The sequence below is a fragment of the Myodes glareolus genome, chromosome 1, assembly GCF_982192425.1.
Source record: "Myodes glareolus chromosome 1, mMyoGla1.1, whole genome shotgun sequence".
Classification (NCBI taxonomy): domain Eukaryota; kingdom Metazoa; phylum Chordata; class Mammalia; order Rodentia; family Cricetidae; genus Myodes; species Myodes glareolus.
In genome coordinates this window covers 47,776,071-47,847,367 of record NC_142026.1, presented here as the reverse complement: position 1 = coordinate 47,847,367, position 71,297 = coordinate 47,776,071, and the positions used below count along the sequence as shown (strand labels likewise).

Sequence of the window (71,297 nt, the reverse complement as noted above, 5' to 3'; positions counted from 1 at the left end):
GGATCATGAGGTGGAGAGCCCTTGGCTGCCTCAGTTTCCTCCTCCAGTGTACTCTACTGTGTTCCATAACCACACAGGGCACACAAACATATTCTACAGGTGTGTGCCTCTCTTCCTGACACATGTTTATGGTGACAGCATGGAACTGACATGGCAGGACTTTCAACATTACAAATTATACAAGAACAAATGGGGTTCCTTCCAGATGTTGCTGTTTGGAAATTGGATTGTATCCCTGCCCTCAGCAGAGGTTGTGACAAGGCCAAGCCAAGAGCAGAAGCCCTGAAGCCCCAGGGTCAGCTGCTGCCATGCCCTTCCTGCTTGGGCCTGGGTTGCCTTCAGACTTAGCCCCACAGACAGCCCAATGCTACAGTCCAGGGGCTGAAAACGTGGGTTATATGCTGATGGGAAATGGAGAGAATTATAAACTTAGTATTTGTGCCTTCTTTGACTCCCGCCTGTCTCCACTGGAACAAACAGCAAGCCTTCACTGCCATGATGGACAGATTCCTCTGAAACTGAGACAAATCAAATCCCTTCTGTCAAATATTTTGTGACCACAAGAAAAAATGTCTACATATGTGTATGAAAAAGTGTTAGCCAGGTGAGGTAGTTCATGACTGAAGGAGGCTTGGGCAGAAGGATCACAAGTGAAAGACTTGCTTATGATACCGCTAAGACTCAAAGCCAACCTGGGAGACTTAGACGCTGGTTCTCCTAAAGGAAAAAGGATGCTGGGGTTTTTTGCTACAATTCCTTCCCTTCAGGAGATGTAAAGAATGTCTACATCCTCCTCCTAAGGTGCCAACAGCAAACCAAGAGGTGATTCAACCAGAACTTACTCTGAGGAACCAGTGAGTTGTTAGACTTACTTACAGAGCCATGGGAGACTGTAAAGTAGCCACACTGAAAAGTCTGCATCCAATATGGATGATACCTCCCCCATAGCTGTGTGCATGGAGTCCCCCTGTCTTATGTAGGTTTCTATTGCTGTGATAAAGCACTGTGGCCAAAAGCAACATGAGAAAGAAAGAGTTTAATTTCACTCTTGTGCTGGCTAGTCTTATGTCAACTTGACACAAGCTAGAGTCATTTGAAAGGAAGAAACATCAATTGAGAAAATGCCTCCTTAAGATTTAGTTACAAAGCACTTTTTTGTGCAGAGCTGTCAGCGTATTTTTTAATTCTTTTTATTTTTAAAACAATCTTACTTTACATACCAATCCCAGTTTCCTCTTCCTCCCACCCTCAACTTCCCCACCTTCTCCCCACCCCACCCCCATCCACTCATCAGAGAGGGTGATGCTTCCCATGGGAAGACAAAAAAGTTTTTGCATCACTTGAGGCACGATCAAGACCCTCATCCCTATATCTAGGCTAGGCAAGGTATCCCTCCATAGGAAATGGGAGCCAGTTTGTGCACTAGGGATAAATACTGGTTCCACTGTTAGTGGCTCCACAAACTGTTCAAGCCACACAATTATCACCCACATTCAGAGGTCCTAGTTTGGTATTATGCTGATGTAGCATTTCCCTCTGTATGCTGTGATTAGCATTGGTTAATAAAGAAACTTCTTTGGGTCTATAGCAGAGCTATAGGGGAACAGAGCTAGGCAGGGAAAGCTAAACTGAATGCTGGGAGAAAGAAGGGTGGAGTCAGAGAGAAGCCATGGAGCCCCGTGGGAGCCAGACAGAACTTTAGCTGGTAAACCACAGCCACGTGAAGATACACAGATTAATAAAAATTGCCATGCCAGCACGGCAACTGTAGTTCTCTAAGTGAGGGACGTCAGAATTAATATACAGCACAACTTCAGGTTCTGCAGACAAGCCTTTATTCCACTTTCTCACACAGTATATATAGCCCTCAGCAGGGGAGGCTGAACCAGCAAAAGCAGGAAACTCATCACCTTAACTCACATACCTTAGGGGTAAACATCCTTAAAAAACACTGCTGAAAACAACAGATTGTTCCTGTTTTGGGAACAACCAATCACAAGAGTGCAAAACAGATCAAGTGGAGGGGTGAAGGCCTGTCCGCAAGGGATCCAACAATTCCCCCCTTTTTATTTCAAAAGCATGAGAGCTCCTGTCTTAGGACTCCTCCAGATAGAGACACTTACCCATCTACACGAGGCCTTAATCCTTGTCTTAAGCAAGCTCTCTATACCAGGACAGTTGCTCATCATAGGGATCCCTCATGACTTCTGCAGCATCTGCAGCCAGACTTGGGGTGCTTCCTGATTACCATAAGAAAGCCCAAGTAACACTTGTCGAGTGACAGTGTGATGTACATGGGATTACCACATAAAGCAGCAGAGAATCCAAGAACAGATAACCCCAATAGCAGTATCAGTGCAAGTGAGAGCATTTCAGACAATCGCTGGATCCAGCCCCCAAGCTGGGCCATGACATTCCACCAACTGGATCCAGACACAGCAGAGGCCAGTGTGCTATTAATACAAACAATATGATGAGCTGTCTGCAGATATGCATTTAACTGTTTAAACATATCAGAAGCATTTATAACACTAGCAGGTGTAACGCAAAATGAGAATAAGACACTTGTTGCAGGAGCCAAAGGGAATCTACCTGTGCTTGCAAAAGTGCAGTTTGTTGATTTCATTTTAAAAATCCAAATCTGAGAGTTCAGAGAGCATTCTGTGTCTGCAAGGCCTCGCTAACCCTTCCAGACAGCTGATCCACAGTCTCTGCAGTCACAGCCAACTGTGAAATTGCAACTCTAGCAACCGTAGCCACAGTGGCAGTGACAGCAATAGCAGCAACAACTGTAGCTGTTATTCCAAAGTCTCGCCGCTGTCAATAAAGGATGATCTCCTGATGTTCTTGAGACACCAGCATGGGCAGAGGAATCACAGCAGGCACTTGAATGATCAAAGCTCCATCAGAACCATCCCAGCAATTACTCAGCTTGCAGATCCTAGAAGAACAATTAAGAATATCGCCCTCCAAAGTGCCATTCCACAATACAAAGAAAAATGGGGCAAGAACGCAAGCAGAGGATCGAATAGTCATATTGTATCCAGCAGTATAATTTATCGTTAGAGAGGTTTCAAAAAGATCTGTTTGGTTAAAACTGATAGTGGCATTAAAAACAATTACTTATACCCGGGAAAGGTGGAATTATTCATCGCGGGTCTATACCACCACATGTCTTTCCTACCTTTTAACAAATCAGGCTTTTGAGTGATACATTCTCCCCACATAATTGTGGGGTAGAGATTAAAATCTCTATCAGCATCCTAACACCAAGGAACAGGCTTGGGACCATGGGTATATGTTATATTTGTTTTCAAATCCTCTTTCAGAATGGGATGCAGTGTATTTCTAAATCCTATCACCCTACTGTGAGTATGATTATTAGTAAAGTCTGCAATAGAAGCATTATGCAATAATAAACATCCATGATGAAAGGAGGACTCTTTCACCAATGACAGGTTACTAAGATTAATAAAACAAAGAGCCTCCATTAATGGAAAGGAAGTTGTAATGTTTCCCTGTTCTGGATCAACGAGGGCTGAAGCTGTCCCCACTGTTATGTTAATAGCAAAAAGTGAGGGAAAGAGGGGCTGTTTTTACTAACTGGCATTAAAAGTGGGGGGTTTCTCACCAGACTCCCCATCACCCGTAATTCTGTTGTTGTTACCAGAGTCATCACCTGAAGCAGAAGGAGCGTCACAGTCTTCATCCTGGGTCACTGGCCATATGCACTGCTCTGGCACCCAAATTGGTTTATCAACTCCTGGAGGAAAAACACATACAGCACCCCTCACCTTTGCCAACAAGAGGGTTGGTTCCATCCATCTTCCTGTTTGCAGATCTTTCCAACGAACCCATCCTAGGCTCTGAGCCCTAACTTGTATATGGCAATCCATAGGCAAGCGCCCTTCAGCATCCACAGTCAAAAAAATTTAAAATAAAGACAATGGTGAATAACTGAGTTGCTGGGGAGAATATGAGCTCCCCCCTTTTTATTTTTTGAAAATATTGCTTAAAGGTCTGATTGGCTCTTTCCACAATTGCTTGGCCCATTGGGTTATACGGGATGCCTGTTTTATGGGAAATTTCATAGAATGAACAAAAGGATAAAAAAATTTTTGCTGATATATGCTGGACCACTATCTGTCTTAATAACCTCAGGTTTGCCCATATAGGCAAAAGCAGATAGGCAGTGTGCAATGGCATCTTTTGCTCATTCTCCCAAATGCAAGGATGTGAAAATTACTCCTGAAAAGATGTCTACTGATACATGGACAAACTTAAGTTTCCCTGCAGTGGGCAGGTGTGTAACATCCATCTGCCATAATTGATTTGGTTGTAACCCTCATAGGTTAACTCCTAAATTGGGGCTGCTTAGGAAAGGAGCACACTGAGGACAAGAAGATGTAATGGCTTGTGCATCGAGTATGATGCAGAAGAAAGTGTGCATTAAGGTGAAATTTATCATGTATTTCTTGGGCACAGTCAGAATTAAAGCAACATTTATGTTTATCTGCTAAATCATTACCTGCTAACAATGGCCCAGGCAGCCGGGTATGATTGTGGATATGTCCAACAAACAAGGGCTCAGTCCGCTGCCAAATCAAATGCTGAATGCGCTGAACAAATGATGGACATTAGAGGTAGATGATATATATGCAGATGTCTCCAATGGTTTAAAGATGTGGGCCATATACACACTATCAGTAAACAAATTTACAGGTTCCCCAGGGAAGAGCTGGAGTGCAAGGAGGCAGGCTGTGACCTCTGCAGTTTGGGCTGATATATCCCCTACAGGATGCTTCCATACTTTTCCTCCAGAAACCACTACTGCATCACCTTTAGGGGAAGCATATGTAAAGGCAGCACGTGCTGAGGGTATGGTAGATCCTCTAATCACTTGGGGCAATATAACAGGATGATTTTTGAACAGGACCATTAATGAATACTGAGGATAATGAGAATCAAAACTTTCAGAAAAGGAGGTGAGAAAAAGGGTCCACTCATCATGGTACTGCTGTAATTGGACTAGCTGATCTTTAGTATAAGGTGTTATAATCTTGTCAGGGTACTTCCCAAACGTCTGGGCGGCAACCTTCTTAGCTTTCCAAAGCAATTGTAATATAGCTTCATAGTATGGGGTGACTACCCTCGCTGGAGAGGCAGGTATGTGTACCCATAAAATAGGTCCATCCTGACAAAAGACTCCCGTAGGGGCAAAATTGGAAGCAAGAACTACAAAATGTAATGACTGATCATAATTAATCTGCTGGAGATGGACCCTTTCAATGTTGTTCAGAAGAAGCCTTAAGGCTTGCCTGGCCACAGGCGTCAATATTCAGGGAGAGGTTAGGTCAGGATCTCCCAAGAGCATATCATACAATGCTCTTAAGTCATCTTTTTTGATTGGTAGGGAGGGGCATATCCACTGTACATTTCCCAGTAACTGCTGCCAATCATGTAAGGTTTTAAGATGAGAGGTATCAATAGTTACTTTTTTGGTTTAATTCCATTCATGGCCAATTGGTACCCATGGTAGGAATATGGGGCTTGCATTTGGACCTTCTCAGGAGCTATGATCAGCCCTGCCTTCTCTAAATCCTGTTGCATTTTAGTATAAGCCTTGAGCAGTTGATCTTGATCAGATACTGCTATTAATAAATCATCCATATAATGAACAATATACAACTGTGGGAACTGACAGCAGACAGGCTCCAAGGCAGCAGCAACATGAGCTTGACATATTTTTGAGTATAAATGCATGACCAGCAGTTCCTTTATTGTACAGGATTGTTTTGGCTATCCTGGGTTTCTTGTTTTTTGATGTGAAGTGTAATATTGTTCTTTAAAGGTCTGTGAAGAATTGTATTGGGATTTTGATGGTGATTGCATTGAATCTATAGATTGTCCTCGGTAAGATTGCCATTTTTACTATGTTGATCCTTCCTATCCAAGAGCATGGGAGATCCTTCCATTTTCTTGTATCTTCTTCAGTTTCTTTCTTCAAAGACATAAAGTTCTTGTCAAATAGGTCTTTCACGTCCTTTGTTAGTGTTACCCCAAGATACTTTATGCTATTTGTGGCTATTGTAAAAGGTGATGTTTCTCTGATTTCTCTCTCAGCTTCTTTATCCTTTGTGTATAGGAGGGCTACTAATTTTTTTGAGTTGATTTGTATCCTGCCACTTCACTGAAGGTATTTATCAGCTGTAGGAGTTCTCTGGTAGAGTTTTTGGGGTCACTTATATACACTATAATATCATCTGCAAAAAATGAAAGTTTACCTTCTTTCTTTCCAATTTGAATCCCCTTGATCTCCTTATATTGTCTTATTGCTATTGCTAAAACTTCAAGAACTATGTTGAAGAAAAATGGAGAGAGTGGACAGCCTTGTCTTGTTCCTGATTTTAGTGGACTCATTTTGAGTTTCTCTCCATTTAATTTGATGTTAGCTGTCAGCTTCCTGTATATTGCTTTTATTGTATTTAGATTATAATCTCTCCAAGACCTTTATCATGAAAGGATGTTGAATCTTGTCAAATGCTTTTTCTGCATCCAATGAAATGATCATATGGTTTTTTCTTTCAGTTTATTTATATGGTGGATTACATTGATTGATTTTCATATGTTGAACTAGCCCTGCATCTCTGGGATGAAGCCTACTTGATCATGATTGATGATTTTTTGATGTGTTCTTGAATTCAGTTTGCCAGAATTTTATTGAGAATTTTTGCAACCATGTTTATGAGTGAAATTGGTCTGTAATTCTCTTTCTTGGTTGAGTCTTTGTGTGGTTTTGGTATCAGGGTAACTGTAGCTTCATAAAAAGAGTTTGGCAGTGAGCTTTCTGTTTCTATTATGTGGAACACTTTGAGGAATATAGGTATTAGCTCTTCTTGAAAGTTCTGGTAGAATTTAGCACTAAAATCATCCGGCCCTGGGCTTTTTTTTGGGGGGAGGGGGCTTTTGATGGTAGCTTCTATCTCCTCATGGCTTAAAGGTCTATTTAAATTGCTCACCTGGTCTTGATTTAATTTTGGTAGATAGTATTTATCTAAAAACTGTCCATTTCTTTTACATTTTCCAGTTTGTGGAGTACAGATTTTTGTAGTAGGACCTAATGATTCTCTGATTTTCCTCAGTGTCCATTATTATGTCCCCCTTTTCATATCTGTTTTTGTTAATTTGGATGTTCTCTCTCTGTCTTTTGATTAGTTTGGATAAGGGTTTGTCAATCTTGTTGATTTTCTCAAAGAACCAGCCCTTTGTTTCATTGATTCTTTGTATGGTTTTCTGTGTTTCTATTTTGTTGATTTCAGCCCTCAACTTGATTATTTCCTGTCTTCTTCTCCTTTTGGTGAGTCTGCTTCTTTTTCTCTAGAGCTTTCAGACATGCTGGTAGTTCATTGATGTGAGCTTTCTCCATTTTCCTTATGTGGGCACTTAGTGCTGTGAACTTTCCTCTTAGCACTGCTTTCATAGTATCCTATAGGTTTGGATATGTTGTGCCTTCATTTTTATTGAATTCAAGGAAGATTTTAATTTCTTTCTTTATTTCTTTGTTGACTCAGGAGTGGTTCAGTAGTTGACTTTTCAGTTTTCATGAGTTTGTAGGCTTTCTGGGAGTAGTATTATTGTTGAATTCTAAATTTACTCCATGGTGATCTGATAAGACACAGTGGATTACTTCAATTTTTTGTATCTGTGGGTGTTTGCTTTGTTACCGAGAATGTGATCAATTTTAGAGATGATTCCATGAGGTGCTGAGAAGAAGGTATATTCTGGTATATTCTTTTTTGTTTGGGTGGAATGTCCTATAGATGTCTGTTAAGTCCATTTGATTCATTACATCTATTAGTTCTCTTATTTCTCTGTTAAGTTTCTGTCTGTTTGACCTGTCCATTGTCGAGAGAGGTGTGTTGAAATCTCCTACTATTAGTGTGTGGGGTGTGATTTGCGATTCAATTTTCAGTAATGTTTCTTTTACATACGTGGGTGCTCTTGAAGTAGAAGCATATTCATGATTGAGATGTAATCTTGATGAATTGTTCCTGTTCTGGATATAAAATGTCCTTCTCCATCTCTTCTGATTGATTTTAGTTTGAAATCAATTTTGTTAGATATTAGGATAGCCACACCTGCTTGTTTTTTAGGTCCATTTGATTGGAAAACCTTTTCCCAATCCTTTACTCTGAGGTAGTGTCTGTCTTTGAAATTGGGGTGTGTTTCATGTAAACAGAAGAATGCTGGATTCTGTTTACATATACATTCTCTTAGCCTGTGTCTTTTTACAGGTGAATTGAGAACATTGATATTAAGCGATATTAATGACCAGTGGTTGTTAGCTCTGGTTATCTTTTGGTAGTAGTGTTAGTGTGTTTCCCTTCTTTGGGTTATGCTGGTGGAGGGGGGTTATCAGATGTCTGTGTTATTGTGAGTGTAGTTAGCTTCCTTGGGTTGTGGCTTTCCTTCTAGTACTTTCTGTAAGTCTGGGTTTGTGGATACATATTGTTTAAATCTGGTTTTTTTTATTGAATATATTGTTTTTTCCATCAATGGTGAATGAAAGCTTTGCTGGGTACAGTAGTCTGGGCTTGTATTCATGGTCTTTTAGTGTCTGTAGCACATCTATCCAGGAACTTATGGCTTTCATGGTTTCCATTGAGAAGTCAGGTGTAATTCTGATAGGTTTCCCTTTATACGTTACTTGACCTTTTTCCCTTGCGGCTCTTAATATTCGTTATTTATTCTGTATGTTTTGTGTTTTGATTATTATATGGCAAGGGGATGCTTTTTTTGATCCAGTCTACTTGGCATTCTGTATGCTTCTTGTACCTTTATAGGAATATCCTTCTTTAGGTTGGGAAAGTTTTCTTCTATAATTTTGTTGAATATATTTTCTGGGCCTGTGAGCTGGAATTCTTCTCCTTCTTCTACTCCTATTACTCTCAGGTTTGGTCTTTTCACCGTGTCCCAGATTTCCTGAATGTTTTGTGTTAAGAATTTGTTGGATTTAGTGTTTTCTTTGACCAATGAATCTATTTCCTCAATAGAATCTTCAGCACCTGAGATTCTTTCTTCTATCTCTTGTATTCTGTTGGTTGTTCTCATCTCTGTAGTTCCTGTTCATTTCCCCAGATTTTTCATTTCCAGAGTTCCCTCGGTTTGCATTTTCTTTATCACCTCTATTTCAATCTTCAATTCTTGAACTGTTTCCTTTACCTGTTTGATTGCTTTTTCTTGGTCTTTTTGGGTTTCTTTGAGGGATTTATTAATTTCTTCCAACTTTTTGTTTGTCTTCTCCACTTCTTTAAGGGAGTTTTTTACTTCCTATTTAAAGGTTTCCATCATTTTCATTAAGTAATAATCTAAAGTCATTTTCTTCTATATCTTCTGGGTTAGGATGATCAAGTCTTCCTGTTGTGTGTCCGCTGGGTTCTGGTAGTACCATGTTGCTTTTTAGGATGTTGGAGGAGTTCCTGCATTGGTGTCTTCCCATTTCTTCCTTCAACTCTTATGTCTCTTATGTCCACCAAGAATTGGTCTCCATGGAGCTCGCAGGAAACGATGTGTTGGGGGCAGGGTAGATGGCTATCTAGCAAACAAGCTCCCTGATGGTGTTAGGAATGCCAAAGGCACCTGGGGAGGGGGGCCCTGGCCTTTCTCCCATGTGGAGGTTTTAGGGAGTGGGGGGGGGTCCAGGGTCGCAGGGTCACTGTTGTCTTACCTCTTATGTTTACCAAGTGGTTAACCCACTTCTATTATTTTATATTTTACCACGAGGTTCGTGGTCTACCAGAAAGGTTAAGACTGGCAGCTTGCATTTTTCTCCTCCACTGTATTCTGTTAAGCAATTGGTCAAAAGCAGCTTCTTTATTAACCAATGGCAATAAAACATATTCACAGAATGCATCACCTCCCACGTCAGAGTTGTGGGTCTACAGCACTGGCTTCCAAACCAGGGACCAGGCACTTTCCAAAGCTGTCCCTGCCATAGCAAACTCCAGTTAACCATACTGGTAGCTGAGGACACAGATGTGTCTACCTAGAACCACTTAAGAGTGGATGGGTCACATGGCTTGACCTCTCTTGCCCAAATCATCTGAGTTTCCAGAACTTAAACTCACCCTGAATTCAAGCCCCATTGACAAGAAAGGACCAAGACTCTTTACTGTAAGGCAGGAACCCCTGCCAGCTCCAGGCTCCTACCCCTGTTTACTACAGGATTTACAGACTGCAGTAATCATCGAACACCCTATTATCCAGCAGCCTAATTAATATAACAGATAGTTACAGTCCGCTCACTGAAGCTTATGTTCCTCTGCGGAAGCTCTGAAAGCCACCTGGGCCCCATTCCAGGAGCTGTTTATGGTGGCAGCCCCTCCTTGGCTGGGTTGAGTCGGACATAAGCATCGCCTTAAATAATGAAGACAGAGGGGCTCAGGGGCGCCTGGAGTAGGGCAGCTCGAGCCGAGCCTGGAATCCTGGGTCAGCTCAGTACTATGCTGGCTCTTTCCTTTCTGCTGCAGAGGCTCGGCTGCCTCTCAAAACACACGTGGCCATGTTCCGAGGCTTCCCTGTCTGGCAAAGAAAGGAAGTGCTTATCCCCTAAACCCTACTAGGTCTGCACATCTGGCTCTGTGCCTTCTCTCCCTTCCTCATGCCAGCCTTCCTTTTGTCTTTTGCCTCAGATGAAGCTGCCAAAGTGATCAAGGTTGCCAGAGTCTTAAGCCAACCAGGGTGACTGGTCACCTTACTTCAGCCACACTAGATACATCTTGGTTCCAGACATGAGTCTGCGAGGTCTTCCTGCCATGGGCCTATGCCTTCAACTGTTCAGGCTGCAGTCACAAAAGGACCACAGGTCAGGTAGCTAACAAAAGACTTTTGCATGACTCTGGATGCTGGCATGTCTAAGGTCAAAGTTTTGAAAGATTTGATGTTAAGTAAGGCCTCATTCTTTAAGACAGCTGTCTGGCTGAGACCTCACTTGGCCAGTGGTCAGTGCGGTCTCTAGGGACTGTCAAAAAGACATAGTGGTCACTAATCATGTGCTCACCAATCTTTCAATAAGACACAGTGCTCACCAATCGTGACCCAATCTCTCCTAAAGGCCCTACCCCTCTCTCTTTTGTTGTTGCTGTTTGGTTTTGAGACAGGATTTTGCAATGGAACTCTGACTAGACTTGTAACTTACTAAGCAATCCAAGATGATCCCAAACTCCTGTCAAACCTCCTGCATCAGCTGGGATTCCAGGTAGTGAACTACTACAAACAACAAAGTCTCTTAGCACCATCTGTTAGACTGGTTCTTAAAAGTCCCCCCATGGACTCGTGTGTTTGATTACCCAGTTCCCAGGCAGAGGGTGCCATTTTGGGAGATCTGAGATCTGAGCTTTATAGCCTGACTTTGGTTCCATCTTGTGCTGTCTGCACCCAGATCTGCACCATGTGAAGAAACAGCCACAAGCTCCTACCACACAGACCACGCTGCCCCATCGCCCCCACTACATTGCTCTGAAATACTTCAACTCGTGACTAAGACAATCCATCCCTCCCTTTAAGTGTTTCTGTCAGGTATTCTTGTCACAATCATGTAACCAGTCAATTGTCAATTTGGGGATTGGCTTCCACATGTGACTTTTGAGGAAACACAAGTATTCAGTGTTCAGCAGTCTGTCTAGCTTCTGTCAGTGTCTCAAATGGATGGACGCTGGGTGTCACCTTTTAAAGAGCCCTTCCCATTCCCTCTCACTTAGCCTGTCCCCTTCTCTTGGAAACTGACATTCCATGGCCAATCTATTCTCATGCATGTGTGAAGGGTGAGCCTTGGAGCAACTGTCCACTCAACCTCCTCTATTCTCATATGGTGCTCACAGGAAAGTGTGGGACTGGCATCTCTCAGGAAGAACACATGTCCTGCTCAAACCTGTATGTTAGAATCACTCAGGAGTGCCCAGAACAATGCCAATTTCAGGCATTGCTGCATCTCCAAAATTAAACCAGAACCCTTGGGGTGTGGACTCTAAAATCTACATTCTCTCATAAATCATTCACCTCTGCAAGCCTGCAGTGTGGACATGCTTGCAATCCCAAAGCTTAACAGACTGAGACAGGAAGAACATGCATTCAAGGCCAGTCTGGGCTACATAGTGAGATGCTGTTTCTAAAATTAAAGCCTGGGAATGTGACAAGATTCTGAGATCCACCCCTACCTAGCACAGAAGAAGGAAGAGGAAAGGAAGACTATGAGGAAGAAGGAGGAAATGGGGTCCAGTCCAGATAGATACTCATTAAATTTTCTTTGTCTTGGTTCTTGTTTTGAGAACAGTCATGACTTACATACTTAGGATTAAGTATGTCCTCTAAGTCCCCAAGATAACCACAGTCATACCACACACTGGGGGCATAGACAGACACAGAGACCTGTCCAACCAAAAGCAAGATTGCAGAGGTTTAGATGCATCATGACATGCTATGGCATGTTATAGACTTTGAACTTGAAGAAATATAGCAGTCTTGGGGATTAGCACAAAGACCTCTGTGTATGTGCTTGGTGAAAGTCCACAAAGCTGTTGTGACCAGGCACTAGTAGGTCACTTCAAAGGCCATCAGTTCTTCACAGACGTTTCAGTAACCACACAACCAGGATCTGTCTGTCTCAGCATGCCATAAAGTGAGAGTGCTATGGACTAATGCCTCCAGACTAAGTATCATGGCTTCCCCATGTCTTGCCATTAAGAAAATAGGGGTGGGAACCAGAGAGGTGGCTCCATGGTTAAGGGCACCTGCTGTTCTTCTAGAGGACCCAAGTTCAATTTTCAGCATCCATGCTGAGTGTGTTACAACTATATGTAATTCCAGTTCCAGGGCATCCAACACACTTTTCTTTCTCTATTTACTCTTGTATGCACATGGCACACATAAATTCATGCAGGCATACATTAAAACATACAAATAATAAAGCTTTTTAAAAAGATAGCAGGGTTAACTTTTTTAAGAAATAAGACAGACTATGTGACAAAATATCAGAGTGGGGACAGGCAGTGGTGGCACACAACTTTAATCCCAGCACTCAGAAGGCAGAGCTAGCTAGACCAATCTCTGTGGGTTTAAAGCCAACCAGTTCTAGGAGAGTTCCAGGAGAACCATGACTGTTACACAGAAAAACCCTGTCTCAAAAAAAAGAAAGAAAGAAAGAAAAAAAAGGAAAGAAGGAAAAGAGGAAGGGAGGAAGGGAGAGAGGAAGGGTGGAAGGAAGGAAGAAAAGAAGGAAGGATGGAAGGAAGGAAGGAAGGAAGGAAGGAAGGAAGGAAGGAAGGAAGGAAGGAAAAGACATCTTGACTTAGACCCACCGAGAGACGTAAGAATGTCAGAGCACCCTCTCAGTGTGCACCCCCACTATCACAGCCACATTTACAGACTGTGGAGGTCTCTGTGCAAGCTCAGTCACCACTCACCACCATCCAAATGTCTGGTGTAAACCAGTCTTGGCTATCCTAGACTGCCTGCCAGGGATTAGCTTTAAAATGGTCATGTGACCCTCTCTTGAAAAATGATAGCAGGTGTAGCAATTTTTAGCATTGTGTGTCCAAACTTTTCCTGGTCCCTTTGTACTTGAGTGGGGCCATAACACCCTAGCTGATGCCATGAGCAGAAGTCATGTGTGTCATTTCAAAACTACCGCATTTGGAGGCCAGTGAGAGACTCACCAGGGCTATGTTCCCTTTGCTCTTCGACAAGGTTCTAGATAGCACTGGTCCCTCAGTGGGGTCCCTGAGTGATATGAGGGAGAGTAAGCCCCTGTGATTGTTAGTATTCACTGTAAACTCAACAGGGTCTAGAATCGCCTAGGAAATGAGCCTGCCATCATACCTGGGAAGGATTATTTCATCCCTGGAATGGACAGTGAAGAATTACATTGATTAGATTCCTTGAAGTGGGAAGACTCACACTTAAACAGGCAGCTCCATTCTCTGGTCTTGGGTAAAGGATGTATAAAAATGAGAACGCTGGCAGAGTGCAGGCATTCATCACTGTTTCTCACTTGTGACTGTCTCAAGATCCTGCTACCGTGACGTCAGACAATGATGGACTGCCCCCTTGAGCTGTGAGCCAAAACATACCTTTTTATCTTACACAGTTTCCTTCAGAGCATTATCTCATAGCAGCAGGAAATTATGGGAAATAAAAACAGAACACAGTTCTATCTATCTGTCTGTCTGTCTGTCTGTCTATCACCTGTCTGTCTATCAATCTACTCATCTCTTGTTTTCTGTCTCAATAAGACAGTCCCTGTGATGTTCTACTCACTGGGGTCTATACTGCTACAGGACAATGTTTTTTTTTTTTTTGAAAAGTCTAAAATCAGAAGCCCTAATGAACCTTCCTACTTTCAATACTTGCCACTGGGAAGGTGTCAAATTATCTAACAAGTGTGGTGACGTGAGGAATCTGTAGGGAAGATTACTTGCAGAGAGAGGGAGTCTGCTATCTTATGTAACAAGACATTCTTTTTGCAAGGATTAGTCTAGCAATACCAAACACGGAGGAACAGTTCTACTGAGAGGGACATGTAGCGCGTGTCACAGCACTAGCTCGGTGTAGAGGAGGTCCTGGCTGAAAGCTCTGGTACCACTGTGAATGCAGGAGGACAGCAAAACTACCTCCAGGATCATTTTCTTTTCTTCCCAATAACTGTAATTTATTATATTTCTAAATGCATACTTTGGATGTATTTAAGTGTCAAGCCAGTTTTTAGTTTCTTACACTGTTAGGATCGTTAACTAGCTGTACTAAGACAGGATATATTTTAAAATAAGAAATGGATATACCATTAGTGAAAAGAAGAAGAAGAAAAGGGACACAACATGGGCAATGCTGGTAACCTGAGAAGATCATCCCTAGAGTACACAACTAACTGGCTTCCCTAGTAATCCACACACAGAATTCCTTACTACCACTCCAAAGCAATGGTTGCCAATTCATTTTCTGGTAACTGTCATGAAAATTGCATAAATAATGGGAAATCTAGAAAGAGAAAATAGATATACACATGGGAATATAAAAATATTGTCAGTGTATAAGTTACTGCTATCCGGGAAATAAATAATTTAGGTAACATATGGTTTCATATTCTTAATTTTTTTAATTAACATGCATATTTAATTCAAAAATTCTCAGTGTCTCTCTTCTTCTGACTATGCATCTTGTTTTGCTTTTTAATTTCAAAATCGTGTGTTCCTAGGAAAAAGTCTAGATAGTCAGAAATCCAAAATTTTATCGGACACAATAATTTTAAAATGTAAACAAAAGAAGTAAACAAATGTTTTAAAATATTAAAGTCATGGGAGATTTTACATACGTGCCCTAAATGGTCAAATATTAAGTAAGACCTCAATATAGTTAAAATAATGAAAGCATCTTCCTGATAGTATTGAAGACTTTTTGTCCTCTTCCTAAATCCAAAATAGCAGAAAGCAATTGCAGCCACCCTCTCCTTTCCTGGCAGAGATGGGGTCTCTCAGCTCATGTACTAGCCCCACCTACTGAGTTCCACGGATATAATCTAACAACCCAAGACAAAGCTGGGCTCACAAAGTTTGTGCATCCACCCAATTGGGTGAATGTCCCAGAGCCCTGCCAGCCCATTCCATTCACACAGGGACATTTTCAATAAGAACTAATAGACATTGTCACAGTAGTAATTCCTTTGGTAGGCAGTTAGAAAAAGAGGTGTATATAAATCTACACTAGACATATTCTGTATTACTTATGAACTGTATTTCTGTATGAACTTATGAATGAATGACAGAAAGAGATGATACAATAGAAACCAGACTGAGGAAAGACACAAGATTTCCCCATATTTCAACAAAACATCAAACACTTTCCTGTCAGGAAATGTACACTGAGATAGGTAATGGGTTATTCCTTTCTTCACACAAAGCAAAATACCTACATTGTTTTTTCATGAAACCTATCACCAAACACTGAAAAGTGACTTCTTTCCTCAGGTGTTCTACTCTCTATTTATCCTGGTCACAGACCCAAACATGACAGAGAATGCTAGAAGCCCTGCATTCTACAGAGGATGTTGTAAAGAGATACACTTCAGTAACTGTCTCACTCATTATACATGCGGATGAAGAGAGACGAGAGTTAGACTCACTGACTCACATCATTGATACTATTAGAAAGGAGTAAAGAAAAAATGTCCATGTGTCTAAAACCAGAGTGAGATACACAGTGAGATCCAGAACAAGAGGGGTTATGGAGACAAACCTTTCTCAGGAAAACAAAAGACGAGAAGGATATAAAAACATCCTGAGGTAGCTCAGTCTGGGCAGCAAAACAGCAACAAGAGTTTGAAAGAGGGAACAGGTGCATACAGGCTCACCATCAGCCATAAAATGGCTTGACTTACCAGCAGCATCCAATTACAGGCATCTTCATGAAGCACAGAGGACCACTGATCTGGAAGTTCACAGTGATCCTGCCTATGAGTGTAAAAATGAAGGGTCTGGCTGGTCCAAGAATGAAACCCTACAAAGAAAGGATAAAAAACACACAAGAGAGATGAGAGTCCAGAATTGGCGATCACAAACTAAGGAAAAACGGTACAGGAAGAAACCCAAAGAGAAGAATTATAGAGTTCATCATCCAAGGTACACTCAGTGCACTGAGTCCTGCCCTTCAACAGTCAAAAAGGAGCACTTTGTTCTCTTCCTTCAGTCATGGACAGATGCTGACAGCTCATAAATCAGATCAACTGGAATGATTTCTCTCCTGGGTTCCCTCAATGTAGATGTTCCTCTCTAACCTGCCCAAGACTACTCACTGTATGTAAGTGTAGGCTGATGGGACACTTTCTGTTGGAAGGTGAAACTTCGTATGTACATTCTACACCACTTCATCAATGGACCTTATAAGAGCACTGCCATGATAACATAGGCTAAATGCCATGGGAAGTGGCACTTCCATGCTATGATTGCCTCTTTCAGTAGCTCACAGTTCAGTCACCATGGCTACTCTTGGTCTCCTGGCATCTTCTCCAACCAATCCCTTCTTTTAGTTAGGAATCAGACCTTCCCATTGGTTGTTGCCTCATTTATGACATCATTCTCCCTCCAATCCTACCAAGATCCTGGGAGAATCTTGGTGTTTCCGTGGTGATGACTGTAAACAAATTTGGATCATCACAGGTCACAGGATTGCTGATCCTCTCCCCTTCACCATGTCAGGTAAGGAAAGAAACTTTAAAACATGTCTTTGGATCTTGTCCACTAATTTTTACTATACTCTTAAATCTTTGTTGAATGTGGATACTATTGATGTTGATATAGATATCTAGATTTGAATGTCACATTTAGCTTTGATTCTTACTAAGTAGGTGATTTTAGACAGACAGTTTATTCTCAAGTGTTTTCCATCCACCTCAAGGAGAGAAGAGTGTCACTATGTTCTGGTTCTGTACTGTTGAGTCTAAAGAAGCAAGAAATCAGATCTTGTTTAATGGTATTAAACCAAAGACAGAAATATAAACAAGATGTTTGGAGATCGAGCATGCCACACGACTGGTGAGACAGTCTCCCTTCACTACTGTTTTCACTTATGGTTCCAAATTCAGGGCTACTCTAAAAGTCATAGTCACACCAGGGATGGTGGCACAGAACTGTAATCACAGCATGGAGAGAGGACTTGATGGGATGAAGGTCAGTTCAAGTCTAACATGTTCTGCAATGGCCTCTCTCCACACTCACCAAGTAAATTTTAAATATGAACAAAGAGAATGACCACCATATTTTGGAGTTACTTGGACTGCCCTAGATTAAACAAGAGAAGTGGGAAAGACAGAGAGCTGTGGAATCTGAGAAGGCAGTTGATGTAGTGAAAGAAATATTGAAGCTGTTACATGAAAGACAGACCAACAGGAAGCAGGGAAAGAAGCAAACACAGTAGGGTTAGAAAATATAGAAATATAAGAAGGCACACTGCAGAGATGACCCTGGAGGTACACAAGGGGAGTTTGGAACAGAATGTTGCAGACAAGCACAGATTAAAATCAAAAGGCACAAGCATGAGAAGCTGTTGAAGGTTCTTCTACCTTTAAAACCTTCTGTTCTAGGGCATATTTGTGAGGTGGTGTCCCAACAAGTGTTAGAGTAAAACAAAGCAGGAAAAAGAAGGGTGGCATCTAGATCTGAAAGAGCATTAAAGCAGATCAGCTAGAAATTTCACCCTACACAAGAAGTGCTATGGGAGCTCCTTCAGTCAATAGCCTTTAAGAAAACCAGCCCACTTGGATATGGTCTCTTATACTATAAATGTAGTTGTAAAACAAGTGCTCACTCTCTTGTTTCTGGTTCTCACTTCTGGCTGCTAGATTTGGTTCCTAACCCTCTAAAGCAGAGGATTGTGATCTAGGACTGTGACCTGTGAGTTTATCCCTAAATAAATAATCATTTATACGTAACTATTATACGTAAATCTGAACTAGTGTGGGATTATTTTGTAACTTTCAGCATCATTTGACACCTCAGCATAGGGACCAGGTCACCCTTTTTTGGGATTGGTTCGCCAGTCATGGGGCACACTGAGCACTGGCTCTCCCACACATGACTTTAGCCAGCACCCAAATGCAGCAGGCTGCTGCTCAGTACTCCCCAGCTCATGGCCCACATGCTGCCGCTCAGCACGTTACATGCTGGCCAACATGCTGCTACCTGAGATCCCTGTGGCACACACAATCCACAACTTGCTGTCATGTAAAACTTTGGGTTTTCTCCTTATCCTGGGCCCAAACTCACGGAATCATTTGATTGCCTTAACAATTGCTCTTAATTTGTTAAACAAAGCATATTTTTCAATACTTAAGTAAGCAACACATGCTGTTCACTGCTGCTAGTGTCTCTTGGCCACACGGCCTTGCCTTTAAAATGACTAACTGAGAAATCCATATGGGTTCAACAATGGCCTTTAACAGAAGACAAACTGTAGGCTTTAGAACAGCTGGTACAGGAGCAACTAGGTGCTGGCCATATTGACGAATCAACCAGCCCTTGAAATTCTCCTGTATTTGTTGTTAAGAAGAAATCTGAAAAAATGGAAAATGGTGACAGATCTAAGAGCTCTCCACAAGGCTATTCAACCTATGTGCACTCTACAATCTGGAATTCCTCTGCCTTCTCTGTTACCAAAAGGATGGCCTCATATAGTCATTGATTTAAAGGACTGTTTCTTCACTATCTGTTTACAAGAAAAGGATAGTGAAAAACTTGCCTTCACAGTGCCTACTTATAATAATTCTCAACCTACTAGGAGATACCAGGGGACCGTCCTCACACAGGGAATGTTCAATAGCCCCACCCTGTACCAATGCTTTGTAAATCAGCCATTGGAAATAATACACAAGCAATTTCCTAAGTCTATAATTTGCCATTACAAGGATGACATTTTGTTATCTGACTCAATTGCAGATACTTTAGAAAGAATGGTTGAAGAAGTAAAGTTTTGTCAAAATGGGGATTACAAATTGCTCCTGAAAAAATACAAAGAGGAAATTTTGTCAATCACCTAGGTTAAAAAATAGGTTTACAGAAAATTAGAACACAAAAAGCACAAATTAGGAGAGACAGATTACGAACTCATATTGACTTTCAAAGATTGTTAGGAGAAATTTCCAGTCTACGACCAGCTGTTGGGATAACACCTGATCTAATAATTTCATTTAAACAAAACCTTAGATGGTTACAAAGGCTTCAATAGTCTAAAGGAATTAACAGCTGAAGTGGAAAAAGGATTGACAGTTCTTGAGGAGAAATTACAAGAGGCACATGTGGATATGGTGAAGTCAAATATTTATTATAGTCTAGTCATATTGCCTTCCAGAATTTTCCCAACAGGAATTTTAATGCAGAGGAAAGATATCATCTCAGAATGGATCTTTTTATCACATAAACCAAGTAAAAAAATTAAAAACGTGTGTGGAAAAAATTTCTGAATTAATTATAAAAGGAAAATTGAGACATCCTCAACTAGCAGGTATAGTCCCAACAGAGATTATAGTGCCTTTTACTACTGATGAAATAAAAAAATTATGGGAAGACAATGAACCATGGCAAAGAGCTTGTGCTAATTTTGGGGAGAAATTAATAGTAATAGCCCAAAGTAATAGAATTAACTTTATAAAAAGAACTACTTGGATTTTTCCCCAAATTGTACATGATGTGCCAATAACTGGAGCCCATACATTTTATACTGGTGCAAATAAATCAGGAAAGGCAGGCTACAAATTAGAAGAGTTAAGTAATGTGGAAAAAAGCCCTTATAATTCTGTCCAAAATGGAAAATTATATGTTATTCTCATGGTACTAAGGGATTTTAAAGGACGTCTCAATATAGGTACTCATTTGCTATATGCAGAAAGAATTGTCTTTCATATTGATACCACTGAATTTATACCAGATGATACAGAATTGACTTCATTATTCATACAGGTTCAAGATATAATCAGGAATAGACTTTGTCCTATATACATAGCACACCACACATCTGATTGAATACAGGTCTGCCAGGTCCTCTAGCACAAGGTAATGCAGAAATTGATCAATTATTGATTGGAAGTGTGCTAAAGGTTTCAGAAGCTCATAAACATCATGTCAACAGCAAAGGTTAAAGAAAGAGTTTTTTATTACATGACAACAAGGTTAGGAGATTATAAAGAAATGTCCTACTTGTTCTTTCTATAACCAAATGTCATTACCTGCAGGTAGTAACCCAAAGGGTACTCAAACAAATGAGATCTGGCAGGTGGATGATGTGGGTTTCCCCTCTGTATGCTATAATTACCAGTAATGAATAAAGAAAGCTGGTTTGAGCCTATAGCAGGGAAGAACAGAGGTAGGTGGGGAAAACTAAACTGAATGATGGGAGAAAAAAGGCAGTCGGAAGATGACATGGAGCTGCCACTAGAAACAGACATGTCAGAACCTGCTGGTAAGACACAGATATGTGGCAATACACAGATTAATAGAAATGGGTTAAATTGAGATATAAGAGTTAGTCAATAAGAAGCTAGAGTGCCACAGACTGGCTCAGGGGAGCCACTCAGACCATGGGAGAATCAGGGCGAAGGCTCAGGAGAATTCAGGAATTGGCGAGGAAATGACAGACAGACACATTCAATGTGGTTGAATATGCTGCTGTAACTTTACTTCAATTAGTGTAAGGCTTTTATATTTTTACAAACAAAGAACTTGGCAAAGGCATACATCATCAGATCATAAAAAAAGAACAGCATAAAAAAAGAACAGTTTACAAAGAGAATCTTTGAAAATGCTTTGACTTGGGTACAAGTCAGTCTGTACCAGGCAGCTGGCTGGGCTAAGTGACCTTGTGTTCAAAATATCTTGGGGTGTGAGAGGAGAAGGCCACTATCTTCCTGGGAAAACTTTCTGCTAAGAAATTTTAAAGACATGATCTCAAACTTGTCTGAAACTCATCTCATACCATTAATCTCAACTCTCCTCCCTCCCCGACTCTCAGGGTCAGATGTTGTAATCAGCCTAGGTTTTTTCTGGCCATAAGGAAGGCTTCATAGGCCTCCTGTTAAACTGCACGTATCCCCCAGGCAAATGTCTAGTGGGGGTTGCTGCAGCTGTTTTCCTACAGAAGGCTTCTAAGGTTTCTCCTGATAAGAGCAACTCCTTTTGCTCCACATCATCAAGGAATTATTCAATGATGACCCCCAATTCCCAGAACTGGCTACTTTTTTTAAAGGCTTTAATGAATGGTGGGGCAGAGCTCAAAATGTCCTCAGCAGTCTTGTTTGTATCCACAACTGCCTGGAGTAGTCTGATCTGTTGGCAATATGAAAAAAATCACAGAGAACAGAAAGACAAAGAAAAGACAGCCATATCGGCGCCAATGACAGCGAGGTCGAGTCAGTGCAGGTAGCAACTTCAGGTGGCATCATAACCACAGCTGATTGCCAAGGGACAGCCAGGGACATAACTCCGTGAAGCGCAGGCCCCAATCCTATGGCAACAGTCCATCCAGTCAGCATTTCTGCTACACTGGTGTGACAGCCGTGGATGTAGCACTAGAGCTAATGAGCCAAGCAGTGATTTAATTGATACAGTTTCTGTGTGATTATTTCTGGGCTGAGCAGTTGGAAACAAACTAGTGACATCCTACAACAAATTGACACCAACATGGCCAACTAAAATCTACTTAAAATCTGAGAAAGTTTGGAAAGAAATTTTAGGAAAAAAAAAAAACAGAGATAAGAATGACAACACCGTGGCTCCTTTAAGATAGGGTTTCCTGATTTAGTGGTTGTGAAATGGCAGCTTTCTGGGCTGTGCTGCCAGTATGAACTCCAAGTTACTTGGTGGCAGCATGGGCCAACTGGTTATCAGACTAGAGGTGGTGAGGACGGCTTCTACCCAGCAGCCTCAGAGGTAGTGAACGGACTTCCACTATGTTGGAATGGGTGGAGCAGGACTGTATTTCCCTAGCAATGCCATTGCTTGGGGTTTAAGAAGTACTTAACATTTTAAGAAGCAGTCCTCATCAGTAAAGGATTACATATATACAATAAAGGTAAACTCAGATGGAAAAGACCTCTAAATGAGTCCCAGTGTTATATAAATGTACATAGGTTTGGGAGAGAGAAGAAGAGTATAAAGAGTTATAAAAGGAAGTAAATCATTTTTAAAAAAAATTAAGCAAAGTCTTTAAAGTGACAGAGTACAGTCAGTCATAGATTAAAAGGAGTAAGAAAAATAAGCCATGTAAGGATGGAAAATAAACAAAGAGTCTAGATTATGTATATTATTGTGTTTTCTTTGAATTTTTTGACTGCAGAGAGACATTTGATTCTGGAGACTGCTAAGCTAAACCAATATATATGTTTTAAATGTTTCTTGATTCCAAAATTTGAGTCTAAGTATATGCTGCTTTGGAAAAAAAGTTCTTCCTTTGTTTCCACGGAGGATGAGAACCTATTGAATCCTTCCAGACTAATGTGGTTTGATGCAACAAGATTCCCTGAAAGATTGCCATGCACAACCCCAAAAATTCTTGGCCCAACAAAAGCAGGAAGCAGTTTAGATAGAACTATGCTCATATTCCCAAATAATGTTTATGAACATTTGTTTCCATTTAAAAGGGGATATGTTATAGATATTGGCATTGGTATGGATCTTGGTCTATTGATACAATTTTAAGGTCAATTTTGTTATACTGTGTATATCTATATTTCTGCTCTCATTTAAGGTATTGTGTTTGTGCTCATTTAAAGACATAATATATAATTAAGAAATATAGGTTAACAGCTAGTCATCTATAATAGTCAAGCTTCTAGGCATGTTAGTTAGTTTTTCTGGATATATAGAGATATATTTCAGTTAAATAGATATTCTTCAAAGCTTCCAGTGACCTTCAGAATATGGAATTTAAAATGTTTTAATAATTTAGGATTTTCATGATATAAGACACATCTGCTACTGGCAACACCAGTTACTTCAAGAGAATCATGGTCATCAAAGAAGCTTTTTATGGAGTTGGTTAGCCATTTGGGCAAGAGACTGCTCTTGCTGGATTGCTTGATGTTATGCTGCATGAATTGGATATACAGGACACACCAAAAATGACTGCTGAACTTGCCTAAAGATGACATGGCCCTTTGGGGTTCCTGCTTCATGAAAGAGTCTGCCAGACATTCTGCAGGACACAGAAGAAAGCAAGTGATGGACTTTGCCATTACAAGGCAGAAGAGATCTTCAAAATCTCTGCTTCATGGAAAAGTCTGCTGGAAACTATGGGTCTGTAGGCTGAAGATAGATTTCCCAATGGTACAGAACAACTTTGGGTGACTGTCCAGACAGCAAGATGTCTCTGTCAATTTTAGAGTTTTTTAAGTTGTTTAAAATGTACTTCCAGTTAACTTAGGTAATATTATATTCTTCTGAAGTCTTTGGTGGAGCTGAAGAATAGATATTTATAATTATAGTGTTCCTTAGTTATGATAAAAAATAAAGTAGGTATAAATATTGTAACTGTAATTCTTGCCTGATACCTCTTTTGTTATATGTAATTTTACTATGTTAAAATTTAACCCTTCTGGTTTTGTTAGACAGAAAAGGAGAGGTGATATGGGATTCCCCTATGTGTGCTGTGATTACTATGAATGAGTAAAGAAAGCTGGCTTGAGCCTAAAGCAGGGCAGAACAGAGGTAGTTGGGGGAAACTAAACTAATCCTGGGAGAAAGAAAGCAGAGTCAGGAGATACCATGGAGCCGTCGCTGGGAACAGACATGCTGGAAACTTGCTGGTAAGACATAGCCATGTGGTGATACACATATTAATAGAAATGAGTAAATTAAGATGTAAGAGTTAGCCGATAAAAAGCAAGAGATAATGGGCCAAACAGTGAATTAATTAATACAGTTTCTGTGTGGTTATTTCAGGGCTGAGCATCAGGGAACCAACTGGTGGCCTCCTGTAAGAGAAGAATGTGTTCCACTTTATAGAATTTGGAAAGTTAAAATATGTACACCAAACCATTCACACTTATTCAGGTTTTCAATGGACAACTTCTTGAGCTCAGAAAAGACTGATTTAGTAATCATGCATTTATTAGAAATTATGGCCATCATGGGTATTCCTGCACAAATAAAGACATATAATGGTCAGTATATGTCTGAGAAAATAAAGCAGTTCTTGATTATTACAATATAAAACATATTCCAAGTATACCAAACAATCTACAGGACAGGCATTTTAGAAAGTTCAAATAAAACTATAAAGGATATGTCAAACAGACAGAAAGGAATGAAAAATACCCCCAGAAATATATTGTATAATGCTTTGTTAACCTTGAAATTTCCTAATGCTAATGAGAAAGGATCAACAGCAGCAGAGAGACATTGGATAATAAAAAAACACTTTTTAATTAAATCAGCTGGTATATTTCAAAGATATGCTAACCTCACAATGGAAACCAGGAGATGTGCTACATTGGAGAAGGGGTTTCATTCTTGTTTCCATAGGAGAAGAAAAGCTATGTATACCATCAAAATTAATAAATATTTGGTTTGAAAAGGAGAAATATCTTCAGAAATAAATGACAGTTCATCCACAGAGGTGACAATTATACAGGTGGTAAGAAAACTCCGTAAGTGTTGGGACAGGGTTCTGTTCTTGTCTTTGCAGGAAAATACTCATCTTCAAAGATTTGAGAGACCCTGGGCATCTAGATGCCTAAAGATGAAAAGATAGCTATTCAGAAAGAATCAACAAGCAAAGAGAAAACTGACTTATGATGCTGTATAATCTACACAGTAAAATTTGATTATACACACACACACACACACACACACACACACACACATGTCTGTGTGTGTGTGTGTTTCCTTTAGAGTTGGACAATGGCTATACTTTTCTAAATCCAAGCATGTTGTTAAAGAAAAATTCAGAATTTCTGTCTCATGTCAGGAGCCATCTGGTATGGGACAGAAAGAAGATAGATTTTTTTAAAAAATATTTTAATTTTCTCCATGCCCATTTTGTCTATATCATGTCTTTCAGTGAATATGTCTATATGAATAACATTTATGTTTTCAACAATGAACAGTAGATTTTCCTGCATTAATTTTTGAAGCTTCCTTGAAGAAGATGGGGCCCCACAACAACAGCTTCACCATGACGTCATTATGCTGCTAGTGCTACTATGAGAACAATTTTTGAGTACCAGCTACGGAAACGGTGAACCTTCTTATAACATTCTGGCCAGAACTACAAATAAGAACTCAGAAAACATTCCCTATTAACTACTCAGAGACCCATTTGCAATTATACAAAACAGCAATCTTTAAACTTAACCATCATTTTACTTTTACAGAATCCCATAGGAAAAAACATTGCCCCCATGACAGCAAGAAGCAATTCTAGAAGATGACATCCCCTCTCCCAACAAAGTTTATTCTCACAGTTAGAAACACGATTTAGGGGGTTGATTATTATTTGTATAGGGTTGGGGGTTGGGGTGGAAATTATGTAAGCCCAGAGATCAAAAAAAGGATAATTCGATGGGATAATGGGTAGATGAGTGTGAACTTACTCATGCAAATTATAATAATAATAGTGAGTAACAGAGTGAATACTTGTGAGCTATTATTTATGGACAATTTTCATTAGTATTAATTTTTTATATCCATACAAGTTCAAATTAAATTTGTCATATTGAATATGCTTCTATTTCTGTTTTCAATATTTGTATACCTATGCAAAGTTATTTTGTCAGACTGTATGCATGGCATGTTTCTACCTACGTTTAAGACATTTTATATACTGATACAATTTTTAGGGAATATTTATCACATGGCATTATATATTTCTACCTCTGTCAAGATATTCATATATTGTTTATATTTTGATGTCATCATCCTCCTTTACTATATAGTTGTTTAAAGATAGTTTAATATTCTGATATGAAGTCTTAATCATTAAGTTATATAGGTATTAAGTATTATCGATTAATATTTATTCATGTATGTTATACTTTTAATCAGACTAATTAGGTTCTTTAGATACATAGATACTGTATTCTGCATAAATGGGTAACCTTTGACGACCACTTCAAAGATCTATAGAACATGGCACCTAAATAACTTAGGATTCTGTTGATGAAAGACATGATTGCTTCCAGAAGCAATAATCTATTCTTGAGAGAGTATTGAATACCAAAGACACTCCACTTGGTGTTGGTTTTCTTTTTAGCACAACTGGCCATTGGACAAGGAACTGCCCATCCTTGACCACTGACAAAGTGCACGATGTCCAGACTGGACAAGCAGGATATAAGAAAAACAACGCCAAACCTTGCCAAGACACGGTAAGATGGTTCTGAAATTTTTCCTGCCTCTGAAAATGGTCTATCAGTTACTCTAGACCTTAGCCAATTTGGTTGATTCAGCATTGCAAATGAGACTTTGAGTGATTGCTCAGGCACCCAGTTGTCTCTATCACCCACTACACATTTTGGAAGCTGCTTGATTACACTTCCTGCCTACTCAATTAATATTATCTCCCTTCTCAGGTCTTCGATGGGGTTGAAAATTAGATAGTCATAGATACCATTCTCTTATGATCTAGCCAAGCCATTTCCAATACAAGACTTAGACTCCTAAGGATAGAATGCTTATTAAAACAGGATATGTCTCTTGCTTAATATTGATTATGCTTGTTGTATTTCTAACTTTATACTTGATATCTGTTCCTAGAGTACATAGTTTTGTGTTGTGTTTGGAACTCTCTTATTTAAACAAAAAGGGAAGGTGCTATGGGAGCTCATTCAGCCAATAGCCTTTAAGATACCAGCCCACTTGGGCATGGTCTCTTATACTATAAATGCAGCTGTAAAGCATGCACTCACTCTCTTGCTTCTGGCTCTCACTTCCAGCTGCTAGATTTGGTTCCTATTCTCCATTCATGCAGAGGAATGTGATCTAGAACTGTAATCTGTGAGTTTACACCTAAATAAATAACCTTTTATTACACGTAATTCTGAACTCATGTGGAATTATTTTGTAACTCTCTACAACACTAGTACTCTAGAGACAGAAGTAGGCCTATCTGTGTGATTTCAAGGCCAGGCTGTTCTAGGTTGAGAGACCCTAACTCTCTACATAGTGTAAGATCTGTACAGAACAGGGCAAAGGCACAGGCATGGGAAGCTGCCCAAGGTTCTCCTACCTTTAAAACCTTCTGTTCTAGGGCATATTTGTGAGGTTGTATTTGAACAAGTGTTAGAGTAAAACAAGGCAAGAAAAAGAAGGGTGGCATCTAGATATGAAAGAGGATTAAAGCAGATCAATTAGGAATTCCACTTCCACACAGAAAGTACAGGCAACTCATCAAATGAATATCATCCTATATAGTAACAAGAATCATTCTGAAGCCATTTGTTTGGGATATGTGAGGGAACACAGGTGTTAGACTCTCCCAGACAGTACAACCTAGAGATACACAGCTCCTCACAGGAAGCAAGAAAGCTTCCATCTCACCATTTTCCCACTGTCCTCCTGTTTCCTACAGAAAATTGCCAAAGTGCACTGTTCTTTGGGGCAAAATGTGCTCTGCAGCCCTCTGTGCCTGTGCTGAGAAATGCCACACCCTCAGAAGGAAGTGTGTACAACTTCTATGGAGCCTCCACCCCAGCTTTGAGTCCAGCATGGCTTCTGCCATCAGACACCAGCATGTGTTGCCATCAGCTCATGTACAGTGTCTACCTCTACCAACAAGCTGGCATGACCATGTTGACTGTGCTAAATGACCAGAGCTAGAGCTCTACTTTGGCATTCTACTGTCCAGATGTTCTCCTTTGGGATCTCACAGGAGGCACTGACAAGAGGAAAGCTCCATTACTGGACTTTTCTGTAACTATCATTGACCAGAATATCACACTCTCCTCCCTGCCTACAACAGTCCAGTTTGATAATAGTTTAGACCTCTGTGTCTTAGTTCTATCCTATCCAACACGGTTGGCAAGCATTCTCCAGGAAACAGCACCACACATAGCAAATCAAGGATATATCCTGGCACCTTGCTACCAGAAGGGAAGTCATTTCTGTTCCTACAACCACAATAGCCTGCGAAACCTTATAGCTGTAGAAATCAGGCAGTGTCCGCAGGCCTATGGCTCTGTGTCATTCTTGGGGAGTCAGACCTCCTTTCTGCAACCACAGATGACAATAACAAAAAGGAAATTCAGCCAATGAAAGTCCAAATACCTTTCTCCAACTCTGTCACCTACTATCCCACATCTGCTCAAACTACTCGGGACACCAATCTTCAAGGTGAGTAAACCCAGGAGGGGACATGAGAGATCAGCCCTCAGAGGAGACACAGGTCTAAGGTTCAGAAGTGGATGTCCACAGAGGGAAAGAAAGGAAGCCCTGACATATTATCTTTGACTCTGGCTCACCATCCCAAAATTCAGTCTCTATAATGAGAGGGAATATAGGACAGTGAGTGACATCCATCCCTCACTAAGACATGTCCAAGGACCACATATCACTGCCCAAGCCAATCAGTCCCATGTACCAACACACTACAATCACCTACTTCTTGATCTGTTTCAGGATTCCAGATGACATCAACAATTTTATGTTTTGAAAACACTTAACTTTCCTTGAGTTGATGTCAGACTCCATAGCAGTGCAATTCTGAACTTCTACTAGAAGTGTCTCCCACATTCCAAGTGTCTGATGTGACATTCTCTAACACTCAAAACTGTAGTGCGAATTTGTTTTGGCCTGTGTAATATTGCTAAGTAGGTTCATATCATCACTCCTTGTCTGTCTCAGCCACTTTCTGTCTTTGTTTCTTTTCTTTCTCTCATTCTCTATTCTCTTTCTATTTCACATATGTTTCTCGTTATGTTTCTTTTTCTCCTTTTCTCTGGATCTTCAGCAGTGATCCAAGGCTATGATCATGTAGGCATGTTCTCTACAACAAAGCTGAAGCCCAAAGATTCCACAGTCTGAAATCTTCATGTCATTATAACAATTCTGTGAAATGTGGGACTGGAGAAATGTCAAGATTTTTGAACTGCTTGCCTTTGAGGAGTGAGGAACTGGGTTGGCATACCTTAACCCACATAAAAATTCCAAGCTTCTGTGGCATTTATGTAATGCCATGAACTGAAAGAAACTGGGAGGAATACGTATATTTAGGAAAATATGGACCAGAAAACCTGTCTAACAGCAAACTACCAAGTAAATGAGAGGCACTGGTTCAAAGAGAAAGGGAAGAACACTCACCAAGGTATTCTGTCACCTCCCCATGATCATTGAGCACATACACACAACACAAACATCAGAGAAAACACGACATCACATGGTACCAGAAACATCACAATAGTTACTACGTCTCCAAACAGAGGTGCTGTCCCTGTTACTTGAGCAGAACTCATAGGCTGCTTAAGTCTCAGTGCTGACGTGTACTGAAAGGAAAGGAGCATCTCACTTTCCAGGTGCTGATTTTGAAAAATACTCTTTTTCAGTGGTGGAGGACAGGACCCTGAGATTGACACCTTCGTTCCAGACACACTGAAGGCTGCAGAGTTCAGACCTCAGCAAATCTGAAGCCAGGATGCCCATATGAAGAGAGTACCTGTCCTCGTGCACAGTCCTTCTGAAATGCTGGCCTTCCAGTCAGCGCTAAGACAGAAAAAAAGCACGGATTAACAATATAGATGAGTTGACTGCTGAATGATCAATGCCCCTGAATGGCGACGACAGCAAAATTCACAACCAAGATGCATCACACCTCCCTTTAGCACATCCCGACATGCAGCAGCCCTTGAACTACACTGATGCTGGGAGTCTGAGACAGAAGCAAACTTCTCATTATGCCACTTTGAGAAACAGTAGCCTTGGTCTGGAAGAGCCTGAGGCTCTGCAGAGTATCATGGAGTCTAGCAATGACTTTGCAGACATGACTACACTGGTGGCAGATAGTCACCTTCCCCAACTCTTAAACTCCATCACTGACCTTGACCAAATAGAAGATCTCACAGCAAGCCAAACCAAAGACTCCACAGACATCACGAGGGATCAGGCCAGGGCATGCGAGAGCACCTTTAGCGGACTATCTGAACCAGGGATCAAGAACGACCAGAAAGTCTCTGATGTGCTTCATGGAGCTCCTCAGGCCAGAACCCAGCACAAGGATATGCTGAAGGATATACATTAACGTTCAGAGTATTATTTTAATCTTTATGTTTTCAAATTAAGTATCTTGTAGAATAACACGTGTTAAACAAAACTCAGGAAATATGTTACATATTAAAGCAATTAACAAAATGATGTACTTGTATTCAGTTCTTCTCGTTGACTTTAATTCTCATTGTACTATTCAATGCACACATTTTATTCTGTATATTGTATACTGACCACAGCACTCTGTTCCCACTACCTAGCCATTCCTTAGCTCTCACCAAATATCTTAGGCAATGTTCTTCTGCTTCACAGTGTTGCCTAATAGTTCGTGAATGTCTATGTGTAGAAATGTGTCACTAAGTATGCACATAGTGAGATAGGATAAGAAGATATTTGTGTGGGACTGAATACATTTGGTTCAATCTGATTATCTCGAGTTACAAGAATTCTCCTGCAATCACCTTGACTGCGTTCATTGTTTTTACTGTAACGAGTTCCACTGCTTGCAGACATCACATATTTCTTATCAGTTGCTCTGCTATTGGACACCAAGTTCAGGCCCTAACACAGATATCCCTAATCCTGAAAAGCCTGCAATGTACAGTAATGTGCAGAGCAATAATCCATTCAACACCTTGGAACAGTTTGGACAGGAGGAGTGGTAGACCTGGCTTTGATGTTTAAAGACATTGAAATACACAGAGGGTACAATACTTCACATTACACCCACCAACTGATTTGTGCCTCCTATGGAAGCAATACTTGGAAGTCCCTGACTTACAGATAACTCTCTACTTCTTATATTCTCTAGCATCTAGAAAGATCGAGTCCAAGTGATCTTAGCTCAATGGGATAGCCATTTTATTATGGGGTAAAAAATTAGGCTACAATACTCAGGCTGACTGAATTAGCTCTTACATACAAACCATTGCACTCCTGCTTGCCTGACAGTCCCTATTTTTGGATGGACTGCATTTTGCAAAAGGAAAATGCAGAGGCCCATCCATTCCCTTCAATAAAACATTAAGAGTTCTCTTCCCACTGTGACCTGTGATACCCTGAGTCACAGGAGATTTTGTTGTGCATCACGGTGAAACATAAAAATTCGCTTCTATCCATACTGATGAATATTTTGCATATCACCATAGAACCTTCATCCGGCGATGGATGGAGATAGAGACAGAGACCCACATTGGAACACTGGACTTAACTCTCTAGGTCCAAATGAGAAGCAGAAGGAGGGAGAACGTGAGCAAGGAAGGCAGGATCAGAGGGAACCCTCATCCGACGATGGATGGAGATAGAGATGGAGACCCACATTGGAGCACTGGACTGAGCCCCCAAGGTCCAAATGAGGAGCAGAAGGAGGGAGAACATGAAAAAGGAAGTCAGGACAGCGAGGAGTGCGTTCACCCACTGATACAAGGGGACTGATCTAATGAGAGCTCACCAAGGCCAGCTGGACGGGGACTGAACGAGCATGTGATCAAACCAGATTCTCTGAATGTGGCTGACGTGCCGACTGAGAAGCCATTGACAATGACACTGGGTCTTGTTTCGTCTGCATGTACTGGCTTTTTGGGATCCTAGTCTGTTTGGCTGCTCACCTTCCTAGACCTGGAGGGAGGGGGGAGGACCTTGAACTTCCCACAGGGCAGGAAACCCTGACTGCTCTTAGGACTGGAGAGGGAGGAGGAGAAGAGGAGGAGGGAGAGGGAGGGAGTTGGGGGAATGGGAGGGTATTGGGAGGAGGGGAGAAAGTGGACATTTTTATAAATAAATAAATAAATAAGAAAAAAATTCGCTTCTAGGCATGTATTTCCAAATCAAAATGGAGAGTTGTTGCTAATATATCTAACAACTGTGCCTTCCTTGTGCCAGTGTCTACCTCTTGCTTCACATTTTAGTAGTGTGGGAGAGATAGCACACAAACTAATAGGACAGTTTCTGAGCATTCTTCCCCAGCTTAAACCTGCTTCGTCTATGAAAGCCAGCCTGCCAGCAGAAAGGGAGATTACAGCTTGGTGCAAGTCTGACTTCTGTATATCCTACAAATGAAACAGAGGACAGTCATCTACTTCTTACTCATACCAAATAAAAGGATCCAAATAGCCTTCATCTTTTGGGAGGTCTTGAAGAGTTTCTTGGCCAACATCTCCTGAGTCTTAAGACCACTTCTGGCACTTAGAATTTAGCAAGCATGTGGTTTCAGTGAGCACCATTTTCCACTCATTCAGGGTCCCATTTCTCAAATTCTTTGACATATTTTTGCTCTCCTTGGTGATACTATCCCTAATTTTCAGAAACTGTGATGACACCATGGTACCACTGACGTTAAGAAATGTTTCATACACATACGGGCAGGGTCTGTGCAGACCTACCAATGCCAATGCCATCAGGGGATAGTCTTTGTGCCAAGTCACACACTAAGAAGATTCTCTAAACAAGGAGGGCAGTCTGTTCCACTGCAGTTTACAAAGAGCCCCTCACTTGGAATTTTGTATTCTAGATAACATGACAAGTCCCTTCAGCACCCAGTTTTCAGGATTCTCGTGGGGCCATTGCACATCATAACAGCTTTTACACATCTGGTCATATCAAACCAATCTCTTTACACTGACTCAAACACAAGAACATAGCCGTGATCTACCCATCCACTCAAATTTATGCACATGTCTGACACGCTCCACAACAACACTGTAGAAGCAGCTGCCTCACTCACTTTTCTAACTAGCCACTGAGTGGTTTCAGAATGACAAGCTATCTCTGACGCCAGCTTATTATTTCTAATGAAAAATATACCCAATTTACCTGAGTGTACAGCATGGCAGTACAGTGGAATCTTTCTGGAATTCATGAAGGCAATACAAAAGGGGACTCCAGAAAATCAGAAATATGGAGCCTAGAAAAGTCATCTTTCCTCACTAGACAAGATATCGAATGGTAAAATTTGATTGCATTTAGTTGAGTTATTGTCCTGAGGGAGCCATCACAACCGTCAAACATGTCAGGCTGTTGCTAAAATACATGGTTGCTCTCTGCAAAGTGACAGAGAAGGTACCATTCCTAGGACAAAAGCCCATATACTCACTGATGCTGGAGATATCAACCTGTTGCCTGCATGTAGCCTTAACCCCTACAATCAAATGTCCCTGGTGTGAAAAGGGATTTTGCAGATTGAGGAAAGAGAAATGTGAAAACTGTCACAGCCACAAACACATAGGCCTACAATCTGTCTTGCCTGTAAATTTTGATAGGGCAATGCTTACAGAGAACATGTGTGAGTAGCCAGACAATGTCTGATGGGATTCAAGGCACATTCCAAGAGATGGAACCATAACCAACACTGGCTGTGTAACCAAGAGACAGGAACTAGATAGTCCAGAACCCCAAGGAGAAAAGAAAGAAAAACTAATCTAAATATAAATTCAAAACTATCAACACATGACAACTAATAACATACTGTTTTATTCATATATCAGTTCCTTACTCATTCATCATCAGAAGCACCTCCTCTGGCAGAAGATGGAAACATATGTAGACACCCACAGCCAGACATTATGGGGAGGGAGCAACAACATGGGAAGTCTTCATCAAACCCCTCCCTCCAAGTTAAGGGAATCACATGCAAGAGAAGGCAGAGAGACCTTTAGAGCCACAGGACCAGAGGAAGACAAAAGAAAAAAAGCCCTCTGAATTAACAAAACCGCAGCTCATATAATCTTACGGAGACTGAAGCAGTGGCATATATAGATCTACCACAGAGCCTCTGTACATATATTATAGCTATTGTCTTAGAATATCATGGTACTCTGAACGCTGAGATTTAGAGTATCTCTGACTCTTCAGACAGCAGTTGGGACTCTTATCTGACCATTGTGTAGCCATATTCAGCATGGCTATGATAGATGTTTCTTCATATTATTGTATTTTATTTTGTCACACTTAGTTATTATATCTTGAAACTTTTTTTGCTAAAGAGAGAGAGAAAAGGAGTAGATGTTGAGAGGTAGGGAATCGAGAATGAAAAGAGTAGAGGCAAGGAAATCTTAATCAGTATAGGCTGTTAAAAACTGACTTTCTGAATAAGAGGAAATTAAGAAACTACAGTTTAAAAATTTAAAAGACACAGAAATGAAAGGAAAGAAAATCAGAACATATTTCTTTTTATATCTCCATCTATCTACCTATCTATCATCATTCTTTCCATCTGTCCATTCATCTCTCATTTTCTGTCTACACAGCCTTCTCAGTAACACAGTCCCAGTGATGTTCTTCTCACTGGGGTCTACACTGCTACCGGAGAACCATATATTTGTCAATGGTCTTAACCCAGGAGCCCTAATGAACTTCGTTCTTTCAGTGCTTGCCACTAGGAATGTGTCACATTATCTGACAAGTGTGGTGTCATGAGGAATCTCAGGGAACATCCAGGGACAGTCTGCTCTCCTGTGTAAATGGATATTCTTTTTTGTAGAAATTTTCTAGCAATACAAGATATGGAACTCTCTGCATGAAGGAACAGTTCTGCTGAGCGGAACATGGGGCTGTGTGCTAGCGCACTAGCTCGGTGTAAAGGAGGTGCTGTGTGAAAGCTGCGACACCACTGTGAATGCAGGAGCACAGCAAAACTGCCTCCAGGGTCATTTTCCTTTTTCCACAACAGCTATAATAGATTATATTTCCAAATATATACTTTAGATGCATTATAATTGCAAGGCAACTTTTACTTTCTTACACAGCAAGGATAATTAATCAACTGTGTTCTGACGATATATTTAATAAAGGAAAAAACTGATAATAAACATTAGTGACAGCAAGAAAGAAGAAAAGGGACACAACACAGGCCAAGTTAGTAACCCTAGGAGATCACCCCTAGAGTAAGGCTGCACACAGCTGACATCCTTAGTAATCCACACACAGAATTCTTTAATACCACCTCAAAACAGGGGGTGCCAATTCCTTTTCTGGAGCCTTTCATGGAAATTGCATGAGTAATGTGAAATTGAGAAATCGAATATTGATATACATATACAAATAAAAAGGGATTGTTAGTGTATGAGTCACAGTTATCCTAGGATCAAATAATTTATGAAATATCAGGTTTATATTCTTGTATTTTTCATAAATAAAATGCATATTTAAGGCTTAAATGCTCAGCCTATCTCTCTCTATATATATACATTTTGCTTTTTTTAAACAATAAAGTTGTGTATTCCTAGTGAAAAATCTAGATAGGAATAAATCCAAACTTTCTTTGAACACAATAATTTTTAAATGCATACAAAAGAAGAAACCCTACAATTTAAATTTTAAAGTCAGAAGAATTTTCACATGTCACATATGAAATAAAACCTCAATATAGTTAAAGGTATGGTGGTTTCTCAGAAAATTATGAATCAACCTACCTGAGGACCCACTAATGCCACTCTTGGGCATATATCCAAAAGATGTTCAATCATACTACAAAAGAATCTTTTCAACTATGTTCATAGAAACTTTATTTGTAATGACAAAAACCTGGGAACAACCTAGATGCCCCTGAACCAAAGAATGGATGAAGAAAATGTGGCACATTTACACATTCAAGTACCACTTAGTGGTTAAAAAAAATGACATCTTTAATTTTGTATGTAAATGGTTGGAATTAAAAAACACTATCCTGAGTGAGGTAACCGAGACCCAAACAGATGAATATGGTATGTACTCACTCATAGGTGAATACTAGCCATAAATAGAGAATATTGAGCCTATAGTTCATGATCGTAGAGAAAACAAGTAATAGGGTGAACCCAAAGAAAAACATATATAGATCCACTTGGAAATTGGAAACAGACAAAATCGCCTGACAAAATTGGAAGCATAGGGGTTGATTAAGAGGGAAGGATAGAAGGGGAAGAGAAGAAGAAGAGGGGAGGGTTGAGGAGAACTTGAGGGAAAGGGTAAGTCAAAACGTAGGAAGGAGAGAGATATCATGATTGAGGAAGCCATTGGAGTCAGCAGAAACGTGGCTCTAGAGAAATTCCCAGGAATACACAAGGGTGACCCTGGCTAAGACCCTAAACAATAGAGAGGGGGCCCAATCTTCACTTGTCCTGTAGTATGAATGATGAACATCTTAAATATCACCATAGAAACTTCATCCACCAACTGATGGAAATAGAAGAAGAGACCCACATCGGAAAACTGAGCTGGACTCCCAAAGTCCAGTTGAAAAGCAGAAGGAATGAGAATATGAGCAAGGAAGCCAAGCCCATGACGGGTTCACCCACTGAAACAGTTTACATGAGCTGATGGAAAATCACTAACTCCAACCGAACTGGGAAGGAAAAGGAATGGGACCAAAATAGAACTTCTGAATGTGGTTGTCAGTTGAGTTGCTGGGGCAGACTTGGGGGTCACTGGCAGTGGCACCAGGATTTATCTTAATTGCATCTACTGGATTTTTGGAATCCTATTCTCTTTGGATTTATACCTTACTCAGCCTAGATATAGTAGGGAGGGCCTTGAAGATTCCACAAACCAATGTGTATTACCCTCTCTGAGGATTGGATAGGGATGGTGTGGGAGGGTGTGAGGAGAAACTGGGAAGCACAGAGAGTGGTAACTTGGATTGGTAATTTTTTTAATCTAATATATTAGAAAAAAACAGAGTAGCTGAGTATGGGCAGCACAACAGCAACGAGAGATTGAAAGAGTAAACAGTTGTATCCACACTCACCGTCAGCCATTAAGTTGCTTGACCTACCAACAGCATCCTAATACAAGCATCTTCAGGATGCACAGAGGACCACAGAGGACCACTGATCTGGAAGTTCAAAGTGACATTGCCCACAAGTGTAATGATGAAGGGTCAGGCTGGTCCAAGAGTGAAAACATACAAAGAAGGGATGAAAAGTATACAAGAGAGTTGTCAGTCCAGCATGGGCCAGCACAGAATAAGGAAGGACTGTAGGAGAAGGAACACAAAGACAAGTGTCCTAGAGCTCATCATCCCAGGTGCACATAGTACACCAAGCCCTGACCTTGCACAGTCACAAAGGAGCACTTTGATCTCTTCCTTGGGTCCTGGACAGATGCTGACAGCACAAATGTCAGATGAACTGGAATGGCCTATCACATGAGTTCCCTCAACATAGCAGTTCTCCCTCCTGCCTGAGACTACTCACTGTATGTAAGTGTAGGCTGATGGGACACTCTCTGTTGGAAGATGACCCAACATATGTACATTCTACACCACTTCATCAATGAACCTTATAAGAGCACTATCATGATAGCGTAGGATAAACTCCATGGGAAGTGGCACTTCCATGCCATGATTGCTTCTTTCACTAGCCCACACCTCAGCCTCCATATCTACTGTTGGTATCCTGGCATCTTCTCCAACCAATCCCATCTTCTATTTAGAAATCAAACCTTCCCATTGGCTGTTGCCTCATTTATGACATCATTCTCCCTCCAACCCTACCAGCACCTGGGAGAATCTTGGTGTTTCCGTGGTGATGACTGTAAACAAATTTGGATCATCACAGGTCACAGGTGACCAGTGACCAGTGAGTGCTCTCTGATACTGGACACACTAGGCACTGAGGTCAGTTGATCAGACAAGGTTGAACTATTATCTTGCTCCATTGTACTTTGGATTGCTGATCCTCTCTCCCTGACCATGTCAGGTAAGGATAGAGACTTTAAAACATGTCATTTGATCTTCTCCACTGACTTTTACTATACTTTTAAATCTTCATTGAATGTGGATACTATTGCTGTTGATATAGATATCTAGATTTAGCTTTGGTTCTTACTAAGTAGTTGATTTTAGACAGAGAGCTTATTCTCAAATGTTTTCCATCCACATCTAGGAGTGAACAGTGTCACTAGGCTTGGGTTCTGTACTGTTGGGTTTTCATAGGAAAGTGAACAGGGAATAAAATCAGTCCCTTTTGGATGGTATTAAACTACAGAGACACAAGAACATGAACAAGGTGCACAGAGATCTAGCACACAACGCCACTGATGAGACAGTGTCCCACACACACACACTGCTGATTAAATCTTGGTTTAAAATTCAGGACTACTCTAAAAGTATTGGATGGTGGCACACAACTATAATCACAACATAGAGAGAGAACTGGATGGGATGAAAGTCAATTCAAGTCTAACATGTTCTGCACTGGCCTCTCTCCATACTCACCAAATGAATATAGACTATGGACAAAACAATGACTGCCATGTTGTGGAGTTACTTGGACTTTCCTAGATTAAACATGGAAAGTAGAAGAGAATAAGAGAACTGTGGAATCCGAGAAAGCAGTTGTACTGGAAGAAATATTGACGGTGTTGCTGGAAAGACAGACTCAATATAGACGGTGTTGCTGGAAAGACAGACCCACAGGAAGTCGGAGACAGGGGCAAACACAGTACAGGTTTAGAAAGTATATAAATATAAGAAGGCACACTGCAGAGAGGACCCTGGTGGTCTACAATGGTAGCTTAGAACACAATGCTGAAGAAGACCACAGATTATAACCAAAAGGGACAAGGCACTGTCATTTCGCAGGCCATGTTTAACCAACCATACAGTTCATATTAGTCTGTACGAAGGTTCCCTGGCACATATAGAAGAGAATATCCTGATCTTGTCCCTGGCTCTTACTCCATCCAGCCCACCTTCTGCCCAGTTCCCCATGTCTCATGTGCACTGGTGGTGTTGGATAGTATCAACTGGGGCTGTGAAGTCCAGTCAGTCAGAGTCTGACCATGGCAACTGAAACGCTGCTGTGAGGGGGGAAATTCTCACAAGGATTCCTCCTTAGAAGAGTTATAAAAAATTAACAGTTACTGAGGAACTGTTAAGAAAACAATTTAATCAACAGATATTAAATTGAGAAGCAATCCTATTCAGAGAAAAACCTCATAAAACATTAGCAGTATAAGAGGACACACTAAACTTGAGCAAACAAGAAGAAATTTTGTCAGCAGGTTGTATTTCTGAAATCATATTTGAATATTGCTTAAAAGTTATAGAATAATAAGATATCATTAATTATACAAGAAATTAAAAGGAACAGAGGGAGAGGGAGAGAGGGGGTAAGACAGAGAGAGACACAGAGAGAGAGAGAGAGAAAGGATAATTACATAAATTCAGTATTCATTTGTTACACATCATTCATGAAAAAATTCAATAAAATAGAGAATAGTCTGGCGGACATGGCAGGAACTCCAGAACAGCACTTTAGAGGCAGAACAGGCCTATCTGTGTGATTTCAAAGTCAGACTGATCTACGCAGAGAGACCTTAGGTCACTGTTTATTGTAAGATCTCCACAGAACAGGACTAAGTCTCAGGCATGGAAAATGGCTAAGGGGCTCCTCCCAATAAAAACTTCCGTTGTAGAATATATTTGTGAGGAAGTGTCACAACAGGCATTATAATATACAATCAAGAAAAAGAAGGGTGGTGTCTAGATCTGAGCGAGGATTAAAGCAGATTAAATAGGATTTCCATGCCCACACAGAAAAAAGCACACAGTTCATCAAATAATTGTCATCCTACATAGCTCCGACGATCAATTTTAACACATTTCTTTGGTATATGTAAGGGAACATTCATGCTAGACTCTCCCACACAGTGCAACATGGAGATTACACAATCCCTCCCAGGAAGCTACAAAGCTTCCATCTCAAATTTTTCCAACTCTCATCTTGCTTCCTTCAGAAAATTGCCAAAGTGCACCTTTCCCTGGGACAGAATGTGCTCTGCAGCCCTCTGTGCCTGTGCTGAGGAATGTCACACCCTCAGCAGAAAGTGTGTACAATTTCTATGGGGTCTGCACCCCAGCTGTGAGCTCAGCATGGCTCCTGTCATCAAACTCCAGCACATGTTGCCAGCAGCTCACAGACAGTGCCTGTCTTTACCAACGAGCTGGCACAACCATGCTGACTGAGCTGACTGACCAGAAACAGATCTCTACTTCGACGTTTTCCAATCCAAGTGTTCTCCACTGGGATCTCAGAGAAAGTACGACCAGTAGGGAAGCTCCGTTCCTGGATGCTCCTGTAACTGTCATTGACCAGAATACCATCCACTTCTCTTGGTCTATGACAGCCCAGTGTGATAATATTTTCCATATCAATGCCTTACCGCCATCCTATCCAACACTGTCTGCCTGCCTTGTACAGGCAACAGCATCAAATGGACCAGATCAACAATATATCCTGGCACCTTGCTACCAGGATGGAAGTCAGGTCTATTACAATGACCAGAACAGCCTGGGACCCCCGGTGGCTGAAGAATTCTGACAGCAAGGGCAGGCCTATGGCACTGTGTCCTGCTCTGGGAATCAGGCCTCCTCTCTGCCCTCAGAGATGATGATGCCACTAAAGGAGATTCAATCAATGAACGTTCAAACACCTTACTCCACCTCTCCCTTCTACTGGCCCACATCTGCTCACACCATGTCAGACACCAGCCTTCAAAGTGAGTAAAGCCAGGAGGGGAGGTGTGACACCAGCCCTCAGAGGAGACACAACTCTACCTGTCAGAAGTGGATGTCCACACAGAGGAAGAATGGGAGTCCTGACATGTTAGCTGTGACTCAGGCTCACCATCCCTAAATGCAGTCTTTATAATGAGAGAGAATGCAGGATAGTGACAGACATCCAACCTTTTTAAGACATGTCCTGGGGCTGGAGAGATGGCTCAGAGGTTAAGAGCATTGCCTGCTCTTCCAATGGTCCTGAGTTCAATTTCCAGCAACCACATGGTGGCTCACAACCATCTGTAATGAGATCCGGTGCCCTCTTCTGGCCTGCAGGCAAACACGCAGACAGAATATTGTATACATAATAAATAAATAAATATTTAAATATTTTTTTAAAAAGACATGTCCAAGGACTACACCACAGGAACATATTTTGCCACCTAGGCTAATCAGGCCCATGTACTAGTGCGCTAAAATCACCTCCTTCCTAATCTATATTTTGACATTCTAGATGACATCAAGAATTTTTCCTGTTTTTGTACCACTAAATTTATCCTGAGTTGAAACTAGTATCCAGAGAAATGGAACTCTGAATCTGTCCTGGAGGAAGCCTTCCTCCCACGTTCCAAGTGTCTGCTGTGACAATCTCTAACACTTAATCTGTAGTGACAGTTTGACCTGTGTAATATTGCTAAGCAGAGTGGAGCAACTCACCCTATCTGTCTCGCTCAACCTCTCTCTGTCTTTGTCTCTGTCTCTTTTCTTGCTCTATATTCTCCCTATTCTAGTTTCTCATTTTCGTTTACTCTTTCCGAATCTTCAGAAGTGACCCAAGGCCAACATCATGAAGTCATGTTCTCCTATTACAAAGTTGAACCTCAAAGCTTTTACAGTCTTACATTTCCATATCACTAACAAACATTCTGTGAAATGTGGAGCTTAAGGAATGTCAGGGCTTTTGAACTGCTTGTCTTTCAGGATTGAGGAACTGATATGGATACCTAAACCCATACAAAAATCCAGGCTTCAGGGGACATATGAGTAATACAATGAACAAAAAGAAACTGGCAGAGATGAGTAAGCTTAGGAAATAGTGAACAACACAACCTGTCTCAGAGTAAACTCCCAAGGCAATGAGAGGCACTGTTTCACAGGAAAATGGGAGAGAAATGGAAGAGCACACTCCAAGAAATTCTGTCACCTCCCCATGATCACTAAGAACGTACACACCACACAAACACAAGAAAAAACATGATCTCCCACGGACATGAGAAACAAATGAGTATTTACTATGTGTCTCCAAAAAGGGGTGCTTTTCCTGCTCCTCCAGCAGAACTCATAGGAATGCCTGCAACACTGCTGCAGGAGCCTCAGTGCTGAGGTGCACTGAGAGGGGGGGTAGCATCTCACTTACCAGGCACTGACTTTGAACTTCCTCTTTTTCAGGGGTAAGGAGGGAGGCAACCCTAAGATTGACACCTTCAGGTCAGACACTCTGTCTACTGCAGAGTCCAGACCTCGGCAATGCCTGCACCCAGGATGCCCAGATGAAGACAACATCTGTCCATGGGGACAGGTCACTTATTGCCCTCATCCACAGTCCTTCTGAATTCCTGGCCTTGCCTCCAGCCCCAAGCCTGGAAAAGACACAGAAGAACAATGCAGATGAAATGAATCCTGAGCATTCAACACCTCTGGATTCCTACGAGGGCACAATTTCTAACCAAGATGCATCACTCCACCCTTTAGCATACCCCGGCATGCAGCAGCCCTTGAACTACAGTGATACTGGGAGCCTGAGGCAGAAGCAAGCTTCTCATAATGCCACTGTGGGAAACAGTAGCCTTGGTCTGGAAGAGTTTGAGACTCTGCAGAGTGTCATGGAGTCTAGTGTTGACTTTGCAGACATGACTACACTGGTGGCAGATAGTCACCTTCCCCAACTCTTAAACTCCATCACTGGCCTTGACCAAATGGAAGATCTCACAACAAGCCAAACCAAAGACTCCACAGACATCAGGAGGGATCAGGCCAGGGCATGCGAGAGCACCTTTAGCGGACTATCTGAACCAGGGATCAAGAACGACCAGAAAGTCTCTGATGTGCTTCATGGAGCTCCTCAGGCCAGAACCCAGCATGAGGATATGCTGAAGGAAGATGATCCTGGAGCCACTGAAGGGGCTATAGACTACATGGCCAACAACGTGGATAGAAAATCTCAGATATTTGAACCCAAGAGGCCCAGAGTAGCATGGGCACAGGGGCAAAACAAGGCCAAGAACACTAGAGAAAACAACTCCAAGAAAACAGAGGAGCTAAAGCCATCAAATCACAGAGTCAAGGCAGAAGAAAAGCCCACCATCCCCAAGACCAAGAGGAAGAGGAATCCACCAGAGCTCAGCCATGACAGCTTTAAGAAGCCTCGCACTCACCTCGGCAGGCACATGCTGGAGTCAGTGCAGGTCTTTCACCCCCTGGGGAAGAAGAGGGGGAAGGAAACTGGCATCTCCTCCTCCCAGGCTCTGCTAAACTTCAGCAGCAACAAAGATCCCAGGACTGGCCCAACCAAAACATCCCTGGGAGATGTGCCCCGTGAGGGTCGAGGCCCTGGTAAAACCCCTGGCAATGCTCAGAGAACAGAGAGCAGTGCTCACAAGGAGTGTCCACCTCCGTCCCAGGATGAGCTGCCCTTGCCTGGGAAGGTCAAGTTAGTACCTCTTCCTTTCCTAGCCATGGACAAGCCTCAAGCCAGACCTGTTTCTACAAAGCTCCACTGCCTGGCTTCACACAGGCCCACTACAGCTTACCCAGTGAGGTCTCATTCCCACTCTGCTAGGCAACTCAAACTCAAGCCATCCCAACCAGCTCCTGCCAGCGCATCATTGATGGCCTCTGACAAGTCAACTCTGCCAATTGACACCAGTGCCACACGTCCAATTAGAAGCAAGCCCATCCAGTCTTGCACTGGGCCTCAACCGACTGCCTCTTTGCATGCACCCTACAGAGGATCATCTCACACTTCACTCCACAGGGAGCCTCTTTCTTTTGCCACAAACAAGAAACTAGATCCTTCCCAGCCTCAAATCCAATACCTGCTGCGAGACTTCAGCCACCAACCAATTCCATGGAGGAAAGTGGACATTCCAGGGCCAGTCATCTCACAGTCAATCACTGAAAAGCAGAAGCCAGAAAGGGAGGCCATGAAGAGGTGGGCCCAACAGGAGAGAGAGAATGCTGCCAAGTGTACCTCTCTGGGCAAACCACCGCTTTTCCTTCAGAGGGAGAAAGACATGGAAATTTCAAGATATTATGGCTATGCAGTGTAAGTGCTGTCCAAACCATTGGAACACAATGTTACTCAACATATACAGGTGAGATGTAGATACAGATATTCATGTATACATAAAGTTTAGAGGCTTAGTTAATGTGTAGACATGCAGATACATACATAGTAATGCAGAATAATATTTAGATATATGAATATATATGAATGGAAAGACATAGTTTACAAATTTATAAATATTTGAAGACACTATAATTGACTGTAGAAACTTCAGACTGCTATTTCATCCATGAGGATATACAGAGGGCTTTGATGTCTTCCTTAGAACTATACTATTATTAATTTATGTTTCCAAATTATGTAATAATATGTTACATAGATACATCATATGCTATAAGTCAGTGGGACTACTTATTTAATGTTAAAGCTATAGCAAAAAGCTCTCGTGGCAATAAAATTATTTTCCTGGACTTTAATTTTCAGGATACTAGGATGATGTGGGAGTTCACTCTGTATGCTGTGAATATGTTTTATTTGCCATTGCTTATTAATGAATAAAACTGTTTCAGCCAATGACTGAGCAGGGCAAAGCCAGGTAGGAAATTTGAACTGAGATATAGAGAGAAAGCAGGCAAACTCAAAGAGATGCCATGTAGCTGCCAAAGGAGAAAGATACCTGAATGCCAGAACATTGACAGTAGGTCACAGAGTCATGGTGATAACAGATTACTACTACTAGGCTATATTAAGATGTTAGAGTTAGTCAGGAATATGCTGGGGTCATTGGCTGAAGAGTGCTATAATTAATGCAGTTTGTCTGTGATTATTCGAGTCAGAGTTACTGAACATGGTAGGTTTCCTGGAGTGTATACTGTAAAGTGAACACACCCCTGCTGTTACCACACTTCCTCCTGTTTCAAACCACAAATATGAACCATTTAAACATCAGTAGTCTGGGATAAAGATATGCCTGCATTTTCATGATATGAAACACAGGGTCCATGTATACACAATCAAGATCCTACCTTGAAAGAAATTCTACAAGGCGGAGTATCTTTCTGAAATGGATTGATTTGGATTGTGGGTTTATCTCAAATTGTATCAGTCTTTGAAATTATCCATTTGACATTTTCATTTCTCTTTGTGTTTGTGTCTGTTTTGTCCACATGAACTACTGTGTAACACATGTGTGGAGTGCCCACAGAGGCTAAACCTGGGTGTCAGTTCTCTGGAGTCTGGAATTAAGAGAGACTGAAAACCATCATGAGGTGCTCAGAATTCGACCTGGGGACTTTACGAGAAAATCGAGTGTTCTTGTCTACTGAGCCATCTCATCGAACCCGAGCTGAATACACATAATGCAAACAACATAACCTTACCCTCTCTATGGCTGCAAAGACTTGACTTTCTCTGTACATCACATTTTCTTCACCCATGGAAATACTGTTGGACACTATGCTATGTTCCCTGATGAACTGTAGACAGTGCTGCAATCAACACTGATGGGCAAGTACCTCTCTAATATACTGAGTTCTTTGGGAAGGTACACATGAACCATGTGGTGGGCCAGGTTTCGGCTTTGGTGGTTCTGGAACACTGACAGCCACTCAGGATGGAAAATATCCAATCACAGCAGCAATCGATAACATTCCTTTCGGCGAACTCCATTAGCAGAGTCTGTCACTTTTTTCTAGTTGGCCTTCAATGGCATCCACTGGAGGTTCCCTATGCATTTCCCTGATTCCTCCTGAATCAGAACATTTGTATGTGCTCATTCTCAGTTTTTCCAAAATCTGTAAGAAGAGTCCCTTTCTTTACCCTTGAAAACATGTGTTGTCTTCTTTCCTATGATTTACTTATTTAATTCTAAATCATCTAGATATTAACCTTCTAACTGAGGTATCACTAGCAAACATTTCACTTGGTTCTAAAGAACAACCCCTCAAATAATGGCTACTCATGCTGGCAAAAAATCCTTTACTTCCCTGAGCAACCACTGATCAACTGATATTTGAGTGCTAAAAATTTCCTCCATCCTGGCCTGTCCCTAGATCTTCAACTCTTTGGGCTATTCTGAGTTCTAATCATTTTACAGTTTGTTACACATTGTCCTGTGAGGCATATGGCATTAACCTTTTATGGGGTGACACATAAGAAATAGAATAAATTTATGCATGAGTTTAGTTTCTGAAGACAGTGTCTCTCTCCATATCCCTGAATATTTGAGAACAGACCTCGCTAATCAGGATAGCCTTGAAGTCACAAAGATCTGCCTGACACTGCCTCTTGTAATGCCTTTTCCTGTGTCCCTTCCTCAAGAGTGCTGGGACTAAAGGAATGCACCAAAATCCCAGGGGAAAACAACTTTCTGTATATGTGGATCACCAGTTTTCCCACCATGATTAGATGAGGAAATAAGTAAGCAACAGTACATTTTTGGTAGCTACCAAAAGTCCCAGAGGCTGAACTGCATGCGTTTACAACTGTAATTCAACACAGGTTCATTGTTCTGAAAAATTACTACTCAAGCAGAGATCATAGAAACGCCTTCCCCATCACTGTAGGGGCCTAAGTGGAGAGGGCACAGAAGGAGGGGAGCAACTCACTTACAAGTAACTTTTTCCTTGACTCTTTTTCAGTGGTGGAAAAGGAGATGTCCCTGGGACTGACACCTCAGGCCAGACACTGCATCAGCTGTAGTCCAAAATATTGCTAGTATTTCACCCTGGATTCCCAGATGAGGACACCACCTGTTGATAGGGACAGGTCTTTGACAGCCCCCATCCAAAGGTCTCCAGAATTCCTGGCCTTGCCAACAGCCCTAATACTAGAAAGAAAAATTTGAATGAGATGGCCACCAATCTATCAGTGCTTATGGATCCCTTAAGGGCACACAGGAAACCTCGTCCCATCACTTCTCCCTTTAGCACACCCCAACTTGCAGCACACGCTGCACTCTACTGACACTAACACCCTGAGGCAGAAGCTTGCTTTTGACCATGTCTCCTTCTGAAGCAGAACCTTTGGTCATCTTGAGACTGGAGCAAGCAGACTGTGATGGTCTCCAGCATAGATTTTGCTGACATGATTACACCAGGGCCAGATATTCACCTTTTGCAATTTTTCAAATAACTCAGTATATTAAATATAATCCGAGATGCACAGTATCTAATTCAAAGACTTCGTAGTCATCAGGAGGGAATCATCTGGAGCTCACGAGCAAGACAAAACCAAGAGGACCAGGGAAAACAACTTCAAGAAAACAGAGGAGCTGAAGCAGTTTAGGAAGAGTCGAGTCGGAAGAGAAGCACACCATCCCAGGACCAAAAGGAGGAGGGATCCACCTGTGCTCAGCCACCACAGCTTTAAAAAGCCTCAAACCCACCCCAGCATGTACATGCGGCAGTCCATGAAGGACTTTCACCTCTTGCGGGGGAAGCGAGAGAAGAAAACTGGCATCTCCTGAACTATTTTCAACTCTTTCTGCTGCTCTCTGCTCTGTTATTACAAGAGTTTACTGAGCGTTGAGCTCTGGGGAAATGGCACTGACTATTTACAGGTGACATACAGAGAATAGAACTCATTTACTTATTCAATTTCTTTTAGTTTCCTGACACAGAGTTCTCTCCAAAGCCCTGTATGTCCTAGTTCTAACATCATAGACCAAGTGAGCCTTGAACTCAGTGATCTGCCAGCCTCTGCCCCTGCCGCTTCTTCTATTGCTAACTGAGTCCCTGCCTCAAGTGTGCTGAGACTAAAGATATGCTTCAACAATCCAGGTAGAATCACATTCTTTCTGTACATGTGGATCACCAGGTTTCCCAGCATGATCTGATGAAGAGTCCATGCGTAGGTCAAGGCAATTCTTACTACTGACCTAAAATCACAAGAGACTTAACTGAATGTATTAACTTAGGTGCATGTATTTACAACTGCAGTGGTGTAGGAGTTCCTTCTGTTTGTGTGTTGCTTTCATGATTAATGAATAAAGAAACTGCCTTGGCCTAGTTGATAGGGCAGAACTTAGGTAGACATAGAACACAGAACTTAATGCTCGGAGGAAGAAGGGCAGAGTCAGGGAAGCCATCGATCCTCCTCCTGAGATGGACAACAGCTAGAATCTCTGGTAGGCCACTACCACATGGCGATACACAGATTAATGGAGATGGGTTAAACTAATATGTAAGAGTTAGCCAATAACAAGTTAGAACTAATGACCAAGCAGTGTTTTAATTGATACTGTTTCTGTGTGGTTATTTCGGGGATAAGCTAGCTGGGCAGCCAGGACGAACAAGCGTGCCCTCTCCCTTGCAACAATTGGTGCCAACTTGATGGAGTAAATCCACTTAAAAACCTGAGAAAGCTTAAATTTAAACAAGAGAAGTTTTCCTGACTCAGCCATAGCAAAAGAAAAAAGAGTCATGCAGTTTTAACATGCCGGCTTTCTGGGCTATGATGCTAGCATGACCTCTGGCTCTGGCGGGAGACAGAGCATTTGGATGGGGTTTAGGAGTAAAGTGCGACAGCTTGCTTGATGGCAACTGGACTCCCTGTGTGTCTGGAAGTGGAGCAGTGGACGTGCTCAGAGGCACAAGTGGCTCTTCCATGCTGTACTGTGCATAGCAAGCAGGAACTACCATATTTATCATGATAATAGCACAGCTTAAGTTTTAGACTGGGCAGGCAAACAGGTGGTACCATATTATCCATACTAATGGGGCAACTTAAGATTTTAAGAAGTGCTTAGCATTTTAAGAAGTGCTCCTGGACAGTAAAGAATTACAGATTCACAATAGAACAAATTCAGATATAAACGACCTCTAAATGGGTCATAGTGTTGGATATATGTACGTAGGCTTGGGAGAGAAAAGAAAAAGAGTATAGAGAGTCATAAAATAAAATTAAAGCCTTTAAAGAAAAGGATAAAGTCTTTAAAGAGACAGATTACAGATAGTCATAGAGTAAAAGAACTAAAGAAAAAAGCCATGTAAAAATGGAAAATTCACAGAGTCTGGATTCTGTATCTTTTGTGTTTTCTTTGAATTTTTTGACCATGCAGAAGAAACATTTCATTGTATGAGCTGCTAAGCTAAACCAACATGTATATTATAGAGATATCTTGACTTCAGAATTTGGTCTAAGAACATGTTGCTTGGGGGAAAAGAAGGTTCTTCTTTTGTTTTCACAGATGAGAACCTGAATACTGCCTCCAGGCAAATACAGTTTCATGGACCAACAGCTTCTAAAAGGTTGCCACAAATACCTTTAAAAAATTACTTCACCCAACTTCTGACTGAGATGAACATAGCACATAAAATATGTCATAAAGACCTGATTAACAGCACTCCAAGCCAGCAGGAATCAATATGAACAAAATGATGCCCATATTCCCAAATATTGTTTATAAATGTTCTTTCACATTTAAAGGGGGATATGATATAGACATGAATAATTTGCTTTGGTATGGATCTTGGTTTATTGATACAAATTTAGGGTCAAATTTGTTATATGTGTATGTATTTCTGATATTGATTAAGGTATTCTGATTGTGTAAATCATTTCCATTGTTGGTGGGAATGCAAACTTGTGCAACCACTGTGGAAATCAGTGTGGCGGTTCCTCAGGAAACTGGGAGTCATCCTCCCTCAGGACCCAGCAATTCCACTCTTAGGAATATACCCAAGAGATGCCCTTTCATACTACAATAGCATTTGTTCAACTATGTTCATAGCAGCACTATTTGTAATAGCCAGAACCTGGAAACAACCTAGGTGCCCCTCAATAGAAGAATGGTTAAAGAAGGTGTGGAACATATACACATTAGAGTTTTACTCAGCGGTAAAAAACAATGACATCTTGAATTTTGCATGCAAATGGATGGAAATAGAAAACTCTTTACTCAGTGAGGTAACCCAGACCCAAAAAGAGGAATATGGTATGTACTCACTCATAAGTGGATTCTAGCCTTAATTAAAGGTCTTTGAGCCTATAATTCGTGATCCTAGAGAAGCTAAATAAGAAGGTGAACCTGAAGAAAATCATATAGTTATCCTCCTGGATATTGGAGGTGGTCAGGATTGCCAGGCAAACTTGGGTGCACGAGGGTGGGGGGGTGGAAGTAAGGGGAGATGGTTGGAGAGAAGGGAGAGGGGGAGGATTGGGGATGGCTTGGGGGAATGGGATGAGGAGGGAGGAAGGATGGATGTGGGAGCGGGGAGGTGTGTATCTCAACTAAGGGGGCCATTTTGGGGTTTGCAAGAGACTTGATTCTGGAGGGGTTCCCAGGCCCAAGGAGAGGTTCCCAGATTGTTCCCTGGGCAGCAGCGGAGAGGGTGCCTGAACTGGCCTTAGCCCATAACCATACTGATGAATATTTTGCTTATCACCATAGAACCTTCATCTGGCGATGGATGGAGATAGAGACAGAGACACACATTGGAACACTGGACTGAGCCCCCAAGGTCCAAATGAGGAGCAGAAGGAGGGAGAACATGAAAACGGAAGTCAGGACCACGAGGGGTGCGTTCACCCACTGATACAAGGGGACTGGTCTGGTGGGAGCTCACCAGGGCCAGCTGGACTGGGACTGAACGAGCATGTGATCGGGCCGGATTCTCTGAATGTGGCTGACATGGGGGCTGACTGAGAAGCCATTGACAATGGTGCTGGGTTTTGTTTCGTCTGCATGTGCTAACTTTCTGGGATCCTGGTCTGTTTGGATGCTCACCTTCCTGGACCTGGAGGGAAGGGGGAGGAACTTGGACTTTCAGCAGGGCAGGAGGCCCTGACTGCTCTTGGAACTGGAGAGGGAGGAGGGGAGGGAGTGGAGAGAGTGGGAGGGTATTGGGAGGAGGGGAGGAACTTGGACTTCCCACGGGGCAGGAAGCCCTGACTGCTCTTGGGACTGGAGAGGGAGGAGAAGAGGGAGTGGAGGGAATGGGAGGTTATTGGGAGGAGGGGAAGAAGTGGAAATTTTTTATAAATAAATGAATAAATAAATAATAAAAAATGTAATGCATAATTAAGAAATTCGGGTTAATAGATAATCATCTATATAGTCAAGTTTGTAGTCATATTAGTAAGATTTTCTAGATGTACATGATATATTTCAGATGGATAGGCATTCTTCATATCTTTGAAAGTCAAAAGAATATGGCATTTTAAAAGTTTTAAAAATTTAAAACTTTTCATGACAGTGAGACACATCTGCTCCTGGCAGCACTGAACTACTTCAAGAGGAAGATGGGCATCGAAGAGGCTCCTTATGGTGTTTGTTGGTAATTTGAGCAAGAAACTGCTCTTGCCTGGATGCATAAAGTGGACATGCAGGACCCACAGAGAAATGACTGCTGAACTTGCCTAAATGTGAGATGATCTTTCAGGGTTCCTGCTTCATGAAAGAGTCTGCAATATATTCTGTAGGATACAAAAGAAAAGTGACTGAACTGTCTTTGAAATTTCCTGCTTCTTGGAAAATCTGCTGGATACTATGGGACTGTAGGCTGAAGATTGGATGCCCCAACAGTACAGAAGAACTTTGGGTGACTGTTCAGGCAGTGAGATGTCTTTGTCAATTCTAGAGTTTCGGAAGTTGTTTATAATGCACTTTGAGTTTACATAGCTAATATTATATCCTTCTGAAGTCTTTGAAGGAGTTGAAGAATTTACAGTTATACTTTTCCCTAGTTATGATAAAAGATAAAGTACATATAAATACTGTAACTGGAATTCCTGCATGATAACTGTTTTGTTATATGTAATTTTACTATGTTAAAGTTAAAGCCTTCTAAGGGGAGTAACCGCTGAGCGAGTGAGCTGGAGCCAGAGACTGCCGAGGGTCCGGATGTGAACCTGGGACCTTCAAGGGAGAAGACCTAAGCCAACACTCTGGTGGGTCTGGGCGTGAGTCTAGGACTTCCCAGGAGCTATGCCTGAGCCAGGAACTCTGTGGGTTTGGGCGATGGTCTGGAACATAAAAGGGAATAGGTAGGAACTTGGAACCTCTACAGGTCCTAGAGTGACTCTAAGCAAGTTGTCTGAGGGTCAGGGAACACCCGAGTCTAGGAACACCAAGGCAGTAGACTGAAACCAGAAACCTTTCCAGGTCCAACTACAACCCTGGAACTTCTCTGCAAGAGGGTTCCAGACCAAGATTTACAGATACAGGTCAAAGCCTGTAACCTAGGCCAACGTTGCCCTGAGGCAAGGAATTGGGCAACAAATTCTACAGGAGTGAGTCTGACACCTAGGACAGAGATGACCTGAGGAAACAAGCTCCACTAAGAGCAGAAGCCAGGAGCAAATCCAGTCCCGGGAGCCAACCCAGACCCAGAACATTGGCAGATCAGGATTGAGCTAGCAACCAGATCCAGAGCCAGTGACCTCCACCAGAACAGGTCCAACTCCAAGCCAGGGACTTCTGCAGGAGGTGATCCAGAACAGCATTTACAGAAACAAATCAAAGCCAGCAACCTAGGCCAAAGTAGGCCTGAGACAGCAAACTCCAAAGGAGCAGACCAAAGCACAGGAGCCCTGAGCTATCTCCAGGAACAGGAGTAACCAACGGGGTAACTAGAACTGTGACACTGACTGTACCATAAGGAACAACCATCTGAGCTTTGGATTCACTGACACCTAGAAGATTATTCAATAGAATCTCAGACAGCCCCAACCACACTTATTAGAGGAAAAATGAGTAGAAATTATAAAATCACACACTACACCACAAAGAGCAACACAACACCTGTAAAACAGAAAGACCCTACAACAGCAAGACCTGAACAACAAATATGGATGAACCAGAACAAAATGACCTTAAAAATAACTTCAAGAAGAAAAAAAATAAATAAATAACTTCAAGAGAATGTTTAAAAATCTTAAAGATGAAATGAGAAATTCCCTAAAAGAAATGAGGAAAAGACAAACAAAAAATTGGGAAGATATCAGCAAATCACTTAAAGAAAACAAAGAAAAAGATATCAAACATATAAAAGAAACTATCCAGGACTTGAAAACTGAAATAGACACAATAAAGAAAACACGAGCTGAAGGGATTATAGAAACAGAAATCATGAGAAAAAGATCAGAAACCACAAATGCAAGCATGAACAGCAGAATACAAGAAATGGAAGAGATAATCTCAAGCACTGAAGATACAATAGAGGAAATAGACTCATTGGTTAAAATATTAAATCTAACAAAAGCTTAACCCAAAATATCCAGGAAATATGGGACACCATTAAAAGGCCAAATCTTAGAATAATAGGTATAGAAGAAGGAGAAGAAGTTCAACTCAAAGGCACAGAAAATTTAGTTAACAAAATCATAGAAGAAAACTTTCCCTACCTAAAGAAAGATATGCCTATGAAGATACAAGAAGCTTACAGAACACCAAATAGACTGGATCCCCAATAAAAGTCCTCTTTCCACATATTAATCAAAACCCTAAACATACAGAGTAAAGAAAGAATATTAAGAGCTGCAAAGGAAAAAGGCCAAGTAACACATAAAGGTAGACCTATCAGAATTACACCTGACTTCTCAGTGGAGACAATGAAAGCCAGAAGGTAATGGTCAAGCATTATGCAGACATTAAGAGACCACGGATGCCAGCCCAGACTACTATACCTAGCAAATGTCAATCACCATAGAAGGACAAAACAAGATATTCCATGACAGATCTAGATTTCACCAATACCTAGCCACAAACCCAGCCCTACACAAAATATTAAAAGGAAACCTCCAACCCAAAGAAGATGGCTACACCAACAAAAACACAGACAATCCCGAAGAAGAAAAAAATGCACAAATTAACATCACCAAAGACGAAACCTAAATTAACAGGGGATAGCAACCACTGGTCATTAATATCCCTTAATGTAAATGAACTCAACTAATCTATAAAAAGGCACAGGCTAACAGATTAGATATGAAAATAGAATCCATCCTTCTGCATACAAGAAACACATCTCAACCTCAAATACAGATATCATCTCAGAGTAAAGGGTTGGGAAAAAAATAAACCAATCAAATGGAGCCAAGAAACAAGTGGGTATAGCTATCCTAATATCTAACAAAATAGACTTCAGGCTAAAATCAGTCAAAAGAGACAAAGAAGGCCATTTCATATTAGTCACAGGAAATATCCATCAAGACAAAATTTCAATGCTGAACATCTATGCCCCAAAAACAAGGGAACCCTCATATGTCAAAAAACACTTCTAAAGCTCAAATCATACATTAGACCCTATACACTCATAGTGGGAGACTTCAACACTCCCCTCTCACCACTGGACAGTCCAATCAGACAAAAACTGAACCGAGAAATAAGAGAAGTAACAGATGTTATGATTCAAATGGACTTAACAGACATCTATAGAATATTCCATCCAAACAGAAAAGAATATACCTTCTTCTCAGCAACTCATGGAACCTTCTCAAAAACTGACCACATACTCGGTAACAAAATAAACCTCAACAAATACAAAAAGATTGGAATAACCCAACGTACCTTATCAGATCACCATGGTTTAAAAGTAGAAGTCAACAGCAATACTAATTCCAGAACACCCACAAACACATGGAAATTAAACAATATTCACCTGAATTATCAATGAGACAAGGAAGAAAAAAAAAGGAGAAATTAAAGACTTCCTAAAAACCAATGAAAATGACCACACAACATACCCAAATTTATGGGACACAATGAAAGCAGGGTTAAGAGGCAAGTTTGTAGCACCAAACCTCTACATAAAGAAGCTGGAAAAATCCCACACTAGTGAATTAACAGAACATTTGAAAACTTTAGAACAAAAAGAAGCAAGTTCACTTAGGAGAACTAGATGGCAGGAAATAATCAAATTGAGAGCTGAAATCAACAAAACAATGCAAAAAGTCAATTAGACAAAGAATTGGTTCTTTGAGAAAATCAACAAAATGAAACCTAAACAACCTAAACCATATAAACAATCTAAAAAATAAAAACAACATGATCATCTCATTAGATGCTGAAAAAGCTTTTGACAAAATACAACATCCCCTCATGATTAAGGTCTTGTAGAGAGCAAGGATACAAGAAACATACCTAAACATAATTAAGGCAATATACACCAAGCCAACAGCCAACATCAAACTAAATGGAGGGAAACTCCCAACGACTCCACTGAAATCAGGAAAAAGACAAGGTTGTCCACTCTCTCCATAGCTATTCAATATAGTTCTTGAGGTCCTAGCTACAGCAATAAGACACCAAAGGGAGACCAAGGGAATATAAATTGGAAGAGAAGAAGTCAAACTCTCACTGTTTGCTGATGATATGATAGTTTACATAAGTGATCCCAAAAATTCTACCGAAGAACATCTACAACTCATAAACACTTTCAGTAATGTAGCAGGATACAAGATTAACTCGAAAAAAATAAGTAGCCCTCCTGTACACAGATGATAAAAAGGCTGGAGAAGAAATTGGAGAATCAACACCCTTCACAATAGCCTCAAATAGCATAAAATATCTTGGAGTAACTCTAACCAAACAAGTGGAAGACTTGTATGACAAGAACTTTAAATCTTTGAAGAAAGAAATTGAAGAAGACACCAGAAAGTGGAAAGATATCCCATGCTCTTGGGTAGGCAGAATTAACATAGTAAAAATAACAATCTGACCTTGACTTAGGGAGAGAGGCATTTCCCAGTTCATGTGTAAAGTTAGTACAGTGGACTCTTTCTGGAATCCATGAAGGAAATTCAAAAGGGGACTCCGGAAATAAGAGATATGGAGCCTTGAAAATCATCTTTCTTCACCAGACAAGGTATCCAGCAGCAAAATTTGATTGCATTTAGTTGAGTTATTGTCCTAGGGGAGCCATAACAATCGTCAAACATGTCAGGCTGTTGCTAAAATACACGGTTGCTCTCTGCAAAGTGACAAGGGGCACCATTCCTAGGACAAAAACCCATATACTCACTGACGCTGGAGATATTAATCCGTTGCCTACATGCAGCCTTAACCCCTACAATCTAATGTCTCCAGTGTTGGAAGGGATTCTGCAGGTTGAGGAAAGAGAAATGTGAAAACTGTCACAGCCACAAACACATAGGCCTACAATCTGTCTTGCTGTAAATTTTGATAGGGCAATGCTGACAGAGACCACGTGTGAGTAGCCAAACAATGTCTGATGGGATTCAAGGCACATTCCAAGAGTTGGAACCATAACCAACACTGGCTGTGTAACCAAGAGACAGGAACTAGATAGTCCAGAGCCCCAAGGAGAAAAGAAAACAAAACTAATCTAAATATAAATTCAAAACTATCAACACATGAAAACTAATGACATATTGTTTTTTTCATATATCAGTTCCTTACCCATTCATCATCAGAAGCACCTCCTCTGGCAGAAGATGGAAACACATTCAGAGGTCCACAGCCAGACATTATGAGGAGAGAACATCAACATGGGAAGTCTCCATCAATCCCTACCTCCGAGTTAAGGGAATCACATGCGAGAGAAAGCAGAAAAGCTTTTAGAGCCACAGGACCAGAGGAAGACAAAAGAAAAAAGCCCTCTGAATGAACAAAGCCCAGCTCATATAATCTTACGGAGACTGAAGCAGTGGCATGAATAGATCTACCACAGAGCCTCTGTACATATGTTATAGCTATTGTCTTAGAATATCATGGTACTCTGAACGCTGAGATTTAGAGTATCTCTGACTCTTCAGACAGCATTTGGGACTCTTATCTGACCATTGCGTAGCCATGTTCAGTATGGCTGTGATAGATGTTTCTTCATATTACTATATTTTATTTTGTCATACTTGGTTATTATATCTTGAAACCTTTTTTTGCTAAAGAGAGAGAGAAAAGGAGTAGATGCTGAGAGGTAGGGAATTGAGAATGAAAAGAAAAGAGGAGAAGTGGGGGAAACTAAATCAGTATAGGTCGTTAAAAACTGACTTTTTGAATAAGAGGAAATTAAGAAACTACAGTTTAAAAATTTAAAAGACACAGAAATGAAATAAAATCAGAACATATTTCTTTTGATATCTCCATCTCTCTACTATCTATCATCATTCTTTCCATCTGTCCATTCATCTCTCATTTTCTGTCTACACAGCCTTCTCAATAACACAGTCCCAGTGATGTTCTTCTCACTGGGGTCTACACTGCTACCGGAGAACCATATATTTGTCAACGGTCTTAACCCAGGAGCCCTAACGAACCTTTGCTCTTTCAGTGCTTGCCACCGGGAATTGGTCACATTATCTGACAAGTGTGGTGTCATGAGGAATCTCAGGAAACATCCAGGGACAGTCTGCTCTCCTATGAAAAAGGATATTCTTTTTGTAGAGATTTTCCAGCAATACAAAACATGAAACCCTCTGCATGAAGGAACAGTTCTACCGAGCAGAACATGGAGCTGTGTGCTAGTGCATTAGCTCGGTGGAAAGGAGGTGCTGTGTGAAAGCTGCGACACCACTGTGAATGCAGGAGCACAGCAAAACTGCCTCCAGGGTCATTTTCCTTTTTCCACAACAGCTATAATAGATTATATTTCCAAATATATACTTTAGATGTATTGTAATTGCAAGGCAACTTTTAACTTCTTACACAGCAAGGAGGGGCTGCAGAGCTCAGCAGAGGTGGAATGAAGGGCTGGAGCTCCAGCTGAGTCAGTGAGGACAATGGTAGTGTCCCCTGTATGTGTCCCAGGGAAGCATCAGGATGAGGACTAGTAGACAGAAGCTGATTTCTCCAAGACATTGCAGATCACACTAAAAGGTCTGGGGGGGGGGGGGGGGTGTGCGCGCGCACACGCGCGCGCGTGGTGTGTCTGGTTGTATATGCATGAATGTTTTTTAATCTATGTCCACTCAATGGGGTCCAGGCATCTGTGAAGATGTACAAGGAGGCTGAGAGCATTCTAGAGTCCTCCCTCCGGTTCCTTGCAATAAAGACAACTGCGGGGGGTGGGGGGGAATAGCCCAAGCAATTGACAGGTCCCAGAAAAGAGGCAATGAATAGGCAAGGTAAGAATTTAGTAAGGTCATTGGAGGTCAGGAGACTCTCAAAGACTGACTGGCTGAAAGTCAGAGTGCTTCTTTATTTATATAGAACTTCTTTATTTCTATAGATCTCAGCAGTTCCAAAAAATAGATCGTATCATTTCTGTCCCTGGACATGTGTTTAACTTTGTCTTGTGTAGCACAATTATTAAACCCCGAGACAGATATTGGGGTTCAACCTGAAGACCAGAAAAGCAAAAAACAAACAAGCAAAAAACTAAAACAAAAAACAACAACAACAAAAAAAAAAACTAGACACTGGCTCTTACCTCTATCTCAGTTGGAAATGGTGATCCTGCCTCCTGGAATAATCAGAATGAGACTATGTGTGAGAGCTGTCTCCTCCCATCTTATATTTCTCTCTAGGGCTGGGATTAAAGGCATGCACCACTACCACCCAGTTTCTATGGCAAACTAGCATTGCCACTGGGATTAACGGTGTCAACACTGCCTGGTCTGTAAGGCTGACCAGGACAACTGCTTTACTCTCTGATCTTCAGGCAAGCTTTACTTATTAAAATGCAAATGAAATGTCACCACAGACCTGCATTTCTGAGGTCATATGATTAGTCATCATTGATAAACTGTGAAGAAAGAGGAACCTTTTACAGTCACTTTCCCTCACCAACCATATAACCCAGCTTCTAGGCCATTCTTGCTGCTTCAAGGTTGCTAGACACAAAGAAAGTCTCCAAGCCAGCCCGGCAGATTGCCATGTCCCAAGAAGTGCATTATTAACCCTGAATGGTCAGAGTGACAACTGTCAATAGGCCCAAGAAAAATCCTCAGGCCAAAGGTGCTGAAGAAATTACTCAATTTCTGACATAATACAGTGTTTATATTTTGTATGCTTATACAATTTATCTATGTGTCTAATCCTATCAGGATTAGATATGATTAGATATCATTCTTCTGTTTCTACAAGCCAATCCCAGATTTCTCAAGAAAGAAACCAGGAAATCCAATCCTACTCACAATTTATACAGAAGAAAAACTACAAGTAAGTCTAACCATGGAGAGAAAAAGGGCATAGATAAAGAAAACATTCAGACAGAAGGTTCTGGAGGATGGAAAGACCTCTTGAGCATGTGACTCTATTGCTGGAAGTGATCAGCTGATAAAACTCAATCTGCACTCTGACTCCAGCCACATTCTTTACAGATGCGGGGAGGGGGGAGGGTAAGGGGGTGGGGGGGAGGGTAAGGGGGGCGATCTTCTTACATATGGAAGTACAAAAGTCCTAGAAGACCCAGAGTAGTCTGAAAGCAGAAAACCGCCCTGCCATGTAGTGATATCTTACTTGTCTTTTAATAAATGAAGTTTGCCTGAAGATCAGAAAAGCAAAGCAGCCAAGCCACGACAGACTTCTTACCTCTATGAAGACTCAGACAAACAAAAGGTGATACAGTCCTCAGAGTGGCTGTAGACTGCGATGCTCTCCACCAACCTCAGACTGCAATGTTCTTTTCTCCTCCTGCCTTACATACCTATCTCCACCCAGTCATGTCACTCCTGTCTCTACCTCCCTAGTGCTGGGATTAAAGGCGTGTGACTACGGAGTGCTGGGAGCAAAGGCGTGTGACTACAGAGTGCTGGGAGCATCTTTGTGTGAGTTCTATTTCCCTTTTTAGACAGATTCAATCTTGTGTAGACCAGAGTGGCCTTGAGTCCTGGGATTAAAGGTGTGTGCCACCACTCCCTGGCCTCTAGTGACTTAGCTCTGCACTCTGATCTTCAGGGAAGCTTTATTTATTAAAACACAAAATACCACGATACTGCCAGGAGGGTTGGCACAGGCCATTCATCCCAGTACTTGGGAGGCAGAGCAGGTGGTGCATCCTTGAATTTGAGGACAGCCTGGTCTACGTAATGAGTTTCATGACAACCAGAGCTTCACACTGACACCCCTGCATCAAATGAGAGAGAGAGAGAGAGAGAGAGAGAGAGAGAGAGAGGAAGAGGAAGAGGAGCAGAGGAAGAGGAGCAGAGGAAGAGGTGAAGAATAAAGGAAGAAGAGAGGAAGGGGAAGAGGACTAGGAGGAGGAAAAGGAAGAAATTGAGGAGGAGCAGGTAGCAGGAGTCACCTAAATCTATATAAAGTTGGTAATATAAATCTGTGGGAAAGGGAACAGCTTTGTCAACAAATGGTGCCGGGAGAACTGAATATCAACGTGGAGGAGACATCAGGATCATTCCAAATGAATCAAAGCCACGAAGATAAGACCTGAAGTGCTACAGGAAGTCAGAGCACACCGTACCACGTAATGTAGGAAATAACCCCAGGAATTCGCAAGCAGGCTTATGGGAAACTAAAAGCTTCCGTACAACAAAGGGAAAGCGATCACACTAAGGGGTCACCTGTTGAATGGGCAGAAAACAAAACCAGAAAGTTGTCAGCTCTGGAGCTGATTGACACTCCCATCGCATGGAAAGCTGGAAATGGCACGGCAGAGACCACTTCATCAAACCCATGACGAGGACAGTTACTGAGGAGATGGTCCTCAGAGGAAGAGACACAAACTTAAACAAGTGTTCACCATACTCATCATCCGTGATAGCGAATAAAGAGTGTTTGGAAGTCACCTCTCACCCCAGTCACAACGGCTAGTACCGAGGAAATCAAGGCCGACAGGCACTGGACAAGGTGTGGAGAAATATGGATGCTTACACACTGCTAGTGGGAACTGAACCTGGGACAGCCTCCGTGACTGCCAGCAGGAAGTTCCTCATAACAACTAAAATAGGACCGACCCTAACGGCTACTCCCTCCTGTCAGAGAGAATGTCCCCATCCTGCTTTTATGTAAGGAGCGAGGAAGCCTTGCATGAGTCAAGTCCTGAGGATTATATATATTTTGACACGGACATGGGCCTTCTAGGACTCAGAGACCAACTGTCTCATCATAAATGGGCAAAGCCAACACCCATATGGGCCTGGCTCCAGAGGAATTGCTCATCTATTCTCAGAAGGCAAGCGTGATTGTTTATGGAAGACTGACCAGTGTGTGCAGTCTAGCGACTGTAGTGTCCTCCTCTGGGGTGCGGCAGCCTGAGTCTGCTCGTGCACAGAGACCTCCGACCCAGTGCAGCTGCACCTGAGAAACAGCCGTCTCTAGCAGGCGGGTCAGTGAGGTCAACTTCTCTCAGATCTGTGCCAGACCCAGTCTCTACACAGCTCACCGCTGAGCCCCAGCAGGGAGCCCTCCAGGTCTTCAGTTCTGCTGCAACTAGGTCAGGCCAGCTACCCAGCAGCTGCCAGCTGCTTCCTGACACCTGGGCATTCTACCTGAACACCTCTGGGGTCCCTTCACCTGGATCTAGCATTGACCCTTCTGTTTATGTGGTGCTGTATGTGACGGTCACTTGTCAACTTTACACAGCAGGAGGCATCTGAAAAGAGAGGACCTCACCTGAGAGAGCACCTCCATCAGATTGCCTGTGGGGAAGTGTGGGGGCATTTTCCTTATTAATGAATGATATACAAGTATGGTAGTGTAGGGTAAAGGGACAAAGAAAGAACACCCTAACCCTGAATTGACTCCAAGTCCTAGAGTTGGATAAAGAAAAAAAGAAAAAGGCAAACAAAAAACACCAACCCTGAGCACAAAATCCCTGAACATCAAGATCAGGTCGCAGAATCTCAAGATCAGGTCACAGAAACGCTCCAATACCAGGTCACCCTGAAAAACCCTGCCCTCACCCCCAGGAAAACCTGCATTGATGCTGCCTTCTGTTGAGTTCTCTGCTTCTTCTCCTCTCAGCAGGGGCAGCCTCCCTCCTGGCTTTTTCCCTCCCAATAGTCAATCTCCAGTGTGAGGTTTTCTGTAGTGTGTGACACAGGTGATTTCTTGGCTCCTGGCTGCCAGGACAGCTTTCCACCTGAGCTGTAACAGTCACAGGTGGCCCACTGCGGGTTGTGACAACAGTAGGCAGGATGCCCTGGGCGGTACAGAGCTGGCTCAGAAGGCCTGTGCAAACAAGACCATCAGGAGCTCTCCTCTACAGTCACCATGCCATTTCCTGCCTCCAGGTTCCTGCCCTGCTTGAGTTCTGCCTTGACTTCCCTTCAATGATGGTAAATTGTAGCGATATTTTTGCATCTGTTTTAACAAATAAAGCTTCCTGAAGATCAGAGTAGAAGGCTAAGCCACTCGATACCAGGCATGACGACTCACACCTCTATTCTCAGTTCTTGGGAGACTCATGCCTTTAATCCCAACACTAGAGAGTTAGCGACAGGAAGGGATATGGCAGAGAGGGAAATATAAGGCGTGGGGAGACAAGAGCTCACTGCAGTCTGAGGTTTGGTGGAGACAGATGCAGTCTGAAATGTAGTCTACAGACAGGATCACCCCACCTTCTGAGCATAAGAACTCGCTAGTGGTTGGCCGCTTTGCTTCCCTGATCCTCAGCATTAGCCCCTATATCTGACTCTGGGTTTTTATTATTAAGACCTATTAGAATTCGTGTTACAGTAAATGATTCGGATGTGCGAACCAAATAAACCTTCTCCATCACAAGTTGCTTTTGGTGGTGATGTGTGTCACATCGACACAAAGTAACCTAGGACAGACATGTCCTTTGTCCATTGGTCCTGATCAGGGGCAGGGGATGCTTTGGTGGCAGAGAATGAAGATGAAACAGAGGCTGAGAGACACGCCCCTTTTGAGAAAGGTGGTTGGTGGCTAGAACTTTGGGGGATGGGCAGACCCTAACTGCCACAAACTGGGGTTTAACTTACGTTACATAGCCCACTTCTGGAGATGTAGTGCTCAGATAGCGGGCCTGCATCTATCTGCTCACCACATTTTTGGTTTTGGTTTTGGTTTTGGTTTGTTTGTTTTTTTTTTTTTTAGACGAGGTCTCAAGTCAAGGTATCCCTGGATGTCCTGGAACTTGTTCTGTACACATTGATCTTCCAATTTAGAGATACACCTGTCTCTGCCTCTGAAGTGCTGGGATTCAAGGTGTGTGCCGTCATCACCAGGCTTCTTCCAACAGCTCAAAACACAAAACAGCCATCTCCAGCCATCAGGAGCACATGAGAAGCAGCGGAAGGGAAACACTTTCAGATGGGCAGGAGTAAAACATTCAGACATTCTGCACAGCAGGGTGGTGGTCTTCTCAAGCAGACTCTCCTAAGATGTTCAGAGCAGCTGCCTGTGGGCTTCATGTGGCCCTGGCATCTTAAGAAGACAGCATGGAGTCTCAGAACACTGTGGTTCTGAGGGAGTTGGGTAGGGATTCGGGCAAGTTTGGACTCTTCCAGCTGTAGGTGGAGTCGAGGCAGAAAGTCAGCAAGAGTCAGTGCCCCAGGCCTCAGTCTATTTCTCTCCCTAGCTAGACAGTCAAGAGGCAGGAAGTACAGAGGCTGCAGTTGACCCTGCCCATTGCCCATTTCACCATACTGGTTGAAAGTCACCGATGATGCCCTTGGGGAGGGATAAGAAGGTGATCTACAGAAACAGATCTGGGAGTCATCTGTCCTCTTCCATAAGGCTGTCTGCAAAGCTGAATCAGGAGGCTAGAGATATGCCTGTCCCCTATTGTTATTTAAAATGGAACTGCTGTTCTACTCAAACCACATGGATCCTCAAAGCCAAAACTTTCTTACAGTAGAGGCTGACATCCAGACACTAAAGAAGACCATACGTCAGAGCAATAAATGGAGGGCAGGTTGGGCACCATGCCCGCATTAATCTCAGCCAGGGCACATGTCCATGGGGTAGGACCCCAGCCTTGCCTTTCCATCTACTGATATCACATCCCACAATGTCCTCAGGAATGACGCGCACAGATGCCGAGGCATAAACACCCCTGTGGTCTCTTCCATGTCCCTCTACACTGTGCTCAACTGCAAGGCTCTGCTCACTGAGGGGGGAAGCTCAACTTCCCACCCCATCCCAACCACCCTCTTGCCACATCTGTCATCGCTCTTCTGAAAATGGAATTCACTGCTCCCCAGCTTTGCTGTCTCACTTCATCTTCTCCAGGAGTTCCCTAGTAGCTTCCAGCCACGTGCAGTGTCCCCAGGGAACGGCTCCCTCCATCACTTCTGCCTGGCATGTGCACCAATGGTGACTACCTACAAGAAAGTCCCTGTCACACTCTGCAGACTCGTCCCTCTTTGTCTCTCCTCAGAAAGGCTGAAAATAACAGCACACCATACTTTACAAACGTGTGAGTGCAGGACTCCACCATGGTGTCTATGGGGCTCAGGGAATCCTAGCTCCCATAGTGAAGCTGATTGAAGAAGGAACAGCTAAAAATGTCCTGGGTGAAGGGACCTGGCTCTCCAAATCAAGACTCTTCTACTGTTCAGTAAATGGAGTCAGCTTCTGCTACAACCTCTAGTAAGTGGTCTTTGTGGTTAGAAGGCAGAGTTTAGATTTAGGCTTCCGTGGAAGCAGAAAGATGAAATGCAAGAAGCAAGGACACCTCTATTGTCTGAGGATCTCATTGCTCATCTAGACTCTAGCTAGCATACACAGGGAAAGTGGGGTGGTAAACAAGAGAGGGAGCCTGGGGATGTCTATGGCTCCTTTCAGTCAGCAGGAACCTGGGCTTTCTCCAGATGCCTGTCACCATATCCACACTCCACCTGCTAGCAATACATTGATGATATTTCCCCCGTGTCTACAAGTTAGCAGCTCTCTTGAAATAAAACCTTAGTGTGTAGTGGTGGAGCAGCAAGAAACACAGTCATGGGTTTTGAAACTCTTATTTCATCAAGATGCTTGGGCCCCGTGAATTTGTAACTATACCAAACAAGATGATTGGGATGTGGTGCTTGCCTAGTTGGCTCTTGCCTCAAGATGAAAGCCCGCAGAGCATCTCTTACCACTCATCAGATGTTGGTGCCTCATTGTAAGTTCCTCTGGGGTTTCTACCTCAGGAGGACAGTTAACCGTCAGTGAAGGATGCTTCCCATTTGGGAGGAGATGAGATGGAAAGATTTTGAACATCCTTGGAGGCTGTCCTGCAACTTTTGAAAAGTGGCCCCTTTAAATAGAGGTCAGTGCCCCTGAAGCAAGAAGAAAGTACTGAACTGGGATGTCCACCTTGGGTTCATCATATGTTCAAAACCACAAATATCTCTCTTTCTCTCTGTCTCTGTCTCTCTCTCTCTCTCACCTAGAAGGATAATGTACCTAGAATGTCCCCAGCTTCTCTTGGTCACAAGCCTAGTCTCCAAAGTCACACATTTCATTTTTCCTTTATCCTGTAGGAGAATGTTATTTGCCTTGATGTCTCTAGAGATCAATGCTCGGTTTCATGCCTAGGCACGTCCCTTGCCAGACAACGGCCTCCAGTATGACACAGCAAAAGGGGACACTCTAAGCTCTTCTTCGCTTTCCGAATTCTTTCCCTTGGTGGGATCACACTCCCTTTCTTCAGCTGAGCTTTGTTTCTCTTTATCCACTGGGACATCCCAGTGATGATGTTGGAGTGATGTAGTCCTTTTGTTAAATCCTTGGGGGTCCAACTGCGCTGGAAAGACCCTTGAGGAATTCTGAAGTTAGTCTTCATATATCACCGGGAACAGAAGATTTGGGAAAACTCTTAAAGCTCAGCAAAGTTGCCGAGGCCAGTCCTTTAGCCTGTCCCCTCTAGAGCTGTGGAGTGTCAAGCTGTCCAGCATGGGCAGGCTGGTAGGACCGCCATAGGCACCCACAGGGATGATATCCAGGTCAAGGTTATTGTATAGTTGAGGGAATAAGCACAATAGTAGTGAGATGCATCTGTGGGGACTCTTTAAGACTGGGTTCAGGCTGAGTCCCCAGTAGTGCAAGGGAGAGAACATGGGGTCACACTCTGAAGATAAGGACAGGGACCCCTGCCCTGAAATGCTGTTGGTCAGCACTGGAGGGACAAGTGGGAGGGATGGATGACATGGAGTAAATGTGGCTCAGTCTGGGTGGGCTGAGCGCTTGGACCTCTGTGTTGTAATATGGACACAGGTACTCGGACATACCACACAGGCTTTTCTATTAAACAAAGAGAAATATATAATAAGCTATCTGGCATCCTTCACCTGCAGCCTTCAAGATGAGGCAGAGCAAGTATTCTCACCAGGAACTGGCATATTAAGGAGTTGAGGTTCCATTAAGTGACTTGACAGAGATCACGTAACAAATGAGGTTTCTAGGTCTCTTGGTTCCACAGCAGACTGGCCTCTTTGATGAGTTGCATCCATTACTCTCTATTTGCCTTTCCCTAGGACCCTGATAGTGTGCACCTGGCTCTACACTTGGTCTCCAGACAACTATCTATGACCTTGGTATTGTGGAGAGCGTCTACCAGGATGCTCAGATTCTGTAATGAAATCAAGGTGTTCAGCTGTTGTTTCCATCAGCTATGACAAGTGGATGACAATCCTACAACTTAAGCTTGGGAACAGGGTCACTTCAAAATCTTTAATTTTCTCTTCTGGGAGTTTGACGTCTTTGGCCAGAGGATTCCTTGTGAGGACGTGGCAAGCTGGCTTTGAAGAGTCAGACAGAACATTCTTCCCTCTGTCAGGTTTCTTCTGAAGATCGATGGGCTTTGTGCCTGGTCCCTTTCCCTTCCTTAATGTGTCCTGGGCTTCAGCTCCTCAGCTATTGCTCAGGAACCAGAGGAAAATGCATTTGCAGTTAGTACTCATCAGATAATAGAGAGTGGGGTCCTAGTGAGGCCTCTTCCAGCTCTACAGGGGCTGTTGCTCTCTGGGTCCTCCTATGATGGGGACTTCTTTCTAGCTGCACTTAAGTGCATGTTGAAAGCCTGTTTAGGACAAAATCTGTCCCTGCATCCCTACAGAAGGCCTGTCTCCCAACACTGTCAAACAGGTGGAAGGGCCTTGCCATCAATCTGGGAAGATACCAGTATGCATTTATTTTGAGCTGCAGGCAGCAAAAGAATCGTAAAAGACATGCCTTCATCCCCCTCCCTGCTTCTTCTGGGGCTCCTTTCAGTGTGGAAGCAGTTTGTAAAATCAGGGTGCTACCCCAGGTGACAAGGGCATTGCTTCTGAAAGTTTGCTGAATCTCATGCAAAGGAAAGACACAGCTGAACATGGGGGGGGGGAGGAAGCTGAGCACTATGGGGGAGGGATGTCTCTAGTTCCTGGGATAATAGAAGAAAACAAAAAACATGGAGACACTTCTCTCCCCTGTGACATGTCCTCAGGCAGGTGCTTACCTGAGAGCAGATACCCTAAAGGCCAAGGACAGGATACTGGCTCTTGGTTTCTGTAGAAAAGCAGATGGGGTGGAATTTGTGTGGCACGGGAAGGTATATGCCCAGGGTCCTGATCTTTGCAGGGGTATTTCAGATAAGCCCGAGGTACTGGACAGACTTTCAGGGTGAGAAATATCCCCATGTGTTTCTCAGAATCTCTCTTCTGCACTGAGGTACAGATCACACTCATGTCACGTCCAAGGGCAGAGAGCACAGCTGCTGAGATGCTGTGGCCTGGGCAGATCTCACTTGGAATAGTCTATGGACTTTGCTCATATTTAGTGAACCATGGGAGTTTCTGAGTATTTTGTAGTGAGTGACCTCTGTGGTACAACTGCCAAAAGTTGGTGCATGAGGGTTTTTAGCTGCCCAGAGGCATGGCCTGGAATTTCCTATGTCCCTATTAGGATGCATTGTAGTCTGTGAATGCTGTTCCCTAAGCAGGGATGGTATCAAGTGCTCAAAACTCAGAAAGCATCCTGCCCAAATTCTACCCATTGTTTTCATCATATCCTTTTCTGAGGAAGGGTTTGGGAGCATTGAAGAGCTCAGTTTGTGTCCAACTCCACCCTTAGAATTGAGACCAATGGCAATATCCTTGACATTGCTGTCTGTATCCAAGTGGGTGGTTTCAACTTTGTTTTCTGGCAGTATTTGATCACTGTTATGATCTGTTCAGATTGTTTCTCGACCACTTCTTCCAGCAGAAATCAAGATTCCTCCCCAGCACATTCAGTTATTAATTAAAAACAGATATTGTCATGATATGGGGCAAGCAAGTTGCATTCAAATGCTGTGACCTTTGGAAAATGGGCATTTCTAACAAAAAAAAAACTCATAGCACAGATACTTCTCTGTGCTTTCTAAGATAAGATTTGTGTGCCTGCTGGGTCCCTTGCAAGGCCAGAAGAGGCTAATTTTACAGGATCAAGCCCACACAATCTTAGTAAGAAGCAACACCTACTTTCTCCTGAGGCTCTTTTTCTGAAGGGGCTGGCCTAGAAGTGAGGTGGAGCTCCTGCCGTGCTCCTCTCCAGACAGGTCCTGGGAAAATCTCAACCCAATAGGTACATATGAGTCCGTTAGGTTGCAAAAAACCAGCTTCCTAGAGTATGGGGACAAAACTCAAACCCAGAGCACAGACTTATATACATGCTCACAACTGCTCCCTGTGAACAAGGAACAGTTCCCACACCACTCACCTTAACCCACAGTGACTGTCACCTCTTTTGCCCTCAAGAACTTTTTCTGTTCTTCTGATAATGCTAAGGATCTCTGAAGTGATTGAATGAGAATGGTTCTCATAGTCCCCAGTATCATTACGTGGTCCTCAGTTCATGGAACTCTTTGGGAAGGATTAGGAGGTATGACCCTGTTTGATCAGATGCATCAATAGGGGTGGATTTGGCAGTTTCAAACGTCCATGCATTTCCCAACAATTCCCTCTCTGCCTCCTACTTGTGGGTCAAAGCGTGCTCTTAGCTGTTCCCCCCACCATGCCTTTTCTCTACCATCATGGACACTAATTCCGTAAACTGTAAAACTGAATTAAACTCTCTCCTTTACAAGTTTCTTGCCTTCTCAAGGTATCTTATTACAGCAAGAGAAAAGTAATGAGGGCACCGTAGTAGCTTCTGCCTCAATGGATCAAAGAGGCTGATATTTCCTTATTCACAAGTCTAAGCCAGTATGATGCTTCAGTGGCCTTTACACTTGAGGATCTCAGATCATTTCAGGTTTCTAGGAAGGAGGCTCTCAGGGGGAGGAGCAATAAATAGTCCTATCAAGCTGGAATGCCTATGAACCACAACAACAGCCAGCAGGGCATGATATCCAGGTTGTCAGAGTGTTGTAGGACAAGCGGCAGGCTGTGTCCCGCCACCTGGCTAGCTTATACCCTAACATAACAACACACAAATTGTATTCATTTAAACACTGTTGGCCCATTAGCTCTAGCCTCTTACTGGCTAACTCTCACATCTTGATTAACCCATTTCTATTAATGTGTATTGCCACGTGACTGTGGTTTACCGGCATGAGTCTAACCAGCATCTGTCTTGGGCAGGAGAAACATGGCATCTGCCACACTTCCCTTCTTCCCAGCATTCTGTTCTGTCTACTCCGCCTACCTAAGGGTTGCCCTATCAAAAGGCCAAGACAGTTTTCTTTATTCAACCAATGAAAGCAACACATAGAAGATCCTACTACACCATTTCCCCTTTTTCCATTTAAACAAAAAGGAAGGCTTTAACTTTAACATGACTAAATTACATATAACAAAACAGTTATCAAGCAAAAATTATAGTCACAATATTTATATCTATTTTATCTTTTATCATAACTAAGGAAAACTATAACTATCCATTCTTCAACTCCATCAAAGACTCCAGAAGGATATAATATTACCTAAGCAAACAAGAAGTAAGCAACTTCCAAAACTCTAGAAATGACAGAGACATCTCACTGCCTGTACAGTCACCCAAAGTTTTTTTGTACCGTTGGGGCATCCATTTTCAGCCTACAGGCCCATAGTATCCAGCAGACATTTCCATAAAGCAGGAAATTTTAAAGACAGTTCAGTCACTTTCTTTAGTATCCTGAAGAATGTCTTGCAGACTCTTTCATGAAACAGGAACCCCGAAGGACCATTTCACCTTTAGGCAAGTTCAGCAGTACTCTCTCTGAAGAGTTCTTTGTGTCCAGTTAAGCGTCCAGGCAAGAGCAGTTTCTTGCCCAAATGGCTAACCAACTCTATAAGGAGCCTCTTTGATGCCCATCTTCCTCTTGAAGTAGATTGGTGCTGCCAGGAGCAGACATGTCTCATTCTCATGAAAAGCCCTAAGTTATCAAAACATTAAATGCCATATTCTGTAGTCTTTGAAAGATATGAAGAATGCCTATCTGAACTATATCTATGCACATCTAGAAAATCTAACATGACTACAAGCTTGACTATTATCGATGATTACCCATTAATAACCTATATTTCCTAATTATACATTACATTTTTAAATGAACTACATAATCACAATACCTTAATCAAGAGCAGAAATACATATACATATAATAAAATTGGCGTTAAATTTATATCAACAAAGCAAAATTCATACCAATGTAAATATTCATATCTATATATGAATCATATACCCCTTTAAATGTAAAAGAACATCTATAAACAATATTTGGAAATATGGGCACAGTTCCTTCTTTCCAAACTGCTTCATGCTGTATGGGGGCGCTGTTAATTAGGTCTTTCATGGTACATCCTGCTTGCTAGGTTCCTCTCAGTCAGCAGTTGAGCAAAGTAATTTTTGAGGGTGTTCACAGCAACCTTTCAGGAGGGCGTGGCCTATCATACCATATTAGTCTAGAAGGAATCCACAGGATCTCATCCTCTGTGAAAACAAAAGAAGAACTTCTTTTCCAAAGCATCATATCCTTAGACCCAAATTTTGAAGTCAAGATACCTTTAGAACATATATGCTGGTTTAACTTAGCAGCCCATTCAATGAGATGGGTTTTTT

The 71,297-nt window shown here is 42.1% G+C and overlaps 1 protein-coding gene and 1 pseudogene across 1 annotated transcript; both read left to right on the top strand.

Annotated features, from left to right (window-relative positions):
* Positions 1-38,282: 38,282 nt before the first annotated feature.
* Positions 38,283-46,298, top strand: LOC148123315 (uncharacterized protein C2orf78 homolog). The gene is made up of 2 exons (XM_087905483.1): positions 38,283-38,401; positions 42,655-46,298. The coding sequence occupies exons 1-2, from the start codon at positions 38,395-38,397 to the stop codon at positions 44,532-44,534; spliced, it is 1,887 nt and encodes a 628-aa protein (XP_087761609.1). The 5' UTR covers positions 38,283-38,394; the 3' UTR covers positions 44,535-46,298.
* Positions 38,993-41,026, top strand: LOC146896066 (uncharacterized protein C2orf78 homolog; annotated as a pseudogene).
* Positions 46,299-71,297: the final 24,999 nt, after the last annotated feature.